At 40.3% G+C, this 72,089-nt stretch overlaps 1 protein-coding gene across 1 annotated transcript; it reads right to left on the bottom strand.

Moving 5' to 3' along the window:
• Positions 1-21,247: 21,247 nt before the first annotated feature.
• Ndfip2 (Nedd4 family interacting protein 2) lies at positions 21,248-71,623 on the bottom strand. Its single transcript, XM_027393960.1, is given in 9 exon segments — positions 21,248-22,661; positions 24,794-24,899; positions 27,589-27,655; positions 31,540-31,664; positions 35,956-36,049; positions 37,619-37,752; positions 41,029-41,194; positions 71,274-71,350; positions 71,353-71,623. Coding segments are annotated over 8 exon segments (1,023 nt in total). The 5' UTR covers positions 71,609-71,623; the 3' UTR covers positions 21,248-22,661; positions 24,794-24,795.
• Positions 71,624-72,089: the final 466 nt, after the last annotated feature.

The raw sequence follows: 72,089 nt of genomic DNA, 5'->3' as shown, positions 1-72,089 counted from the left end.
CAAATTCTCAACCGATCAAGCAAGGGGGGAGACTTGGACAACCTCTAGAGTCATCTTATTCATTTCACAGCTGAAGAAATGGGAATGATCTATCCGTCTTTTGGCTTTTGTTCCCATTTGCCTCAAGAGAGGTGCAGATAGTCTGTCCTGTCTCAGGCAGGAAACCTCCATCTGGCAGACACCCTGAATAATGCAGCTGGAGTCCCAAGGAGGGGACTAGCTTACCCGTGATACGGAAAAACATTAATTCCACAGTTATTGTAGAGCACTGATGGTGTACATCTCAGTGGGACAAGCAAGCAGGATGGGCTGTCCGTTAGTTAGAATCACATTCGCAATCCTAGAAGAGCCCTGTTTCTTTAAACTGCAGGCAAAGTAAATCAAGTGCATTTTTTGTTCTTAAGGTTAAAACTCACAGAAAACCTAAGGCCAGGAGACATAAATGACAGACCTTTTCTCTCAGTGCTCAGGCACTGTGGGATGGGTGTAGCGAGGGCTACTTCCTGGTTCACAGATGTCCATCTTCTCTCTGTGCCCTCACAGGACGGGAAGGATAAAACCTCTCCATGGGTCTCTTTTACATGGCCACTAATCCCATTAAAGGATTAGTTATGATATCACATTAATTACGAGCACTCTGCTTTCATGGCTAAATGACTGTCCAAAGGCCTCACCTCTTAATGCTATCACTTTGCAGGTTAAAATTCAACACATGAATTCAGCATGTGTTCAGTCCATTGCAAGACAGGAGACCATTTTCATCTGCGGTACTAAAAAAGGCAGGGTTTCACTTTTGTACTTAGAGCACACCAATTTTACTACTAGTTATAAACTTCCAGTTATAGGGAAAAAGAGCCAACAACACACAGCAACTACCAATGGCTGCAAAGAATGATGAAAGTAGTTACACATTTGAGAGTGTCAAGAGCTCTGAGAGAAGAGTCATGAAGCCTGGTGCACAGCTACAGGAGATGAGCAGAGAAGCCAACCAAAGCTTTAACATGCTCCTGGTACAGGAGAAGAAAAAACTCACGAGTTCAAACATACCAAAGGACCAACATTAGAAAAAAAAAAGCTCAAATCTTTGGGGGGGCCGACCATAAGAAAATAAGACCAGTGGTTGAAGCTGCTTTTCCTCTTGAGTTGGTCATTGTTTGTGAGACTGAGGATGAAGGGGTGGATCCCAGAGCGTCTGCAGAAAGACTGGAACACTAAACAGAGCTCCTGGCCACCACGCTGAATTGGGAAGATTTTTCCTGTTTGTATTGTTTTTGTGAGACAGGGTTTCTCTGTGTAGTCTTGGCTGTCCTGAAACTCACTCTGTAGACGAGGCCAGCCTTGAACTCACAGAGATCCACCTGCTCTGCCTCCTGAGTGCTGGGATTAAAGGTGTGTGCCACCACTGCCTGTCTGGGAAGATGTTTTAAGAAACAGAGTTCCAGGGGTTCATTTGAGATTGCCTGCACCCTTCAGAGACATGAAGGCAAACCTGAAAGCATGGAGACCTCTGAGACTGAGACACAGCTCCAATGGCTTGCTCTGTGAGCAAAGATAACCTTTTCTTGCAACCCAAAGCTAAGTAATATTCTCCCCAAGACTCAGACCTAGTCCAGATTTCCTGCACACTGTCCTGTCTTGGGGAGTACATCAGGCACATCTAGGGTGAGAACTAAGAGGGGGAATAAAGAAACACTAGGAGCTGACCTAGTAAAAATACACAGGCCCTAGTTTTCAAACAGGGCCACATTTTATCCCACTGCCAGATAGTTCATGAAGGATCACAGACAAATTTGTCATGCATGAAACTAAGTGAGAACATGACCATAACAACACCATGCCTGACTTCGTCTGTGTGGGATGGGGATCTGAACTCAGGGCCTCACACTTGGGAGGCACATCCTTTAATCTGTTGATTCATCTCCCCAGTCCCTGACATGCAATTGGCCACGATTACACATCTTCAGTTGTTTTGGGTTTGCTTTATTGAGATAAGGTCTTTATAGCCCAGGCTGGACTCAAACTCATTATGTAACTGGGGATAAACTTGAACTCCTGATCCTCCAGCCCCTACCTCCCTACAGCTGAGGTCACAGGCTACAATGCCACACCCAGCCCACAGGTGCATTTCTTCAGTCCCTCGTGACTGTTTCCTAAATTCAAGCTTTCCCCAGACTTCTGGAAGTTTAAACTATTGCACAGTGCTTGAAGTTATACATGTAAGCAGCTTAGGGAGGACTTGGTAATAAAGGTGGAAGATGAGAGAATAGGAGTCCAATCCACGAGTCACAGAGTCGGCCAGACTAAAGGGAAGAAGTGTGGTCACCATGTTAGCTCCACTAATGTTTCTTGTTTTTCATCAGAGCCTGGGGGAGAACAATCCAAAACTTAAAATTAAGGCAAACCTTCCCATGACCTCAATCAGTTCACTTTCTTAGGATCTTTCTCCCACTTTGATGTCCCTAATTTCCTCTGTGGGCATTGCCTTCATTCCCTGCCCTTAAGGTGTCCTGAGAGTTACGCACACTCGACTGTCTTACCCCTAGGCCTGGCCTGGAGTTTTTCATGAGGTAATACTAACAATATCTGGAGCCAAGGCCAGCATAAATGAGACCACAGAGGCCATCTCCCCTGACAGCATTAAAATCCTCAGAATGAGAGAGTTCGAAGCTGACAAGCCCCCTCCAAGGGCAGGCAGGGGCTCATCCAATCCCTGTAAGTGGTCCTGTGGTGGGCTTGGCTTTGGGTACCACATCTGTATGATGTGCACATTGGAAGATGAAAAGCAAGGGGAGAATCTGTGTCCTGTCTCTCCTTTCCCATCATCCCTTTCAGTGATGAAGCAGTTAACTCAGAGCTCCTCCTCTTGGCTGAGGTTTTCATGTTTTATTGGCACTGTTTTATCCCTGGAGACAATGGCAGATTGTTTCTGGTGTGCGCTGAAGGGTCTTGTTCTGGCAGGCAGGCTTCCAGTCAACAAGCTCCACATCCTCTGCGAGAAACATGCATGTGCTTTGTTCCAACCTGACTTTCAAGTCCCTTTCACAGACGGCCTCATCCCAGCCTCCATGTCAGCTCCAGCTCGCACAAAACTGAAAGCAAAAAGACTCTGGAGTGTCTTAGATGTAAACCCTGTAAACCCGGGGAAGGAGGCGGCTGCTGAGATCCTTTGCTTTCGACTGCATGCTCTGCTCATATCATCTGATTAGATAGGGCCCTCTTTCCCTCATACCTTTCCCCTGCTTAGCAACCTTCAGACCGAACGCATTGGGTAATCATAACTGCAGCAATCTGCCAGCAAGCAGGTAGGGAAGAAATTTAAAGCAATATAGAACTCCCTGCTTTAGCCGGAAGGTACATCCCCATAGCTGAAACCATCCAACCCATCCACTCACTCACTCAGCCCATAATCCCCTCCTGAGCATCGGTTACACCTTATCTTGGAAGAAAAAAGTCACCCAAGGTGGCCTTGTTGAGTTGCTCTCTAGGGTCAAGAAATCAGAACTAAGAACAAACTAATTACCAAGCCTTCCACACCGCCATAGCTCATAAAGCACAAACTGTTTTAGTTTACTGGATCTTAAAATTGTTTTCGAAGCTGAGCGTAGCAGGACATGGTTTTCATCCTAGCCCTGGGGAGGCGGAGGCAGAGGCAGAGGACGCTAAGTTTCAAACAACCCTGGGCTACAAAACAAGACCTTATCTCAAAAGACAAAAAAAAGAAAAAATTCTATGAAGATAGAATTTAAGGAAACCAACCAGTCAAGGTTTACCAATGGTCACGTAGAGGTAAATGATATAGCTGGTTATTAACAGCTGTTTTCCAGTGTAGAAAAGTCTTCCACGTAGAAAAAGGCTACAGTGCCTTCAGAAGGCAGCTTGCACTTCCCTAATGGCAGGTGTACATCTTTCTTCTTTTTCTCTGTGTATGTATTTGTCTGTGTACCTGTTAGGGGATGCATGTGCACATGTGTGTGTAAGCCAGAGATTGGCGGGCGCTTTTCCTAAATAACTCTACCTTCTTTTTGAGATGGAGTTTCTCACTGAACCCAGAATTCACCCACTGGCTGGACTGACTGACCAGCAAGTCCCAGCTCTGGAGCCTGCCTTTCCCCTATCAGTGGCATCCATGTACCTCAAAAGCACACAGCCTGTTTGACGGCCCCGGTCACTGCTGAAGCGTAATTTACCTCCAGAAGGGTAGTGCCGTGCCTCCTCCTCTTCTGGGTGAGATGACACTTACACAAGTCTTTGAGCTGGAAGCTTTTGAGGAGCTGTTACAATGAGTTGGGTTAAGCCCTTGGGTGCTGCTAAGACAGCATGTTATGCATTTTGTATGTGAGACATTTATTTTGGGGATCATGATGGAATAGTAGGGTGCCCCCATTCCAGGCTCTGGTGCTGTCAATGTGTCAGTATTAAAACGTGGGACCTTGGAAAGGTCATTAGGCCACGAAGGTCCCTTCTTTGTGAATGAGATTATGTTCTCATGAGCATGGCAGAAGAGTTGGTTGTTCCTTGTCCTTTTGCCTTCTTCCACAAGAGGGCACTCTAGGAGGACACCAAGCAGATTAAATGTAAATGCACTCATCTTGAACTCCCTGGCCTGTGGTAGGCTGTCACAGCAGTACCAATGGAACCCGCACTAAAACACATTGTTTTTAATAAAAACAAGAGTGTGACAAAGTTCAGAAGGTCCCTTGTGGTGAAGGTGGACGAAAGGGAATCCACTGGGCCTTCAGCTGTTCTCATGCTGAATGACGGGATGCAGCCACACATCTGTCCACGGCGATGCCCATTTCACATATGGAAGTTATAACACTTAAAGTGTTTGGGACTTAATAAAAAATGACAGAGCAAAAAGGAAACAGTATGAGGTAACTAATTAGGCCTGTTGACTACTTTGAGACGCTGGAAAGCTCTCAGCGAGTGGAGCTGCTGCTCTGACCCAGGACAAGGCACCCGACTTCTGTGTGAGCAGATTCTGGAGCAAGAGCAGTCACCACTATTTTGTTCACAAGCCGACTCTGACAGGGCAAACAGGCCTACCGTGAGGCTTTCTGTTTGTTTATTCTGCAGTTAAGCTCTACTTACCAGCAGCAGCAGCAGTGTCAGGGTCTAAGACTTCCTCTTCTAGTGTCTCTGTTTTTGTTTCCTCTCTTGTCTTTGGGCTTCCCTGGTGACTCCTTCTTAAATAAGGTCAAAGCAACAGCCAAACCAATGTTTGGGACACACATTTTCCTGAAAAAGGGAGAAAAAAAAACTAGTTCTATCCAATAGCTTTTCTGAGTCAATATTCTCATTTAGATTTAGTTTTAAGCCTGTAACTGCCTTTGGGAAATTGAAGCAGGAGAATTGCCATTGAGTTCACAGCCACCCTGGGCTAAATAGCAAGGCCATGTCATTTTTAAAATAAATAAATAAATAGTTAACTAGCTAATTAATTCAAAAAACCGGTTTTATGTTACAGTATTTTTTCCCTGATAAATTATAGTAACACTGTTGACAGGTGTGAACACTATAAGAATATTCTTGGAGTAAAATTGAGAATTCTTCCTGTTATGGCTTGAATAAAAACAGGTTCATATACTTGGCTGCTTGGTTCACAGATGGTGGAACTGTTTGGGAAGGATTGGGACATGTGACCTTGTTGGAGGAAGTGTGTCATTGGAGGTGGGCTTTGAGGTTTAAAAATCCAACATCATTCCCAGTCTCTCCTCTCTCTCTCTCTCTCTCTCTCTCTCTCTCTCTCTCTCTCTCTTTCGCTTTCTCTCTTTCCTGCTTGTGGATCAAGATGTCATCTACTGCTTCAATGCTACGCCTGCCTGCTGCTTGGCTTCCTACCTTGGTGGTCACAGACTCCAACCCTCTGCAACTGTGAGCCTCAAATTAAATGCTCTTTTATACTTGCCTTGGTCATAGTACCTTACCACAGAAGTAGAAAAACAACTAAGACACCTCCCTAATGTAGTTAGTAAATCATGATGAGATTAGTCTCTACACTGGAAACTTTCCCTGTAAAGGGCTGATGGTTAAGCTTTCCGGTGTGAATATTTTATGGTAATTTATTTGAATATGTAAGGCATGAGATGATTTTTGACAAGGTCCTTAGACTAATAGCTATTTAACAGACCTTTAATGCCATAGTCTACAAATTTAGACTACGAAATTCCTACATGAATTTCTTTCATGAATAATAGCCAAATTAATGCTAGTCAAGCCGAACTTCTCCAGACAGTTCAGAAAATTTTCTTTACCCTGTTTATCATTTCTACAAGGTGGCACCTACAATGTAGAAGGCTCTATACAACACCCAGGTACTAGCATTAAAGGGTACCAGAGCCCATTGTTTTCCATACATGCTGGCATTTCCTGCTTGTCCTTACTCTCACTGCTCTCCTAATACAGGACAATGACCCATCCCAAAACCTAGCATTGCCCACAGTCCCATCTTGTTTTCTATAGGAACTGGACAGGTCGTGGGGTTAACTTTGTATAAATCTTGGGGCCCTGCAGGTCTTTATAACTCTCTCTGACCCCCACATAGTCTCTCTCCTCCCACCCTCTGTGTGGTGTGTGGTGGTGGTGTGTGTGTGTGTGTATGGTGTGTGTGTGTATGTGTATGTGTGTGTGTGTGTGTGTGTGGTCATCTTTTTAAGATGTTATTTTGTGATTTTAATTCTGCCCATTGCTTATTAGATTGATATCTTCACATGCTCATCATGTATGGAGATAAGAATTTCAAGAATTGATTCTTGGACAAAACAATGCTGTTTTCAATGTGCTGTTGCTATTGTTCTCCCTGTCCCTCTCCCTCTGTCTCTCTGACTCTCTGACTCCCTCCCTCCCTCCCTCCCTCTCCCTCTCCCCCTCCTCTCTGTGTGATCATCTTCCTAAGAACAGAGCAAGGTTTTAGAAGCTTTCCCTGTTGCCTTGTCTAGAACCCTGCCTACACCATGGCAAGAAAGCCGTGGCACCTCTTCTCCTCCCAGAGCCCATCCAAGAAATAGCACTGGGGCTGTGATGGAGTCCATATCTTCAGGTCCGTGCGAGGAGTCCGTCATCTCCTCACCCCATCCATCAACCATGGCTGTCCTTTCCTATTCTTTTCCTCCAGATTGTGATCACTTTAGTCTGAGTGGGTGGCCCTCCTTCTGTCTAGTCTTCTTCTATGCCTCTTGTTTACGGCATATTTTGATATTTCAGTTTTCTAAGGTACTGATTTTTGAAGCCATTTTTTTAACAATGAAAAAAAAATACCTTCTCCTCTCATCAGTTATCCTTGTCCTGAATCTCAAATGTCTGTTTGAGAATTTGAAGCTGAATATTAACTTTTTGGTTAGTTGAATCCTTTCACTTCAGGCTTTGGACTGCTATTATAACGGCTATATACTGAGGATTGTTAGCGTCACCTGTTGCCTAAGGGGGGGGGGGGGGATAAGTAGTCAAGAATCATGTGTTCATATTTGCACCATTATCTCCTTGGACTAAAAAAATTGAAATTATTGGGTACTTTATTTCAAAATAATTATGGCATTAAAAATGAAAAGGAACAATTACTAATGCTGTGCCAGTGACTAGCCAAGGTATTTACAACACACTGCTCCATATTTATTGAGGAGAGGGTGACTTATTTTGAGAGTCCTCATTAATGGTATTAATGAAAACATTTCTTATACATATTCCTGGTGGAGTAACTGTAGCCCAGCAACAAGCCAAGGTAGCAGTTTGACCTGACCACCTCACCCGCCTGTGTGTGAGCACATACGAGAACTTAAAAGGTACCCTGCACACCCATCACAACCATGGCTCTTTCTGTCAAAACAGCTACAGTTTGTAGACCTCATGGGGAGTTGAGAATTCTGGCCCACATTAGTGGTGGTCTATTCCAGTCCCTCCACACCAGCCATAACCTTTTTACTAATCAAATTACTTTTTCCTACTCTGGTTTTCAAAAGCAGGTGACCCAAGGCAGAGCCACATACTAGTCCTAAAAAAAAAAAAAAAAAAAAAAAAAACCCTTGGGAGTAGATAGGGTGGAGAGAGAGGGTGCCAACATGTCTCCGTGGGGACCCATGTGTGTGGGATTCCCTTTCATTCTGTGCTAAATGTCAAGGAATAGTTGTGTCCTGGACCTCCTGCACGCATAGCTCTTCTCATTCTGCCAAGTGAGGTATTTTGCAGGAGGCATAACAGAAGAGGCAGAGCTGGACCACGGCTCACCCTCCTGTGAACCTCAGCTGGACCATCAGAGCCCCTCGAGTAGCCCAAGAGCCATGATTAAAATCTCGACTCTCTTGGCTACCACTGAAAGCAGTAACGTCATGTTCCATCCTGTTTATAGGCCCTGATTTACCACTGCTGGACAATGGCTGCATTCACTACTTTAGTTCCCTGCGTAATGCTGCCACGAACATCTTTATAGAGCATTTCTTCCTTCTGTTGAATTTTTTCCATGTGATAAATTCCCATAAATGAGATTATTAAAACTCTTCCAAATGATAATTATGACAATTATAAAAATCAGATTTGGGATAAAACGCTGTTAAAGTGGAATGCAAGTTTGCCCGGAGAATAACAATAACTGTGCATGTGGTCAAGATGTGGAGAAACATTCCAAAATGAAAATTGTACCAGCATAATGGGTTATGTGGGTTTCTTTTTTCTTTCAAAGTTTATAAAATACTGTTAAATTTTGATGGAATTTTTAAAAAGACCACTGACATTTTCTAAGCTTAGGAGTATGTCAGATTCTCATTGGAGCTTATTATTCATGTTCTTTAAAGAGCCTATAAAAAAGAACGGCTTTCCGTCAGAGCCTTACAGCTTTAATTACACAGACTATGCCTCCATTGTTTGGTGGAGGCTTCAGTAATTGAGAAGTATCTACAGGACAATGACAAAGAGACATTCCCATTTCACTGTCCTCCCCTTTCTAAAACACACACACACTTGGGGATCATAATCACAACTGGCTAGTCTCTAAGTGCAGAGAGCAAAGTTTCCATATCCCAACCCCCATTCAGATTTAATCTGATTTACATCTTATATGCAAATTCCAGAGGAAAGGCCAACAATAAAGGAAATAGCATTAAAGTTTAAGTGGCTTCCCTTTGGGTAGACAAGTAAGTAAGACATCGCCTTTATTTGTAAAATTATCTTTTAAAAATGTCAGAGCCATGAGTGTATTCTAATTGCTTATGAATTTAAATCATATAATAAGTAGTCCACAATTCTTTCTCCTTGTTTCCAAGTGTCATTCTTTCATGTTACTCTTTTTTAATAATCTTTTGTTTGAAAATTTTAAGCAAACGCATGTGTTTTGATCAACCCCCCCCCATTCCCTTCCTTCCACCTTTGCCCGTTCCCTCATCTTTCCCTCAGCTTCTGTGGACTTCTTTAAGACGAATTGAGTTGGTTCACTTAGAGATGGATACCTGCGTGTGTGTGAATGCAGGCTACTACTTACTTCAATCATGAGAAGCTTCTAAAGTTTAGTAAAAACTTTTTGGTTTACATTTTTTTTAAAATACTACATAGGCTACAGCGTATTTTCTTAAAGCATGGATCACAATCCTATGTGGGGGGCAGGAAATTGAATATAGGGGATGTGAAAAAATGGCATCAGTAAAATATTTTTAAATGTACAATGCCCAAAAGTCAATCCACAAGCCAAAGTATAATGTATCAAAAGTATTTCTCCTAGCACTTGATGGTGTTGTGTGATTTCACTGCAACCGTGGTTCTAAACATACAAGGAAAGAGAAGTTACACGGGAAAGGGCGCTTGAAGTTCTAGCGGCTTGTGTTTGCTAATCTGGAAGGCAGTCCTGCAAATAGGTCACTCATTAAAAGTTTATATGGTGAATTCATGAAGGCTGATCCTGAGAACAGCAGTGAAGCTTTTACAGGCCGTCCTGGGTGGGCGTAAGCACAGTGCTGAAGTCTTTCTCCTCCGTGGACCCATCTAACCACTCAGTGGGTATTCAGTCATTACCCTTAAATAAATAAAGCAAATCTCTTTCCCCCGCCTTCTTCTCATGAATAAGAGAAGAAAACCTGGTTGTAAAATTAAACAATTCATTCCTCATACAGTTTATAGATATGTGAATGCTAGAGTGTCAGGGCTGGGGGCGGGGGCGGGAGGGGGTGTAAAATTTATTATGAAGTCAGCAGGCTGTTTTTCCTCTTCTAAATGATGTCATCTTTTAGTTTTTAATTTTCAAAATCCACTTTTTCTTCTAAGTGTTCACTAACAAGTCAGGTAGTGCCTGATGATCTTGTAAAAGAAAAAAAATAAAATCCTCCTATGAGACATCACACACAAACCCTACATTTGCGTCATCCATATGGAAGACGGGTCATGGGACAGCTGGTGAACAGCAGCTCTCATGAACAGAGGCACCTTTCTTTCCCACCTGAGATAGATATCCATAATAAGTGAAATAACAGAGCAGTGCTGTGTGGAAAGCCAAAATAGTAACCCCAGGACTGGTCAAACCAGACCAGAGGAAATGGCCTAAATAAATCCAAAAATTGTGCACCCTTGTCCCCGACCCAAGCAGTCCTAAAATGGGGACCAATTTCTGGGGCTGGAGCCTGCTGAGGAGAACAGGATACCTGAAGGAGAGCAGATGACAAAGACTTCCAGCCTCCCATTTTAAATTTACCCACCATAAATGACTCCCCTGGGGAGGAGCCAATCAAAGGTGGAGGGGGGGGTAGGAATTGTGCTAATTACCATCCCTGCCCAAAGAGGAAAAACAAACAAACAAACAAACGGGAGGTGCTCCCCATGCCCTTCGAGCAGCAAGGTAAATCATTAAAAACAAAACAAAAAAAAGGCGTTCCTAGACACAAAGGATTGAGGACCCTGGGATTTGAAGATACCCATGAAGGTCTGAAGGAACACACTCGTGCTCAATAATTTCACTTGCAAGTTTCTTCCAACTTTTCCTTGACATAGGCTGTGGCTCTGTAAATTCAGTGTCTTAGTAAAGAAGCAGTGGGAAAGGCAAGGATAGGAAGAATGGGCAGAAAGGATAATGGGAAACAAAGAAAGGGAGAAAAGAGTCTCTGAGAGGTGACTCATTGGGCAAGAATTGGACACTCTAATGTGTGGACCTGAGTTCAATCCCTGGATCCTTCCCAAAGATGCAAAGAAAAGTTGCCCTTTAATCTCCCTGCAATTGAACTCAGGTTCACACACACTGAAATTTAAATTGACAGGGCATGGTAGTGCAAACCTTTCATCCCAGCACTTAGGAGGTGGAGGCAGACAGATCTCTATGAGTTCAGGACCAGCCTGGTCTACATAGTGAATTCCAGGACAGACAAGCCCAAGTAGAGAGACGTGGCTCAAAAAGCCAAAAGAGAGAGAGGTTGGGGTGGGAGGTGGTTGCTGTTAGAAAGTAGGTAAAAACAATCCTAAGACTTTTCCTTATAAATCTCCCATGAGTTCAACTCAGGCTAGAGAAAGCAGTAATTTCAAAACCAGGAACTTTAACAAGAGGAATGAATCTCTGTAGGACCTCACTATGTCTTCTACCTTTACTTTTCCCTGAGCATAAATTACCCTTTCGAGAATGGGTGTTTCTATGGGGAAACACATATATCAAATTCGTATTAAGGGAGAGTGAAATAGCACACACATTATAGCTGTTTTAGGGACACATCAATGCACCACCTTCCTGGTACAGACATCCAATGAGTCTCAAGGCCACTACTCCTGCAACAGAGCATAAGGACAGGGTTTGGGGCAAGTACAAGTGAAGGTGGGAGCTGGAGTGAGGGGAAAGGTCATCGTACCAACAACAGGGCCTTCACTCACAACTCTCTTGGTTCAAAAGATTCAAACCTGGTGTCTTGGTTAGGGTTTCTATTGCTGTGAAAAGACACTATGACCAAGGTAACTCTTATAAGGAAAACATTTAATTGGGGTGGCTCACTCACAGTTTCAGAGGGTTAGTCCATTACCATCATGGTGGGGAGCATGGCAGTGTGCAGGCGGACATGGTGCTGGAGTAGCTGAAAGTCCTTACATCTTGCAGGCAACAGGAAGTCAACTGAGACACTGGGCAGTATCCTCAGCATAGGAAACCTCAAAGCCCACCCAACAATGACATACTTCCTTAAACAAGATCATCCCCACTCCAAAAGGCACACCTCCTAATAGTGCCACTCCCTATAAGATTATGGGGTTGAATTACATTCAAACTACTACTCTTGGTTTTATTTCTGAAAATAAAAAAACAAAGCTTGCATTTGAGAGCTAGATTACTGTAAAAGGGAGTGCTCCTTTCACCTAGCCTCTCTCATTTATAGTTTTACCAAGCAGGGACTTGAAAATGGCTCCTATTTACTTGGTAGTTTTACTGGTGGTCAAGGTGGGTGCCCTTATTTGGAAGCAATTGAGAATTTAGTAATCTACGGATTTACAGTTGGAGAATAAAGGCAAGGAAAAGTAAGAGTCAAACAGAAGTAATCCCACAAATCACACATTGCTATTATAATAAATCAGCTGACAACAAACCTACTACAAGGAATATGAAAATACAGGAAGTCTGTGCAGCTCTCCTGTGGATTTATGGGAAAGAGTACCATTGTAGTAGCATCTTTTAAAAATTTTGCCAAGAATCCCCATGTCACTGTGAGTCATTTACTTGGCCATGGAGATTTTACCTTCAAGCATATTGAAAGAAGTCTAAGAGTCAGTACATAGTCGACAGTATCCAAACTTAGGTTCCAAATGTCATGTAACTTGAATTCAGGATGGAAGAATTTAGGAAGACAGAAGCAAGCTGGCTTATCTGAGCTAAGGTTTGCTGTTCTAGTTTCCTTTCTGTTGCTGTGATATAACACTCTGACCAGAAGCAACTTGGAGGAAGAAAGAGTTGGCTTATGTGGTGGTTTGATGAGCGCATCCCCAACAGACTCAGATATTTGAATACTTGGTCCCCAGTTGGTGGCACTGTTTGGGTAGGATTAACAACTATGGCCTTGCTGAAGGAAGTAGGTCACTGAAGGTGGGCTTTGAAGTTTCAAACAGTCATGGCATTCCCAGTTTGTTCTTTCAGCTTCCCATTTAAGGCTCAAGATACAGCATTCAGTGCTGCTCCAGTCACCATGCCTGCTTCCAACTTTCCCACTGCCTGTGCTTTGCCATCAGGGTCTTTAGCCTTCAGAACCATTATCCCAAACAAACTCTTTTGGTTATAGTGTTTTATCACAGGATTAGAAAAAAAAAAACAACTTATATTTCCAGGTTTTAGTCCATCATTGAGAGAAGTCAGGGCAAGAACATAAGTAGGAACTCAAAAGTAGAAACCAGAGAGGAACACTATTTGCTAGCTCATTCTCTGGCTAGCTAGCTTTGCTATACAGCCCAGGACTATGTGTTGAGGGATGGTGCCAACAATGGGCTAGACAACAATCAAGATAGCCCTACACAGACAAGCCCAATCTGATCTAGGCAGTTCCTCAGTTGGTGTCTTTAACCTCTCTTTGATCTTAAAGCAAAAGCAATTCATTTGACTCCAGAATGATTTTGGTCTGTTTTCATCAGTCCTGAGCTCCTTCTTTCTGGAACAATAAGGTTCCAGAAAACTTCTTACCAAATAAAAGTTTAATGTCATAAAGTGGGGTACTCAAATGCTGCAAACATCAGAACTTGAAATAGTGGAGCTCTCGAAGGCTTCGAACTACAACTCCTCTTTTATCGAGAGAAAAAAAGATGAAAAGCAAGCCCTGGGTTTTCAGCAGAAATAAACTCTGTAGAAATAAGTGATCACCCTTGAGTATGTGTAGAATACAAAGAAAAAGGAAGACTTTCAAAGACATTGTAACCTATATATGAAACCAGAGAAGTTATGTTGACAGTGTAGAGCACAGAATCCTAGTAAAACGTTTATGGAGACAAAGTTTATAAAGTATGTAATTGCTCCCGGTAATTGATTCTGGGAAGGAGGATAGCATTAGGAGATAGGTGAAAGGGTTGTTTACAATGAATTATTTCTTGAACTAGTATATTTAAGAAAGAGGGATGCTACACCAGTGATAACGTCTATAGTTAGTAATATTCCAGTGGCAGAGAGAAGCCACTCCCAAGAACATGTGAACGATCTTGATTTTTACTTTTTTATAAATATTTATTTATGCATATGAACGTTTTACCTGCATATATGTATGTGCACCCTTGTATGCCTGGTCAAATAGCATTAGAGCCCCTGGATCTGCAGTTTGGGAAGGTTGAAAACCATCATGTAGGTGTTGAGAATTGAAACTAGATCCTCTGAGAGAGCACCAAGTACTCTAAACTGCTGGCCTATCTCTGGTCCCTTGATTTGATCTTTGAAGATACTGTCTACTAGAAATGTCAGAGAGACTAAACCCATGAAAGCCATCATCAGATGGTTGCCTAAATAACCTGAATGATGACAATACTAATGGGCATACTAACATGGAAGGGAAAAGTTCACAGGGCCTCAACCTTAGACAAAGAACTATGGGCAACTGGGAGATTCTGAGAGTGGGAGCAATGGTCTTCCCCAAGGAAGAGTGACAAATGGTTATCCAATACCAAGTGGTCAGTGCTGAGGTCACAGACATACAGGTAACATTATACAGACTGAGAAGTTTATATTTACATATTTAGGAACACACACACACACACACACACACACACACACACACACACACACACCAATTAAAGAAAAAGATCACGAATTTGAGTGAAGAAGATGGGTGAATGGGAGGGATTGGAGTGAGGTAAGGGAAGGGGGAGATGACATAATTATAAATTTCAAAAATATTAAAATTTTTGAAAGAGAAAAAAGAAATAGACTAGGTATAAAAACACATGGAGGCTACGATATTATAACCCAGACAGAGTGACGAGGCATGAAAATAACCATTGTGACACACAGTAGACAGTCCTTTAAGAGGCTCAAATGAAGTGTGATGAGAATTGGAAGGATAACCACTTCCTTCTGAGGAAGATCAAGAGAGGAAAAACACAATGCCAGAGACATAAAAATACTGGGGGTGAAAGGGCTCAAGGCTGTGCCAGATGGGGAAGAGAACAAGAACAACAAAACAAATTATGTATGAAAATGAAAGCTATTACTTTGTAAGCAAATTTTAAATATAAACAAGGGCTGGAGACATGGCTAGGCTATTAAGAGTGATTGCTGCTCTTGCGGAGGATTGGCCTTCAGACCCGAGCACCCACACTGGACCATGACTCAGAACACCTGCGCGAACACGCACATGTGTGCTCCCATACACTCTCTCTCTCTCTCTCTCTCTCTCTCTCTCTCTCTCTCTCTCTCTCTCTCTCTCTCTCTCACACACACACACACACACACACTAAATTTAAATTTGATATCTTTCAAAAATAAAGAAACAAACGCTGTAAAATACTTAATGATTATGAAATGCTTAAATCTGTGTAATTCTAGTTACCCTTTGAATAACTAGTTTTAGCACTGTTTCGAGCAAAAGGTACCTGAATAGCCCAAGAGTTCAATTGTTCTAACCCATAATCTTTTTTACTTCTACCTTAACAGAAGCATTATTTTCCTGTTTATAAATCTCCCATTATTAGACTCAGGAGCTAAAGGTCAGAAAGAATCTCAGTATCCACAGACCCTGGTAACAGACTTGACTCCACCCATCTATTCATTGAATTTACTGAACTTCGTAGTAATCATTGAGAAAAATACTAAATTGAAGATACAACACAAAAGTTAATAATCAAAGCACAATCACAGTAGGGCTTTGACAGAAACAATATTTGGACTGAGAGTGGGTATACTGTAGGTATTTGGAGAGAGTATCAAAATCGTAATACCATGAAAAGAAAGACTTCCCTAAAGCAACAGTATGGAAATGTTTCTGATGGGTGGGTGTATGTATGAGCATGTGGGTGTTGGCACATAGAAGTGTATGAACATGTTGAATTATTTTTGAAGGTAAAACAAGGGATAAAGTATATGATGAATTTTTGTGCACAAGCAAAAGCATCATTCCTTCCAACACCACTTGAGGCGTACTTGACAGTATTTACGGAACCCAAACTATTATTATCATGGTAGAAACTAACAGACTTACCCTCCCATTCAAATGTTTCCCTTGCTTATATACTGAGTCTGCCTGCTATGTCACTTCCTACCTGGATCTTTTACTACATTTCCCAGAATCCCCCTTGACTCCTAGCTCCATCTATCTTGCTTCCTCATTGGCCAAACAGTGCTTTATTCAACAATCAATAAGATGAACATACACAGAAGTACATTCCCCATCACTGAGGCTTCAGTTAAGCAATGTGTCTGACTTGTATGAGAATACCAAATCCTAGCAACACAAAGCTGCCTCTCTATGTAATCTACAAGGATGGGAAAGGAAGTTTCCAGTAGAAAGAAATCCTATTTGTCTCATCAGAAAAACATCTGTATGAGGGAGCAATCCAGTTGTGTTTTTTTTTATGTTGGAGAAAGTAACTGCCATTCTGTCTCAACACTGCCACACTCTGGTCTAGCTAGCCCTGCAGTCATATCATAGGTAGTAAGTAGGGAATCAAAACCAGCAAAGTACTCGACACAGAAGTCTTAAGGCAGGGCCCCAAAAAATGTCTATCTTCTATAACCTGATTATATATGCCTTGAAATCTTACACATGTGTTAATATTTTCAGTTTTCCATTGGATGTATGCAAAGAGCTAGAACTCCCAGCAACATGACACAGAAAGTCAGTCCACTTCTTCCAGCTGAGGAAAAGCACGTCACTGGGGCAGGCTTACTAGAGCTAGAGCTTCAAAACACTAGGTCTGGGATGTCAACTTTGAAAAACCCTCCAGTTGACTATGTGTGACACGTCACATCGACCAGTAACCACCTCCCTGGAAAGAGAGGTCCCATAAAAATCACCATACAAGAGTTCATCCCTGGAGCTTCTAGATTAGGGAAACATCTTTTCAAAGTCTAACTCTCAAATGTCAATCAATAAAACCTTTTCAGTGGGTGAAAAACCAATTTCAAAATAACTATAAGATGTAAATGTACCTAAAATATTTTCATTAAATATTTTAACTTATTATATTAAAGTTCATAACTCCTGGCAATGAGAGATGGCTCAGCTATTAAAAGCACTTGCTGCTCTTTCCAGAGGACATGAGTTCAATTCCAAGCATCCACATAGGGTAGCTCACAACCACCTGCTAACCACAGGTCCAGGAGATCCTAAGCCTCTGGCCTCTGCAGGTACCTGTACTTACATATGCACACAACCCCTAAAATAAACCTTTTTTTTAAGTTCATAGCTTTCAATTTATCAACGCGATTTTTTTTCCCCAAGTCTTCATCCAACCTCTCCTCTCAGGGCTCAGGGAACTCTGCAGAAGAAAGAACAGAAAGATTGTAAGAGCTGTAAGAGCCCATGGTAATTGAAGATATCAATAAAAAAAAAAAAAAAAAAAAAGAGGGGCAGGATTCATGCAAAGGAACTCAACAGAGACCTCGGTAGCAGGCATGGGGCCTGTATAGGTCCAAGCCAGATAGGGTCCCAGGGCTGAAAGGAAAATGAACACTATCCTCATCCATAACCCAGAAACCATCTTCAAGTGTCAACCACTGGAAAAGGAAAAATCATTTTCTTCAATGGAATCTCACAAAGTACACAAACTACACTTCAGGGCAGGCCCCATGACCAGCAATAGATGGTCAACACAAAACCAACTCAGTGGTGTTTCTGTAGACATTTTGTCTCAGATTGCTTTGACTGGCATTTTGCTTACCTTACTGGTCTTTTGCTTATATATTAGTGTGTGTGTGTGTGTGTGTGTGTGTGTGTGTGTGTGTGTGTGTGTGTGTGTGCCCATGTCCTTTTTGTGTTTTTTTTTTCTGTTTTATTGTTTTGGTTTTGCTCATTTGTGTTTTAGAGAGAGGGAAAAGAGGCATGGAGTTGAGTGGGCAGGAAGGAGAAATTATTTTCAACTAAAAAGATCTGCACCCAGGACATAATACTTCACATTCTATCGCAACTTATTTTGTTAGGATGACGTAACACCAATCTTGTTAGCAATAGAGAATCTTTAGGTCTCAATAAATGAACAAGATGGGAATCAGAATTTACAGTCCAAATCACATAGACAAACCAAACCACTTTTCTAGAATTAAGACAGCTGACAACCTAAATTTTGTGAGAAATAAATACATCCATTTCCTCACATGGAATATATGTATACGCTCTCTGCAGAATTAATATTTTTCAGTAAGGTTATTTGCTACTTGCCATATTCTAAATGAAGAGGCTTCTTTCCAGACTTCATCTGAGCTCTGGGTTTGCTACTTTATTTGTTGAACTTACTACTCTCAGGTAAAACCAAGAGAAGAAAAGGACATGTCTCTTCATGTCCTGAAATGATGATTTAATTAAAGTGAATATGCACAAGAGAGGGGGTGAGAGACAGGAGAGACAGAGAGACACAGGGTGTGTGTGTGTGTGTGTGTGTGTGTGTGTGTGTGTGTGTGTGTGTGTGTGTGTGTCAGAGACAGAGACAGAGACAGAGACAGCAAGAACGCCACACAGACAAAGTAGCTCTTTGTAAAAGTGAGAACAGCCTCTATTCCCTTCCTATCCCCTTTACAGTTACTGGCATGGTTTTGCTTTTGTTTGATTTGTTGGGTGGTAGGGCAACATGCAGATGACGCCCTGCATGCCATCACGTACCTGTGGAAGGGAGAGGACGACTTACAAATGGCTCGCTCTTTCCTCCAAGTGAGTTCTGAGGACCAAACTCAAATCGTCTGACTAGCATCTGGGGCCATCACCCTGAGACATCTTGTCAGCTCCTAGACTAGAGTTTTAAAACGTGGTTGTCATCGAAATCAGGTGGGTTTGCTGAGAATAGACAGCACAACCCTTCAAAACAAAAACATGTCTAAGTAAAGCATGGACTTGGAATGGAACTCAATGAGAGGGCTCAGCTTGCTTATCCAGAGGCCCCAAGTCTTGTTCTTATACAATCAAAAAGAGGGAAGGAGAGGGAGGGGAGGGGAGGGAGAGAAGGAGGGGACACAGGTACACGTGTGAAGCTGAAAATAAAGATTTTGCATTGTTATCTGTTGGAACATAAAAACAAAAACATTATCTTTAAAAAGTTGATTTGCTTGCATGTATTAAACCATAACCTATCTCCCAAAACAAAAAACAAACAAACAAACAAAAACTTCGAGAAGTTTACAAAATGCTGCAACTCACAAACCTAATTCCATACCAGAGTTGTTTTTGTCTCAAATCTTGAATTTGATATATATATCACATGTCAGAGAGGTAAAGATGGTGATAATATACTTAGAATCTTAAACTGGTTTTCAAAAGGATGGCATTTCCATCTATACAATTATATTAACAAACTACATGCCAGCATGTTTCCTATATAAGCAAGGAGGACACTGTTAAAATAACAAATGGTACATTATCATCTAACAGGTAAACTTTATCAAGAATGATGTCTTAAAAATAATATGCTAATTCATGACTACTTAACTCATAAATTCAAATGATACAATAGCAGTTAAAAACTCTAAATCCCATTGTTTATCAAATATTATAAACTGTAATCAAATTTAACTTCTTTTAAAAATAAATTACTATGCCTGTTTTCCAAGCCATAAATAAATAAATAAATAAATAAATAAATAAATGTTGTTTAAGAAAGACTTTAAGATTCTATTTTGGTTTCTGTCCTTCCCCAAGTTCTTTCTCTCAAAAGGAGTGAGTTATAGTAGTCAATTCTTATTTAAGGTACCCATATATCTTCCCTTCCAGGACACTGAAGGGAGGAAGCACTATTGAATCTGAGAAAAACCTGTAACCTGAGGTGTTCTGAGCAGGTTCCAGACACAGGAAAGGGAGAATCAGATTTACTGTCACCATGCTTGTGTGGAGAAAGGGTTGAGAATTCCTGACTGTTTCTCCAGTTGGACATTTTGACCTCTACTTTCCCAATTATGAAAGGTTTAATTGAAAATGTGGTGCAGGTATGTGATTTGAGCTATGTGGACAGCTAAAGCAGAGGGACAGCAAATTCAAGAGCTGTTCTGAGCTACAGTGAGTTCAGGGACAACCCTGGGATACTGTCTCAAAATAAAAAGATGGCTTGAGGTGTATAGCTCAGTAGTAGAATGCTTGCCTAGCTTTCCTAGATGAAAAAGAAGGTGGGGGGGGGAGCAGGAATGGAAGTGAAAAAAAAAAACACTTGTGATTATGACTTTAACAACTAAAATTTATGAACTACTTCAAAGACATGTCTAAATTGGGATTTATCTGACGGGCTTAAAATAATTGGTTGGAGATTAGTGGTTTTTTTTTTTTCTGTGAAGTAGACTTTTTCAGTTTAACTTGGTATAACAGGATTCGTATTTTTAACTTTCAATTTTTTGAAATCCTAATGCACTACATAGAAAAACAATTTTGCTATAAAATAGTTGATTATTTAACTATATCAAAATGGATTATTCAACCCATAACACAGTTATTCAAATACAACCAAAGTCACTTAAGGTACTTTTACATTAACATCCAAGTTCTGGCTCACATTCACTCACAATGGTTTCCAAACAGCAGCTGTTCAAGCTCACAGCAAATACAGACATTCATAGGTCCACATATCTGAAAAGGAATACTAAGTTTTCCAAGTGACACTTTGGCAATCCTGCTTGGATGATGAGATTTATATACCGTTGAACTAGTACAATTATATAGAGGGTTATGAAATATACATTTGAACTCACCGATTTAAGAGAGAAATCAAAATAAAATGTGACGTTCTGAGGTTGGATCAAAAATGGCACATACATATATAAAACCAAAATATGAATATAAAACAAAAACAAAAATGGAATTTTAATAAATGGATGTTTGGTAGCTGAGCTTCCTTGTAATTTACAGTTACAGTTAAAGGAAATGAAGAGCCTCTGGAAACCCAGCGTGAGTTTCTCTGTGTTACTAGTGCTCGCCTCTGGAAACCCAGCATGAGTTCTCTGTGTTACTAGTGCTCGCCCCCGCACACTAGTGCTTGACTTCAACCGGGTGGAGCACATGCACTTCAACCAACAACAAAATTCTATGAAGAAGAGAAATAAAGTGAATTAGTGAAAACAATTTAGGAGGCTCAATTAGCAAACAAAACTGTATGTTTTATTTACCAAAACCAATGAAAAAATCATAAAATACAAGAAGTACAAAAGAGGTAATAAAACATAGTAAATTTTATTTTTCCTTAAAACTGGAAAAATGGTCCTGAATAGTTAGATGTACCTTTTAGTCCTAGTGTCTAGCAATCAATTTGTATGTTCTTTATAGCTATATCAAATGACATTTCTACAGTGATCTAATTTCTATCATCTTTACTGTTGGTGTTCAAAAGCTACAATAAAAATGAAAACCACAGGAGACAGAGTGATTCGTACGGTACCAAGCACTATATAGCTATGGACGTGAAAGCCGATTCCAGTTGGATTAATGGTTGCACGCACTCACCACACAGACACTCAAGACCCCTACATCTCAGATATACTTCATAACATCAAAGTATGTAAGTATGTATTTTGAGTTATCTCAATTCAGCTTGTATGTTTTTACAAATTAATCTTGCAATCATTAAGCAAGGTGCTATTAACAGAACAGGATTTTATTTGCTAAGTTTAACAAACTAAGCATTTAAAGAAAAAAATGATTACAGTAATATTGAAAGATACTTTTATTGGCTTTTAAAAGACAAATGCAAATGAGAATATTTGATAAATCAATTTTTTGAATTGTCTTAGATGTAAATAAATATAAGATCTAATGTAATATCTTCTTGTAAGAACTGCTAAGGTGAGTAATCCTTAAATGTAAGCTTCTCATTCGAAAACCCCTAAAACTAGTATTGCCGCTTAGCTTTTCTTTAAACAACGTTTGGTTTACTCATTTTCTTAAAGTTCATCTGAAACCACTCTATCTTGAACAAAGTTTATTTCTATATATTTAGTTTACTTAATTTTAAATTAATGAAAAGAAATCTAGACACAATTCTAAGAAAAGAATGTAAAAAGCAACTTATGCATGGTTATTTACAGTTTCCCTAAATAATATCATACTCAAAAATTTGACAAATCTTTTCTAATAATCACACTGCAAGTTTTAATAAACATTATCTATAGCAAAGAATATTTCATGTTTGGAAATACCAAATGAATCTAAGAGCCAGAAACTAAAGCATTTGACAAGATTAATAATGTAATTTTTATTACACTAGTGGTCAAGTTAGAAGCATTTACATGCTGGAAGTGTTTATCACTCAACTCTTCCAATTATATCAAACACTGATTAACCAAGTGTGACCGGACTTTGCTGCAACAACTTTATGGATTCTTTCAAGTATATGCGTATCTTTTAAATAGGCACATATACAAATGTGCAAAATAAATGAAATACAGATAATTAAACAATGAGCAGAATGGCTTTTAAGCTTAAACCACCCTGCCATTTCATGTTGAAGCTCCACCTCTCTCTAAGTTTTCTTCTGCTCTCAGCAGTCTTCTATCTTAGCAAAGCTGCAGGTTTACAGATGACGTGGACATTTCACATTGGTATAAGAAAGGAATGTTGGCTTGATGCAATCTAGAGACAAAGAAAAAAGCACTCTTAAAATGTATTATACTTGAAATCATAATACAGTACAAACACATTTTACAGCTGCATTTCATTTATGTATAGAGCAGTCTTTGGATAAAGATAATATTTTAATATTTTTAATATTTTTTAATATTTTTTTAAATATTAAATAATATTTTAATATTTTTCTAAAAGAAAAAGCATCTATAAAAGACCTTCATGTAGTCTACAAAATTTACATTATATTTGACTCTCTAAAACCTGCAAAGTAATCACACTACTCAGAGAACAGTGCTCAAATTAGCAATATTTCTTTGCCTTTTATCTCACTGCTAATACTACTAAATCCTTGGTGCCAATATTCACAAAGACATTTTAATGATTAAAAAGAAAATTTAGTATCTTATGAGGATAGGGAATCTTAAACACTTAGACTAATATTTTAATATAATCCAGAAATATACTTATATAGACACTATATTTATATGTATATTCTCCAGCTAAAATGATATGTCCTTTTTATCTTTTTAATTTTTTATCTAAAATATAATTGAATTTCCTTCTTCCTTTTCCTCCCTCCTCCTTTTCCTTCCTTCCTCCCAATCCCTCTCACCTAAGTCCCTCTTGAAATCAGGCCTCTTTTTTTCTGTTACTCTTACAGATATATAAATGCCTAGATATGTAATATAACCTGCTCAATACTTGTAGGTATACAATTGCAAGGCTAACCAATCAGGGGGCCCATCCATAAGGAAGACTATTTCTCTCCATCTCAGTATTCCTTAGTTGCCTATCTTTATCTAAGGTTGGGGCACTTACAATAAGTAACATACGCTATAAATGTAAATAATCAAATCATAAACCACAATTGACTTACAAAGAGTATAATCTTTCCTCAATAGCTACAGCGGATTGGTTTCAGGACTCCCTCCAACATCAAAGTTCTCAGATGCTCAAGTACATTAGACAAAATGGTATGGTGTGTAGGCATAACCTGCATGCATCCTCTGCTAGTGGGTACCATCTCTTCTTATATACAGCACTTAATACAGTTCAATACACTGGAGCGTTTGAACAGTGACTGGAGGGAAATCTCCATGTTCAATGTGGATGCAATTCTTTTTCAACTGTTAAAAGCCCATGAATGGCTAAGCACACAGACACAGAGCCCATAAATACAGAGAGCTGAGTAAGCACATGAGGTCTCTTTACCTGAAGAGACTCCTCGGCTGTTTAATAAATAAGTGCTGACTACACACACCATTTCCAGAAACTCTCTGGGTAACTATCAAGTTCTCTTTGTTCATTTCCTTTTTTTCTTGTATGACAAAGCATTTTTCAGTAACAAATCTGTGGTCATTCTGGATTTTTGGTTTTTTGTTTTGTTTTTCCCACCAGGTATCTACATGGACTTTGCACTACTTTTTGCAGAATATCCATCCTTTCTTTGTAAGTATTTTGTTATAAAAACTATACTTTTCAAAGTCTTCAAGTTTTGTACTGCTGGTTACTTCAAATGTGCCTGTGGCAAACCATTAAAAAGAAGGTGAAGAAGTAGGACTCTTAAGTTTCTCTGGGCAGGCTGCAGAGTTACCTCAAGGGTTAAGAGCACTGGCTGCTCTTCCAGAGGTCCTGAGTTCAATTCCCAGCACCCACATGGTGGCTCACAACCATCCCTAATGAGATCTGGTGCCCTTTTCTGGCCTACAGGCATATGTGCAGGCCAAACACTAAATATATAATAAATAAATCTTTTAAAAAAAAAGTTTCTCTGGGCATAGTGGCACACACCTGTAATTGCAGCACTTAGGAAGAGCCTGTCTCAAGACCATGGTCAAGGGTTAACATGCTTGCTCGTTCCATATGTGAAGTACTGAATTTGATCACAACACCACAAAATTAAATAGTTTTCGTTTCTAATTTTGTATTTTAAAATTTAAATTAGTGAAGTTCAATTTAAAAAACTTTATCTAAGTTATCTAAAAGGATCAGCAGCTTATTAAATTTCAATAAGCTATTAAGCATAAAGCATACTAAATACATTAAGTAAAATTATGAGTATATATTAAATAAGCCATATGTATCTGGCAAATGTCTGTATAATGTGAATAAACAAATATCACATTAACATTTCTTACCTCTATAGTAAGAAGAAGTATCTTGTTCTGTGTGCAGCTGCCATACTTTCAGACATGTTTCTGACTTTTAGGTAATTAACAAACCCTCTGAAGAATAGGAGCAGGCCTACAGAGATGAAATAACCATACGTTTAACATAAGGGAACCACACAGACAACAGACAATACAAATATGACCTCTTCTGCTGAGGAAGCAAATCTGTAGAGTTCCATTCATCCTATGTTATATCTTAAGCTACAACGGTAACTCCATCATGATAAAATATAATAACATTTTATTGACATTCTTTCAATTTCTTAATCCTAACTGTAACACAATTAAAGCAAATGTAAGCTATAAAACTCCAAAGTCATATAGAAATGTGTATGTAATGATAGCATTAAGTAGAAGAGTTAATGAATTTTAAATGAGCCCAGTCCTAGAAATTTTGTTTTAAAAGAAGAAACTTGTATTGATTCTTTGTGGGTTTCACATCATGCATTCCGATCCCACTAATCTCCCCGTCTCCTCACATCCGCCCTCTGCCCTGGCATCCTCTCTCTCCCTGCCACCAAAACCAAATTTCAAAGAAAAACCAAAAACCAAAAACCAAGCAAAACAAAGAAACAAAACAAAAACAAGAATTTCAAAACTAAGTCTGTCTCCGTCGGGCGTTGGTGGTGCACTCCTTTAATCCCAGCACTCGGGAGGCAGAGGCAGGCAGATCTCTGTGAGTTCGAGGCCAGCCTGGTCTCCAGATGAATGCCAGGATAGGCTCCAAAGCTACACAGAGAAACCTGTCTCAAAAAAACAAAAAAAAAAAAAGAAAGAAAGAAAGAAAGAAAGAAAGAAAGAAAGAAAGAAAGAAAGAAAAGCCTGTCTCACAATGTAAAGGGCCTGCCACTTGTGGAATCTGTACTCAATGATGGGTATGATTTTAAGTTTTTGTTTGTAACTAATGAAAACAGACAAGCCCCTCTAGTGGTTTCTTTTCGACTGGACAGCTGAGGTAGCTCTCTGAGTGGGTTACTATTTCACACAATAGCCATCTACCTCACACACATAACTGAAAAAGCAAAGCCTGTGAAATGCTGCAGCATTTTGGATTCAGAACACTAGATGAGAGTAGAAGCATGAACACTCTTAGTACAAGCCTCTGGAATCTTTACACACACAGTTTTCTGGAAAGCACTCAACTCCAGTAAATTCAACACCAGAAACAGTGGGGAGAAAAGAAAACAGAAGGCATGTATGCACGTGAGCCCCTTCACCAGAAAGGAAGAAAATGCTGCGGGACTTGAAAGCTTAAGTCCAAAACCAATTCTATGCCCACGCTCAGACAGTTATGAGAGGCAGTTTGTCAGAGACTGGAGAGAAGACACAACACACACATGATGAGGGAGTGAAGGCGTGAAGTTTCAGTTAAATCTAGACCCATTGGCTTCATACCCAACTTATTCCATTTGTGAACCTCTGTCTGAATTCTACCCTCAATCCCTACCAGATGCAGGTCAAAAACAATATTTAAAAATAACAGACAAAATTCATTTGTGAGATTCCTTCTTTTGTCTATGAAGCTGCTAGTTCTTAGACACAAGTGTGGTTCTCACAGGCATTTTCTAAAATAAGCCATTCATTTCCAAAACCCACTCGGTGACCACTCATCTCAGCATCCTACTTGTAGTCAGCATGCTTCAAGTATGAGACAGCATCACTTTAGTGCTGACGAAGTCTGCATACTCTTGTAACTAACCCTGAGCCCCTGGCTCTGATTGGCAATGGGACTGTCGTCTGAACTCTGCCCAGTTATCTCCCTGACTTCACCCATTTCTTAACAGTGGACACTTAAGCAAGTACACTCACTGGTAAGTTTAAATACTTATTGGAATTAATAGTCCGTCCCCCCCCCCCCCCCCCCCCGCATACATACACTTTTAGGTAAAAGACTCAATAAAGAGCAAAGAATTCAGGAATCTAGGATATAATTAACAATACATAATCCTACCTTAACCATTACATTAAGTATGATCTCCAACATAGTTATAACATTGAAATAATTTCACTGTGGTATTACAGAAAGAAGTTATCGACCTTAATTGGCCACCAACAATTTGTTTTCCAAAAAAATCCTCAAGGTCCAATAGTATGACTAAAAACCTAAAGAGAAGACTGCCACCTACTGTAATCTAAAAGAATTAAAATTGGATGGTCAGTCAAGACATTTAAAATATGGGTCAAAAGTATAATATAATGTTAAAATTAACTTAATTAGCATGAATTATTGAAAACTCATAAATGTAAGCACATAATAAAAGCATGTCTTACAAATAGACAACTAAACAAAAGTGCTGTGGTCAGCGGGCAGGAAGCCTTTCCTGCACTGGCAGATTAAAGAAGAAAGGGCACATTTCTAAAGCACAAAGAATGCTTCCATGATTGAAATGTAAGAGAAGGCACGGACTGCTCAAACCCTCCTACTTGCATAATAGCATTAAAATTTTGCACGTGGGTTTCCTGGGAATAATTACTAAAGATAACAATATTTAAATTAGGTTGAAATTTTCAAATTCTGCAGGACTTATTTGTCATTCAGCCATGGGTTCTCTGTGTTGACACCTCTGCTTTTTCCATCTAGGGGACATGTGGCACCTCAGAGAATTGGGAGCGGAGAAGAGCCAGTGCAAGATTTTACACCAGCGACCTTCCTTCTGCATTACTATGACACACATGTCTGCACTCTATGACTTTAGAGTTACCAGTTAGCCAAGTAATAAACTAACATTATTTAAACGGAACCACATTAAGAATAAACTTACCAAGTACAAGAAATATCCACCAAAGCCAATACTGTCCATTGAAATAGCCAGTAAAATAGTCAGAAAACTATGGAGTGAACATAAATATATTAATTATATTTATATTATTAAATTTTAACACTCAGCTTACTCCAGGTATCAGAATAATTTATCTCAAATAATCTTTAATGCTTAAAAGCAGCATATTAAAAAAGCATGAAAGAAAAGCACGGGAATACTACTTAATGATATATATTTGGGGAAAACTCTCTTATGCAATTGGAAACTTATATATAATACTGTATCAACAAAAACTCCTAACTGCTTGCAAAAGAATAGATGTCTAAATGTTATATATTGGAGCTAAACATTTTTCATTGGAAAGTTCATGCCAATTTCTTATAGTCTCAAAGCTACAACTACTACCCCACATAGGCCACAGCAACCTGCTGCTTTGGATATTAGCACAAAAGCCATATTAGTTTAATCTTATCAGAGGGGGATGTCATGTGCTGACCTCTAGAAAGAAGCGCTTTGACCTTCTGTAACCCCCTACTGTTAGTCACTACCAAAATACTAGGCACATAAAGACCCCCAACTCATTAGAAAGTTTTCATTTTCAAACTAGATGCCTGGCATTCAGCTCCCGACAGTGAGCTGAGAATAGCTCAATGAACTCTGAAGTGCCATTTCAACAGTTGCTATTACCAGCCATGCTAGCCGGCCTTCTGTTCTGTGTGAGGTGGGAAGTTAACAGGCAGCCAAGAGGCAGGGCCTCACAGCACAGGACACAGGTATCCTCTCTTGAACAGACCTGTACTTCATGGCATTGAAAGGGTTTATAACACAGTGTTCTTAACCTATTATGGGCAATTCTTCCCTATGTAAGTAGCTTATGTATCTTATGTATATTATGTATCTTAAATTACCTCAAAATAATAATAATTCCTTTAAGTATGTCAGATAATCTATTCTAAATAAGTTAAAAAAAAACTTGTCTTAATTTTATTTCTTTTTACTGATCTCCAAATTGAAACTTACTTACCTAAAAATAATTTTGTTAAATGCAGATTGATGGTTGTATCTGAAACTAATTAAAAGTATTTCCAACTATATGTTGGTAATTTCTATAAAAGCTTAAAAATCTACAGCTTTGTTAATAATAAAAATACAAACTTTATGTGATGTCACAACTTGGGAAGTATATTTATGGAGATTATCAAATGGTGTTTTTTTAAAATTTCTGAAATACTTCCTATGGAATAATTTTAAATCAATAAATACCTACTTATCTAAATTCTAAGCTTAGATTTTTGGAAATTCCGAAGATTTAGAATGTCATAGTCCTTTGGAATGTACTAGAACTGCAAGTGCCACACATTCCTGCACTTACAAAATATACAATGAGAAAAGAACTTGACAACTGAAAAATTACTTTTTATCAAGAAAAAGGTTTCATGAGGGTTTTAGAAGCTGTAAGAAATAAAAAGGTAAAAAAACAAAGCAATATGTTTTCAGCTCTCTACATATGATACCCAATAAGCAGCACCCAGAAACTCCCATGAGAGAATGGGGCTTTAATACCCTCAAGGTGCAGGCTATGCTTAATGGGTTGACTTCCTCTTGTATATCAAGAATGACCCTAGCAAATTATCAACTTTAGGAAAATTGAAAAATTAGTTTTTGAATAGTTTTCTGTGTTCTATAATTTAAATGAGAAATTCCATCTGAAGTCTGGACACACTTAGTCCCAACTCTTTGCAGTTTCTCTACCAAGAAAATCTGCAAGGGCAGGTTTATGTGTTTTACAACCTCTAGTAGATTTAAGCTCCTGGTGGAAACTTGACATCTTTTAAAGTAAAATTTTAAAAAATTACCAGAGGACAGTTCACACAATGGCTCAAACTTTAATCATCTTAAAAGAAACTAGTATGTATATCTCAACCAAGAATCAATAGATTAACATTCAAACCCTATAATCTGATATGTACCAGTACAGGATCTGTTAGAAGAACCAAAACCATGGGAAGCTATAAAACAAATTCAAAATTAATATCATTCAGAGTATTAATATTTGTACAATGGCTACTTTTAATTAATAAAACAAATGCATTATCTGAGCATCTGGAACATTTAAAGAAGTGAATATTTCAGACTTGTTATTCTACTGAAAACTTTAGGAAGATTTAGCACTTTCAATCAGAAAGCAATTTTTAAGTAAATACTATTTGTATAATTTACATACTTGAATTTAGTAGTCGGCTGACATCACTTAAAACTCTGGATATCAGTCACAACACAGTCCAAGAATGGAGTCATGCAAGGGGAATTCTGAATGTTTGTGAGAAAACTCCAAGAAAATAAAAGTCTAATGACCTCAGTTTCTTCCAATTGGACACAGAATTGTTCCTGGAATGTGCTTCTGTGCCCCTCCTCTCAGGATCTGAGGCTGGAAACGCATGAGACTTTAATCTGCCTCATTTTTAGGCTGCATTCTCCCAGGTTCCACTGTCTTTAGAGAGGCCAGTAGGTAGCTTCTCAGCAAACTTGACACAACAATGGAAGGAGCTGCCCATGGCCATCCTGCTAGGTCTACCCTTTAAAACCCACGGGAGAGCCTAGAAACAGCTCATTAGGCAAAGACACTTGTCACCAATTCTGAGTTGGACACTAAAACCCACATGGTGGAAGGAAAGAACAGACTCTCACAAGGTGCTTTATACACACACACACACACACACACACACACACACACACACACACACTGAATAAATGAAAGCTAACAAAGGCAGGAAGAAACATTTGTGAAAAGATGCCCACAGGAAACCTTCAAGAGGCAAGGTAAGAAACAAGGTGACTGTGCCCAACAGCAAAGCACCTACACAACTTGTACAGAAAACTATCTCATCACAAGAGACATTGGGACACATGAAAAAGGGACACATTGTTGTCCCCTAGTGGCCACCTTGAAAGTTGTTTCAGGGAAGAGGAAATTAGGAAAGGCTTACAAAGAACACATCGAGCAAGGGATGAGGGTTTTCAGTAAGCTTTCTCCTTCTTTCTCTTTTTTACTCCCCTTTTTAAAATGTTGAAATAGGGCATTACAATGTAGCCTAAGATGGCCTCAGAATCTCCCTTCCTCAGGCTCAGTGTGGGCTATGGGTGTCTACCACACACTCAGCAGGAGCAAGTGCTGACAATCATTAGTCTTTACTTTTCAGCTCTCAAAGCTTTGAGAGAGAAAATATTTAGTTATTATTTGAAACAGGATTTTCCAATATCCATCTCTTCTTGTTGCATTTCTATATGCCAAAGTTCTCAGTTCGAATTGAATACACTTTTAAAAAGTCCTTGGCAACCTATACATTATTCTTAGTGACCTTGATATGTCTTTGACCAGCCTTAACGAAGAACAAAAGGGCATAGGTAAAAACCACCTTAGGAGATAGTTAAATTCATAATAACTTATTAAGCAGAAATCTTTGGGTTTTTTATTTAAGGTACACTTGTACTACATCACAAGATCATAAAACATGATTTGTTCAAAGCACATATACTGTATTTCTGTATGCCACATGTATATACATATATATATATGTATATAGTATATATTAAAAACATATATACATTATTTCTGAATACTACAGGCAACTGAATAAGGTACTTTGCTTTCCATTTTCAGAAATAATCCCATGAGGCAGTTTTTATCAATTTATGTTATGAGGAAACCAAGTAAATTTGAGAACATTTAAATAACTTAAAGTGAGGACACAGATACCAAAGGTGGAATCATCTGCTTATTTCAAACTAGCAATCTTTCACATACAGTTATGGCACATAGAGTTACATCAAATCTTCACGGTTACAGAACGTCAAAGTAAGAGGTAAAAGTTTTGTCTGGGTGGAATGTGCGTGCATGAAGCAAACGCTGCAATGAACCACACATTAGATAGAAACTACCAAGGTGCTTACCCTGACAATAAGGATCCATTTGATCAGAGAGAGGCCAAATCCACAGATGGCACCGTACCTTCCAGCTATGGTGTTGGTGATACAGAAGGATAAGCAGAATCCAAGCCAATTGAAAATGAATGCCACTAAAAACAACAGAAACATGCTTTTCAAGGTCGTAACTTCTATACTAATTAACAGAAACATAGTAATAGCAATACCTCACTGCTAAGTGAAACAGCAGTTTCTTTTAACTCTACCCACTGAGCTGTCCTTAGAGACTGCCTCAGCTTGCTGCTTGCAGATCTGTTACAATAAGCAAATAAATTGGTAAACTTGGGTTCCTGTCAGTCTGATCAACAGCTTCCTTATCAGTTCTTTAAAGCTATTACTAGCACGTAACACTACATTATTATTGATGAAGTTCAGTTTTCACTACTTTTTTTAGCGAGCATACAAAATAATCATTGTGACTTATCATGCATGTGTGTCACTGTATTTGCTCATATTTGCCCCTTCACATCCCTGTACTCCTCTGCTCCCTCTTACTGGTCACCCCCACCTTTAAATACCCCATTTTCATGTCTCTCATATGTATGTGTATATATAACATGTGTAGATTTAAACATATGTGATTTAAGCATAGTCTCTAGACGTGAGAAAACAGACACTTGCTTTCTTATTTCCTTTCCACATTCTCACTTGAAACTTCATTTGTAAACCAGCAAAACATGAGATCACAATATTGTTCCTGTAGAGTCTGATCTTCAAGGGATCAGTCAAACTGGAGGTTTTGCAAAGGTAAAAACAAAATAATCAAATATAATATGTCATAAAAAAAGAACAGCTATAATTCTGTATATTCTTTTTCTGGATTTAATACCAATATTAACCTCATCTAAAAGCTATTTTAGACGACTTACATGGACAGAACAAGTTTCTTTTCAATACATTAGCATCTATATCACCATTTAAAGAAATGGACCTTTTGACTTTTATATAATTTTAAAAGAATTTGCAGAATAAAGATGCTCAGTATCATAATTATTTGAGAAATGCAAATTAAAGCCATAATCAGAACACACTACATGCTTTTAAGAAAAGTCTAGAACAAAAATGCCAACAGCAGCTTCTGATAAGGATAAAAGAAGAGCCCTCATCTGTAGTCATATAATAGTTATGATTTAATAAAGACTGCCTGAAGGATCAGAAAGGAAAGCCAGCCACACTAGCTAGCTGTAGAAGCTAGGCAGTGGTGACACAAATCTTTAGTCCCAGGACTCAGGAGATAGGCAAATGGATCTCTCTGAGTTCAAGGCCACCCTGGCCTACACAAGAGTGAAAAGTAACAGAACTCGCGCCCTTAATCCCAGCACTAGGGAGGAAGACAGAAGGAGATCTCTGAGTGGAGAAATGAATACAAAGAGGAGAAGACAGGATCTGAGAGCTTTTGCCTCTGAGACAGGATTGCCATTTCAGCTGGGTAGAGGTAACATCTACTAGTTTGGCTGCTTTGCTTCTCTGATCTTCAGCTTGAAGTGTGAACCCCAATATCTGTCTCTGAATTTTATTTTTCATGCTACACTCATCTATCTACAGCTGATGGGACTAAATGAGAAAGGAACAATAGTCACTTTAGAAGTGGCTGGTATTTGCCTATGTCAGTTAGGGACTATCGCTGTGATAAAATGCCATGCATGACCAAAGCAACTTAGGGAGGAACAGGTTTATTTGGCTTATACTTTCATATACTTTCATCATCAAAGGAAGTCAGGACAGGAATCCAAACAGGGCAGGGACCTGGAGGCAGAAGATGATGCAGAAGCCATGGAGAGGGGCTGCTCACTGGCTAGCTCCTCGTGGCTTTCTCAACCTGCTTTCTTACAGAATTCAGGACCACCAGTCCAGGGGTCGCACCATCCACCATAGGCTGGGTCTGCTCTACCAATCACTAAGAAAATGTCATACAAGCTCACTTATGGAGGCATTTTCCTAATTGAAGTTCCTGTCTCTCAAATGACTTCAGCTTGCAAGAACACTAACTTTTTTTTAAGTTTTCTGAAGTCTAAAATAAGAAGAGCTGAGTAATAGCTGTAATGTCTCTCTCATTCTGACATGAAGATTCTGACACACATGATACAAACGGCTAACCCTTGGAGGAAAAGTTTTCACAAAATCGTCCACACATTTTAAAGCGCTGGCACTCAGTCAATTGTGGATCAAATTACATCTAGAGTTAAATTAACTGCCAACAACTCTATCCTCTTGAGAATTTTAAGAGGCACTGACTGAATATAAGATTACTCCTGGTGTTCTTACTAAACATTATCCAGAGACACAGAGATACACACCTTTCTCCCCTTTTATCTTCTGTACATGAAAAATAATTATATCACTAAATTTAACTGTAAATCTTTTCTAAGATTACACGAGTTAAGAGCAAAAACATGAATGCTGTAAGCAGAGAAATCAAGAATTAAAACTATGAAAGGTTTTTAATAGAACTCATATTTTCTGTGATTTTGTTGCAAAAAAAATGTAACCTGAAATGCTTAAGTTACAAGCGATAATAAAGAATGTATTTACAGACTACCAGTTTAAGGATGGGATAGAAACCAACTTGCAATTTCAAGAGTAGCCACTAGATGGGAGTAATTGCAAATAAATCTATGCTTACCAAATCAGGCTCTTGGCATACCAGAATAAAATACAATTTTAATCTTATATAAAATAATTGTAAAAACAGAGAGCATAAGAGCAATTAACTTGTAGAAATACAATTCCATAGAATTTTCCTAAAATTCAGAAATGTATTAAATCTGGGAATATGTATTTATATAAATTAATATACTGTCACTGACAAAAAATAATCTAAGTTACCATGCACTTACAACATTTATAAGTATTTCAAATCTAAAACATGAATATTAATTAAAAGATATTGGGGTTAAAGGAAATGTGTAAGTTCAGAGTGAAATGCTTAGGTGACATAAATGGATGCTTTCATTTTTAAGGAGGCTGCTACTTACACTATATCAAAAGTACACTCATAATCTTTTCTAATTGATACTTTGCCTTTTGGGAAATGGATGTGTGTGTCATGGATCTAAATCTGCATGCTTATGGGCACATGTGAGCATGTGTGTGGTCCAAGGGTGTCTTCCTCATTGCTCTCCCCTTTATGGAGGCAGGGTCTCTCATTGGAACCCAGGACCACTGTCTCTTCTCCCCAGTGCTGGGATTACAGGCCGCTGCCACACCTGCTCAGCATGGGGCTAAGGGATCAAATTCTGGTCTTCATATGTGCACGGCAGGGGCTTTCCCACTCCCTCCACTCCCTCAAGATGCCTTAAAGACCTAGCAATAAAAGGACTTCCTGTTTAAGATATCATGTATGCAAACACGTATGTGAGGAATTTGATAGTACTATAAAAGCTTGCTAGCTGAACAGGAATCAAAGATGAAAAGCTGAGGTTCATTAGACTAGCAGAACAAACAGCGGTGAACAGCTGCATGTAACCAATGAATTCATGGCCTTTTCAGTGAGTCCATCAGACCCAACTGAAAAATCATAGCAGAACAAGTTAGGATCTCAATATTGCAGACTGCACAGTAATGTAAATATCATTCCGTGGATCTGTCCCTCTCCTTCTTCCCTTCTGTTGTTTGACAGATGAAATAAAAGCAAACTAGAAATCTTCTCAAACTGGGAGAAGGACCCACACATGAAGGGTGATCACTTCTCAAGTAGACTGTGCCGTTTGACATGAAGTAAACCATTTCTCATTTTTGTTGCATACACAATATGCAACCTAATCAGGGTTACTGAACATTATGTGTCTACTATTAGTTTTAGCCATTTAAGCAATATGCCTCAATATTTCCCAGTGAGTTTAACCCTTGTTAGGAAATAACAAACATTGTGACAGTCTTCCTTCAGTTTAAATTTACTTTGTAAGTTAAATGATTAGTAATTTTGTATGGTGTGAAAATATAACTATTCCCTGCATAAGACTTATATCCATACCTTTGTGGCACTGCTAGATTTCTGGAATTTTCCCTTCTCCAACCCTAATGGCTTAAAGCATTCAAAGGGAAGCCTTCTGACCTCAAAGCAGAAATGTAGTTTACTGTACATATGACTACATGTAGCCTTAAAAGACACAGTATTTCTCCTAAAATTTTCATTCTGTTTTTTCCCCTGTAAAATCTCATTCAGTTTAAATATGCATCTACTTCTGGTCAGTATCAACCGTAAAGGCTACAATCAGCATTACCGAACAAACGCTTAATAAGTTCTAGGATTTACTATGTCCACTGTCTTAAGCAATTTACCCTTTAAGTGAAGTAGTCCCATGCTAGCAGCATGTTCTTCGTTGTTATTTTACATACACATACACCAGGATTTTGTAAAAGCAGAATGGAAAGGTCACTTACTGAAAAATGCCAGCATGAAAATGCCGTCATTGCCTACTCTAAGCTGGTCTACATCACTGAAGTCATCTCTTGGTGTACACTCTTCCTCCTGGTTCTGTAAAATACAAACCAAAGCATTTCACTAAAATAACTACAATTTTATTACCTTCAATTTAAGAGTAACACCTAACGTTCTCAAGTGGTCATACAGATAATTATCATAGGTGCTGTTGAGAAGGATATCTTTAAAGGCAAACACAAGAAAGGTAACTTGAGGGCTGGGGACATGGCTCAGTAAGTACAAGCACAAAGGCCTGAGCTGGAACCCTCAACCCATGTAAAAAGCATGCCATTGCACCATGTGCCTACAGCCCCAGTGCTGGTGACACAGAGACAAGGAGGTTCCTAAATCTCAGGGACCAGCCAACCTGGCTAAACAGATAAAGTTTTGGATTTATTATTAAGAGCCTGTCTAAAGGGGGGACAAAGAAAGGGCACCCCAACCACAATATGCAGGGCAGGTGGAAGGCTTGGGCTCGCTAGTAACATAACCCTCCGGGTTGGCATGTGGCACGTGGGATTACCATCTAATCTCCACTGTTGCCCTGGGAGAAACTGGGGTTTGACCCACAGCAGAGCAACGGCTACTGCTCTGGATAATTAAGCCTCTCCTTCAGACCTCAGTGGTTTCCTGCCTTCTTTCCAAACTACAGGAAACTGACAGACTGACAAACAAGCTGGGTGAAAATTCAAGTCAGTTCTTGGTAGGCTGATAAATTATAGGACATATATCCTATGAAACTAAAGAATCTCAGCATTAAAGTTTTTAAGTAAATTTAAAAAGGCTTTTAATATCTTGGTATTTTTATTATTCTAACAATCTAAAATATACAACATAAAATATTGTTTGTATGGTATACCTTTTGCTTAGAAAATAATACATGGAAAGGACTAAACTCTGAAATTACTTGCAAAGTCTGTTATCACTGATTTAAGTGATAAGACTTAAGAGCTAAGAAGTATTACTACACGGGATTTTGCTTCCTTAGCCTTGAAACCCACCAGTTCACATGAACAGCCTTTATGCTCTTCTAGAGCCCACATGGCAGACAGGTGGGATGCGACAATAGAGACATACCAAGTTATTTAGGCAATCATTAAAAGGCATAAATGCAGATGTGAAAGGGAAGGAGGAGCAAAGGGCACACTGGGGGTGGAATAAGGGAAAGGGGAAAGCAAACATGAATAGAAAATAAGACAACATCGCTTTGACAACAAGAAAATGAAATGTGAACTGTATCAAGAGAAAAAGGTGCATGGGCCATAAAGAGATCAGTGGAGAGAGGTCCAGAGGAAAGAAAAGCACTGGGAGAGTGATGCTGATCAGAGTGCGCTGACTCTGATGGAAAATAGCGTCTGCTCTGCCTGACATCAAAAACTGGGAGTGACAAGTATACTGAAAAAGTAAGTTCTGGGTGCCATACTCAGAGACGGATACAGACAAGATCAACAGAGACTCAGGAAGTCAAGGACAGAGAAGGTGGATTCATCTGCAGACTGTAACATGACCAACACTGACACGCACAGACAGTAACAGGGAGACTACACACACTCCTACACACAGAGAACGACTTTCACATTAAATGCACAGACAGTCACAAAAATACTGTGAAATGTTGTTTACTCTTTGAGGTGTTTCTGCTGCTGCGGCTGCCATGGCGGCAGCTTTAGCCTTTTCAGCTTCATCGTATGTAGGAAGAGAGGTAGCGACACTGTATGGAGGTGGCACGGGGTAAAACTCACTGTAAACTTCAGCATCTGAGAAGTAAAACAAAGATTTTTAAAGGATAATCATTAAAACTTAATACGATTTCACAGCCATGATCATACCTTAAAAACTTACAAGAGACACTAAAGATTACTATTGCTGTTGTAGGTCTGTACTGTAAGCTATCTAACACAAAATATGGTTAAACTTTTATAATCTTTGATTTGTCCCATATTTACTATAAAGGGGTGGGATGATAAATAACATCTAAAGGATAGTTCCAACTCAAAGAGGGTTCAAAGTTGAGAGTTTTGAACATACATTTATTTTGTATGTGCAAGTACATTCTCTCCTCCAGCTGTATGGATTCTTGGAATGAAAGTCAGGTCATCAAAGAATGACCTTATCTATTGAGGCGTCTCACTGACCCAAAATGAGAATTGGAAAGGAATTTGGGAGCAGGGGGTAAGAATCTCAGTCTCTAACATCTTCTGTGTTCTCACCAGTCTGCAGGAAGACGATCACTCACTTACTCACCCCCCCCCCCATTGCACAGCCACGCCAATCCAAGAAAAAGCCTTTAAACCCTGGTAACCACAGCATCCTTGTGGTGTTGGCCATGCTGTCTGTCTTCCCCATGCACTAATGTTAGCGCCCCTGAGATCCAGGGAAAGGAAGTGACTTGTGAGTCCCAGTCACACAAGTCACAGCCCAGCGTTGTCTGCTCTGGGTAGTTAGTTCTTCTACACGAATTTTAGCAGCTCCCCTGATCTCTTAAGAAAACTCCAGATTCTCTTCACTTAAAGACCAATGAACCTTTATTGTTTCTCATCCCCCCCTTTACTTCAGTTTTCCCAATAGCCACACAGTTCTCTACATTTTTTTAAAATTTAGAAACAATCGTATTTCACATATCAATCCCAGTCCCCTCCCCCTCCCTCCCATCCTCCCGTGCTCCCTACCCAATCCCACCCCATCCACTCCCCAGAGGGGGTGCATTTTTACTAACAATTTCTGTTTGACTTTCAAAGCATTTTTGAGAAATGGTCTCTAAAATTTATAGTAAAATAGTAAATATAGACTTCTCATTTAGAAAAATAAAACTACAGAATATATTTCCAATATAATTAGTATAAGCGAAGTTCAGCATGAACTTAAAACATTTATGACTGTGGAAAATGTAGATTCCAAAAGCCATGTTAAACACTGAGGAACACAGAATTTCTTCTAACTATAATATTTTGATATTTTCTACACCAGCTCATAGCTTTCTCTTTAACAGAACTTCTTGCATCTCCAATATGAAAAGTTTTTATTTTAATATTATATTTTCAGCTATAGAGGCTTTAAGAAAAAAATAAGTTATCAATATAGGCTAAGAATCTCAAGTTAGGTTATTTCTAATCTACTGACAGAAAAAGTAGTAACAGTACAATTGAGAGGCAAAATATAAATGAAAACAATATTATTAATCTAAGAAAATAACATTGAAATTATGAATTTAAACAGCACACATCAGCCGGGCATTGGAGGCACACGCCTTTAACCCCAGCCCTCAGGAGGCAGAGGCAGGCGGATCTCTGTGAGTTCGAGACCAGCCTGGTCTACAAGAGCTAGTCCAGGACAGTCTCCAAAGTCACAAAGAAACCCTGTCTCAGAAAAAACAAAGCAAAACAAAAAACTTTTAAATAGCACACATCATCCATGGAGATGCACTCTTCTATAAAACAGCATGTAAAATCTTGAAAATCTTTAATATTCAACATGGAAAAGAGTCAAGTCATTAACAGAAGCTGACACACGGGGAGCTCCACCATCTACTGTCACCATTTAATCTCTACTTTGTACACAAGATTAAAGTCTGCAAGCTCTGTCTTCCAGTCTCCAAGGACTGTCACCTTAATCAAGTCACTGACTAAGGCACGCCTGATATTACAGAGGGAAGTAGCATCCAAGAGCAATGTGTATACATCCAAGAGCAAGAAATATACAAATGTCACATATTGTTACTCAGATCTAGAAAAAAAAGTCATAAAGTGAACTAATGGAGAATACAATACCACAGAAAACTAAGAAGATCATATTTAACACATAACATAACACAAAGAAAATATTATACTAATTTTTCACTAAAGAGACTCAAAATCTAGAAGTACTCAATTTTCGTGGTTAATTAAAGTCCTGAGCATCCTGTCAGCCAGAGTTGTAAAAAAAGCAAAGACTCATCTCTACAGATTAGTGTAAAAATAAGGGAACACACAACTACCACATTCCGCTGGTTTTACAGTTAAAATTTGCCTGATCTTTAAAAATTACATGCCACATTATCCACCACAGATCACAGAGACCAGAAGCTTCTTGGGTTGTTTCATGTTGTTGAATGGTATGAAGTGCTAGGGCCCATTGAGCTGTACGAGCTCTACTAAAGGGTTCACATATCTCAATCAAGAAATGAAGCCACGGCATAATGGTTTGTTCCAAAAATTAAAGATGGATCAACTTTTGAAAATCAAAAAATTATTTATGTTGCCAATTCATAACTGTAAGTTTGCTATCGTTCTGAATCAGATGTAAATATCTGTGTTTTCCAATGGTCTGAGGAGACCCCTGTGAAAGGACCAGTCCACCCCACAAGGCGGTCAGAGGCCACAAGTTGAGAGCCACTGCTTTACAGTGTTTCTGGGCAACTAGAGCCTTTTACTGGCATGGCAAATAGAGAACTTATAGACACTTAGAAATTACTACACTGCTCAGAAAGATTATAGTAGTAAACAGAATCGTACAATTATATAAATGAGAGTATATAAACCATGGAAGTATGCAAATTATTATATGATCAATTGAACACTGCTGAGAAAAAACACATTGAGTGGGATGACCTGACACAGAGAACAAACAGCAGCAAGCAGGAATCTCTGACTTGCGTGCAAGCATTCTTACCATATGTGTGCATAACACTACGCACACTGTTTGTGTCTGCTCACACATACCCATCACATGCTTACTCATCGTCATTAGCTGTCCATTACAACCTTAAGAATATAAAAGCATAAACATATGTATGTATGTATGTATATATACACATACACATATATGTATGTATACATATGCGTCTGTATATACAAGTGTGATTAGATATGTGAGTGTATGTCTTTCAAAGTTCATTTAACAAGCTAGGTGCAATGACTGACATATGCTTGTACCAAGCATGCATCAATTGGGAGGCTGAAGCAGAAAGTTTATGAGTTCTAGGCCAGCCTGGGCTACATAGTAAGCTCCAGACAAGCCTGGGTTATAAAGCAAAGCAAAGCAAGCAGTCATCCCACCTGAAGTTGTAGGTACTTCAACAGTAATGCTACTATAGGGTGGAGGCGCAGAGTCGGTTTCCAGGGCTGGTGCTGAAGGAGCAGCTCCCACAGCGTGTGCTGTTGAGTTAGAAGTTGATGGCTGCTCGACAGCAGATGATTCTGAATGGTCTTCTTCATTGTGAAGCTAAAGGATGAAGGAGAAAGTTAATGTAATAACTTAGTATTCTCTTCACCTCAACTAAGTTTTAAAGATTCCTTAAAATTTAAAGATGACCAGGAAAAGGAAGAAAAAACATTTTAAAAGATGAACCAAAAAAACTTAATGATTTAAACAGCATAGGGCAAAACAACTCCTCCAAGCAGGAACTAAGTCCATAAGCATCACCCTGCAAGCAAACAAACGTACCTAGCTCTCAGCACCTTGCTTTAAATGTGCACTGAAATTTGGTTTCACATTTCCAATGCAAAAAATATTTTCTGTGAGTAAAAGTATGTCTTGTTGGTAAAGAGAACACAACTGTATTCTACAGACATGGAGTCCTAAGTGTCGCATCACCTAGCAAGCTTGCACACCTACTTAAAATCAAGGCTCAGCAGGGCTTTTATCAAAGGACTGAGCAGCCTGCTAACCAAAGCAGATACTTTGTTTTCATCTTAAAATTGCTTGTCTTGGTTTGCATTTTGGTACTGAAATAAACACCACAACCACACCAACTGTGTGAAATACTCCCCCCATCATCAAGGGAAGTCAGTGCAGGAACTCCAGCAGGAACCCAGAGGCCGGAAGTGAAGCAGAGGTGACACCCCATCCCCCAACCCCCAACCCCCAACTCCCCAACCCCCCAACCCCGCCCTGGGATGATGATGACGCTGTACTGGTGCATTCTCCATGGCTTGCTCAGCCTACTTTCTTATAGTATCCAGGACTACTTTCCCAGGGTGGCACCACCCACAGTGGGCGGGGCTCTGACACATCACTGTCAGTAAAATGCCTCATAGACTTGCTCACAGGCCAATCTCTACCCAAGTGCCCTCTTCTCAAATGGCCCTTGCTTATGTCAAGTTGGAGAAAACACAAACACACACAAACACAGATGTGCACTCACACACCCACAAACCGACTAACCGGCACATTGCTGATGCCTTCTCTTATGAATGAAAAAAGCTGTACAAGAGTATAGGGTATAACTGGATTTTAAGACGAGAACATAATACCATTTAGTAACACGTAAGAACAACTCAAATTTCTAGAAGGGTACACAAGAACAGTTTTAAATTGGGAGAAGAAATTGCATTCTTCTTTTTTGAAATTTTTACCCCATATTTAAATTAATGTAAACTTTAACATTTTTTGTTGTTTGAGACAGGGTCTCACTGTGCTGGGATTAAAGGCATGCACCACCACACCTGAACACTAACATTTTTAGTAAGTAAAATAAAATGCAGTAAAATGGAACCTAGAACTGCTAGTATTGCATGTCTCATGAGCAGAAATGTTAAGATATATACTATTCCCTATAAGACGCAGTTTTCTCCAACATACAATGTAGCAGAGATAATTACAGCAGCTCCATTATTTTTTGTTGAAAATGGTACAACACAGAACTGTAACCAGTCAAAAATGTGCCTAAATAATGCAAATCCGAAAAGGTACCTACCTTTTCCAGAAAATGAGAGAGAAGGATATTAGTAAGCCTGTGAGATAATTATAGAATAGACTATGGTGTTTTTCCCCCTATTTCTTTTCTTGCTTTCTTTTTTGAGTCAGGGTTTTTCTGGGTAACCTTGGCTGTCCTTGGATATCCTGGAACTCACTCTGTAGATGAGGATGGCCTCCATCTCAGAGATCCACCCATGTCTGCCTCCTGAGTGCTGGGTGATAGGGAATGTACTGTGTATGTTCATCTTATTGATTATTGAATAAAATACTGTTTGGCCAATGAGACAGCAAGTTTGGCAGGATTAGGAGTCAAAGAGGATTCTGGAAAATGTAGTAGAGAAGTGGTATTCCAGGCAGGAAGTGACATAGCAAGGAGACTCATATTTAAGAAAGGAGAAACAGGAAGTGTCCCTTTTTCCCCTTCCTCCTCCAGCAGCGGGATGTGAGCCACTGGCAAGAGAGGGTGCCAGGGAAAGGCATCCTCTATAAGATAAGTCTTATAAAATATATAGGTTTATGATAATTAAGACTGAGCTAACAGATGAGAATCCTAGTCATTGGCCAAGCAGCTTTGTGCCTAATATGTCTCTGTATTATTTTGTCCATCCACACAGCTGGCAGAGACCACCCACGTGGCGGTAGAATTCAGGTGGCTTTGGCAGAAAGATTTATCGTAACAGCTGGGATTAAAGGCATACATCACCACTGCCAGGTGACCATCAAATTTGTAATCATCAGACTAGACTCTTCTGAGCTCCAGAGCTGTGTACCCTCTTACTAATCCTTTAAAAAAAAAAAAATGACACCAAACAGTGACCAAAACCAGAGCTCTTTTTTTTTTTCTCTTTTTTCTTTCTTTCTTTTTTTTTTTTTTTTCTCTCTTTTGGTTTTTCGAGACAGGGTTTCTCTGTGTAGCTTTGGAGCCTATCCTGGCACTCATTCTGGAGACCAGGCTGGCCTCAAACTCACAGAGATCCACCTGCCTCTGCCTCCCGAGTGCTGGGATTAAAGGCGTGCACCACCAATGCCCAGCCAGAGCTCTTGATTTCTGTTCAATTCATCTTCTCTTCTCTCCCAGTATCCAGCTGGCCTCTATATTGTCTTTTCTGACTTTGAGACTGTCCCAGCCCTCCTGATGTACCTATCTCACTAGAAGACCTGTGCTCTTCTTGCAGGGATAGACTGTAACAGTCCTAACCATGAGTGGCCTTCAAAGGGCTTAGAGTATTTGACTTATGGAATGAATAATTTCCAATGTGCTCACAGCTCATTGTCACTGGCGAACTTCTTAGGTAACCGTGGATACATAAGGCTGTAAACACTCTGTGACTAGAAATCAAAAGGAAATGTAAGGACTGATGTAGCCATCAAATTGCCTCCTAAATAACAATGCTCCCGCCCACAGATTAGAGCTGTTATCAACTGTGATCCCAGTGGTCAAGGAACTGCAGAGAGTTCCTTGAGACATGAGTGCTGAGCACTCGGCCACAAAGGGAACATTCACATCACCCCTTGCAAGCCTCGGGAAAATCCCAGGAGAGAGACAGGAATTAAAAGCTGTGGGAGGAGCGTGGAAGGGTGTGGAAGGCTGACTCCCAGGTAGCCCAGGTCTGTTGCACTCCTGAACTCACAAGAGCTTCGAGCATTAGCTAACTACCCAAGATCTGCACAAGTCGGGGCCCCAGCATCCTGTCATGGAGGAGAGAGGGGCTCTGGGTGTTTGTACAGAGTTAACAGCTGATTGGCAAAAGAGAGCCGTTTTCTTCAGTAGAACAGCAACTAGTAAAGCGCCATAAAACCCTCACTATGTTCTTATAAGCAGGGGTAATCCACTCAACAGGCCATTAAAAACAAGACAGCCGAAAGGGGACAGAGGAGCAGTGATCAGTGAGAGAGGACAGGACGTGGGTGTGAATATGGGTGAGCTCCACTATGCAACTGTATGGAGATGTCATGATAAAAGCCTTCACTAAATGTAATTATATATGCTAATAAAACATCTGAAAATAAATTTATCTTGAAGCAGTTCTTTGATGTACATATAATTTACCATTTAATATAAAAAGCAAACCTTCATACAAATGAGATAGATGTACTTATTCTTTTTTAAAAATTTTCTGTATTTTCTTTTTATTTTTTAATTTTATTTACATTAGAAACAATCTAATTTTACATATCAATCCCAGTAATTCTTAACATAAAAAACAATTGCTGAGTCAATGTTTGAAATTGCAAGACACAGAACATCTTTATCATCTTTCTGGGTTGACTGATACTTTGATTTTCTAATTATCAATACTGAGAACACTGCTTCACATAAGTATGTAGTATAGAATGAGATGAGCATGTTTAGGGTCATTTCAGAAACATCAGAAAACCTCTCCTAATCCCCAGTCAAAATTCATTAAAATGGCTTCTTTGTAAAACTCAACTCACCAACTCAAACAGATATAAAAAAGCAAAACAAGCCCGGCGTTGGTGGCTCACGCCTTTAATCCCAGCACTCGGAAGACAGAGGCAGGCAGATCTCTGTGAGTTCGAGGCCAGCCTGGTCTCCAGAGCGAGTGCCAGGATAGGCTCCAAAGCTACACAGAGAAACCCTGTCTGGAAAAACCAAAAAAAAAAAAAAAAAAAGCAAAACAAAACTCTGTATGTTTGGGGAGGGTGATGGGTGATGGGTGTATGTGTGGTGTATGTGGCTACTCATACCTATGTATAAGCAAGTGGAAACCAGAGGAAGACTTTGGGTGTGTGGAATAGTAGTTGAAGATGTATTACATTCATTATGCTCTGGGGTATCTGTTTAATGGTACAAAGATCTGTTGCATTCTTTTATGTTGCATTTGTTTAACTCTGTAAAGCTGTGTTACTTTCCTTGCCAGTCTAAAACAATTGATTGGTCTAATAGAGAGCTGAACGGCCAATAGTTTGGCAGGAGACAGAAATAGGTGGGGCTGCCAGGAGAAGGGAATAAATAGGAGAAAAGGGAGAAAAGGGAGCATGGAGAAGGAGGAGAGGAGAGTGCCAGGGGCCAGCCGCTCAGTGACACAGCCAGCTGTGAAGTAAGAATCAAAGACAGAATAAAGAAAGATAAAAGCTCAGAGACAAAAGGTACATGGGATAATTTAAGAAAAGCTGGCTAGAAACAAGCCAACTTAAGGCCAGGCATTCAAAAGTAAGAATAAGTTTCTGTGTATTTATTTGGTAGCAGGTAGGCAGGCCAAAAGAGTAAAGGAATTTAAAAAAAAAAAAAAGCAAACAAACAACAACAACAAAAATTTAGGCATCTAATACTCTATCCTATTCTTTGGAGATAGAGTCTCTCACTGAACATGGACTGAGCCTGGTATACCCAGCAAGGCCCAGGGATCCTCCTGTCTCTGTCCACACAGTGATGATGTTACAGATATGTGGTCATGCCCAGCTTTTTACATAGGAGCCTATAAGCAAAACTCAGATCCTCATGTTTGTGAGCAAGTGGTGTTACCCACTAAACCACAAGTGGTGTTACCCACTAAACCACGGAACCCCTCAAAGGGCAAATTTTAACATTGTAACTCAATACAACCCAAAGTTATATATTAATTTTACACTTAACACTCTGCGAATAGCAGTTAAAAAAAATCTGTTTCTGTAATTAAACCACTGTTTTTCTAAAAGCAAATTACTTCATTGATGGGGGAAGTGCTTCTATGTATGTGTTTGTCTTACTGGATGATAAATAAAGTACTGTTTGGCCAATGAGGCAGCAAGTTAGGCAGGACTAGGAGTCGAGGAGGATTCTGGAAAATGTAGTAAGAAGTGGTGATCCAGGCAAGAAGTGACATAGTAAGGAGACTCATATTTAAGGAAGGAGTAGTAGAAATTGGTCCTTTTTCCCCCTTGGCCTCCTCCTGCGGTGCCATGTGATCCACCGGCAGGAGAGGGCGCCAGCGGAAGGCATCCTCTATAAGATAAGTCTTATAAAATATATAGGTTTATGATAATTAAGACTGAGCTAATAGATGAGAATCCTAGTCATTGGCCAAGCAGCATTTGTACCTAATATAAGTCTTGTGTATTATTTTGTCCATCCACATGGCGGGCAGAACTCAGGTGGCTGCCAGAGACCGCCCACGTGGCGGTAGGGCTTGGGCGGCCTTGGGGGAAAGATTTATTGTAACACTTCATATGTACAGTAAAAACACTGCAATTCATACCATGCAGTTAAGTCCCAATCTGAGGTGAGATGGTCTAGGTAGTGTCAGCTAAGCATTGCACTGCATTCAGCAAGTGTGTATGCAAAGTACACGTGTGTTCAGAACCAATGCTGGAGTGTGGTTAGAAAATGCAGTATTAGCAAGCTCTGCCACGACCAAGCACTGCCAGAAACAGCCTGGATTCTTTACATGTTTCATTTGTACTTAATTTTTGGTTGTACTGGCTAGCTTTATGTTCACTTGTCACAAGATAGTGTCATCAGAGGAGGGAGCCTCAGTTGAGAAAATGCCTTCCTCCATGGAGACCTCTGAGGTAGGCAGAGCAAGTTCCAGGACAGCCAAGGCTACACAAATTAAAAAAAAAAAAAATGGGGGGGTAGGAGAGAGAGAGACAGAGAGAGAGAGAGAGAGAGAGAGAGAGAGAGAGAGAGAGAGAGTTGGTGATTGATGGGACAGCAGGCTCAGCAAGTTATGGGGGAGCAAGCCAGAAAGCAACACCCCTCCATGGCCTCTGCATCAGCTCCTGCCTTCAGGTTGCTGCCCTGTTTTGAGTTTCTGTTCTAGTTTCCTTCCATGATGAACTGCAATGTGGAAGTGTAAGCCAAATAAACCCTTTCTTCCCCAATTTGCTTTTGGTCATGGTATTATGACCAAAACTCACAGCAATGGAAACCCAAACTTTTGTGTGCCTTCTTAGTTACAGGACTCCCACAATATAAGCAGCTGTGGTTCACAATGTGTTTATTGACCAAAGATATCTATGAAAATGGAGATTAAGCCTGTCTTAAATTCTGTGAAAGTAAAAGTAACCCTCCAAGAATACTTATTCAACCCTGCTTCAAATGAAAAGAATATGTGATGGGGGAGTCCTTCTGTGTATATGCTTGTCTTATTGATTGATAAATAAAGTACTGTTGGCCAATAGGGAAGCAAGTTAGGTCGGACTAGGAGAGAAGGAGGATTCTGGGAAACGTAGAAAAGGGAAGAGCCTCCATGAGATCCCAGGAAGAGGCCGCAAAGCCGGTGTCCTTGTAAGATAAGTCTTTATAAATATATATAGATTAGTTGTTATGGTTGATAGTTAAGACTGAGCTAGCAGATAAGAAATCCTAGTCATTGGCCAACAGCACTGTAATTAATATAAGACTCTGTGTGTTATTTGGGGGCCCTAACGTGGTGCCAGAACTCAGGCAGCTGGTGGAAAACTTACCACTACAAATATGCATTATAGGTCATAGTCATGAAGGAATAAAATGAAAGAGAAGCCTTGCTATCCGCCTGCCCTTTGAAGCCCCTCACAGCTAGTCACTGTCTTCCTTAAGTTTAAGGTAGGAATGGAAGAGTTTTTTTATCTCAAAGACTTCCAAAGAACAAAGAAATCGTGTAGGTGGGTAAAGATCTTATATAAACTTCTGCTTTCAAAAACTACATCTCTGCCTGAATTCCCTTTTACTAATGTTGCAGCATAAATATCTGGGAGATGCTAAGATGCCTGCCCTCTGTATGGCACCCATGTTCAGTCCCTCAGTCAAGTACCATATGCTGCTTAAACTGCTCTATCAATCCAACTCCATTAACCAAAAGTAGCAGTAAGGAAGGTGGATAGCAAGGTGGGAAACACAGTGCATACACTGAAACTCGTTATGTGTACAATTAGTGTATGTAAGTAATCAGTACCAGCTCTCTCAGACCTCAGCCATGAAAATTTGTATGAATTTTTATTAACTGGGCGATATGATCTTAAGAGATGATTAGCAAATTGCTGACCTAGTCCTAAAGGAGGAAAAAAAGGGAACAAGGAAATAGGAAAAAAGCTAAATAACTAAAGCCAGTAAAAGATTTGCATGTGCTGGACTGGAGCCTTCTCCTGTGTTCTTTAATGTCAGGGGACAGAAAGACAGTAAGGATGGAGTCCTCCCTCAGCAGCAGTAGTTGGTGAAACCAGAACAGGAACTGCAAGACTCTAATTACTGGTCGGAGGACTAGAACAGGAATCCTATCTCTGACCCTGACTGCCTGGAGCGTCACTAACTGATAACTATCGAAGCCTGGTTCCTTGAGTCTTAAACTTTATGAGACTACTGGACAGCATGAAGCTGTCTGATAAAGAACAAAGGTATACCACTGCCTCCTCCTCTAAGAGTCAATCACCTAAGACAGGAAAACATCCTCAAGAAAGGTCTGCCACAGACATTTTAGAAATAGTATATAAAGTCCACTTAAACTGTAAACTGACATATTATAGTCTCTGCTGCTCCACTCCACAGCCTAACAGAGCCTTACTTCCCTCAGCTGTAAGCACCGTCTACCTGCTCCACTGCACCGAGTCGCATCTGAGGTCTTCCCACAGTGTACACAAACAGAAAAGCGAATGGGAGGTCAGAGCCAGACCCCACCGACAGCCCGTCATAGCGCTCTGCTTTCTCCTGGCCTCCTCATGATCTTCATCAATCAAGTCACACCAGTGCAGCATGGAAAGATCAAAACCAATGCATAAATGTCATAGCTCATCATGGAGAATTAGGGATTGTCTCACTTTTTCAGTTTTATACCAAATTGTACAATAGGAATGGTATTTTAAGGTCATTTCTTGCTGTTTGGTTTTGGTTTGTTTGGAGTCAGGATCTCAATATGTAGCCCCAGCAGGCCTTGGACTCCTGTCCTCCTACTGTAACCATCCTGGCAGGAAAGAAGACATTCCAAAGAGAGATACCTGTGCCCTCCCTTTAGCTACAACACTATTAAAACAATGGTCCCTGAGGAACTGAAATTTCCCCAGAAATCTCAGGGAAGGAGCCCCAATAGAAGGAAAAGGCAGAAGCCTGGTGCCAGCCGGAAGAGGAATTTGTCTCCCAGAAACAGAATGCAGACAGCTCTGACAACTTGTCAGCCCACCATGCAGAAGAGAGATAGGGAACGAGATCAGTGAAGTTCCTTGACCAGAACTCCTTTAGTGACACTCACATCCTGCCCTCTGTTTAAATGTTAGCCACGTGCCAACACTCCACAGACAGACTAGGGATCACTGGACCTCCTTAATGTTTCCTCTTCGAAATATGGGCAAACTGAATCAATCTCCTTTGCCTGTTTTCATTGCTTGTCTCTTCCACTGCTTATTGGGGATGGGTGACTGAGCCCAGCTCGCTAGGGCTGCCAAGGTGCATGCTCCAGGCCTGGTCCACCACGTCAGACTTGGGTTTGCTTTCAAAAGAGGGAAGCTTTTGAAATCCAGTCTCTAGGTTTGGTGTAGTATTTGTCCAAGCAGGTTTTTGAGATGCATTTAGTAGTGAGTACAGTATAGTTTTAAGCAATTAATGAAAATACATGACTGTTTCCCTAAAAGGTGTTCCTTCCTTCTCATCACAGACCCATGGCTCTCTGGGTGGGCATCTGTTGTATCTAGGCGATAGACAGACACCATTATTACTCACCACACCCAGCAAGGCCCTCCTTCTGGGAAGGGTACCTGGGAAAACATGGCTAAAATAACAAGGTGACCTAATAAAGGTCACACAAAAGCTTCTAACTAAGGACAAGAAAAGAAGGAAAACTCCCACACAATTAAGGAAACATCAAGGTATATACTGTATAAATTACCAGAGCTCACTCACCTGCAAGACAAGCACGCTTTCTATCGAATCACATATGAGAAATAACAACGCAGGGAATCCTAGTTCTTAAGCTTCTCTTCCTTCAATGGCTTGAGAACCAAAATTTAGAAACCCAGATGTAAAAGATGCTATAAAACATATTTGTTAAGCAGGAAAAAACATTTAAAAAATAATGTTTGGCTTTATATAGCCACTTAAATGTTGAGTTTTAGAAATATTCTGATGCTGACTGTACACATTCTACTCCATACGAGGACTGATACAGAATAATACCAGCCATTTGTAATAAGAGCTTCTACTCCTTTCCTGTTCCTGTAATCAAGTTAAGAACATTCTGACATATCCTCCAGAAAGTTCCTAATCTGCATGAACTAAAAATAAGACAGCAAAGTGGTAGTTGGTAAAGCCCAAAGACTAAAACTGTCTAAGAGCACATTTTCTGGATGAAGAGCTGAGAGGGCAACCCTAAAGCATGGGTAAATACCCGAGCAGATGTCTGCCAGTGGACTTGGAAACGTCTCTTTTAGTTATTAGAATCTGCACAATCTAGATTTTAAAGCAAAACTGCTGGGGACAGGGCTAGTGAGGCACAAACAGAACAGGGGCTAGTGAGCTTTAATTGCAACCAGTCTCTCCTGTGGAGCACCAAGTCTGTGCTGCTGCTGCTGCCATGAGGCGAGGCCCTGGGGCTAGACACCTTGGCTGGATATTGTCTTCCTAATCAGATAATAAGCCTAGAGGTTTAGGAAGCGTGTTCTAGTCATTTCAGTAGTCACTAAAGCAAGCAACAGAGTCTAGGGTATACACAATCCCCTAAGCTTCCACAAGTTTTCTCTAACTGAAGGGAAGCTTACTCAAGCAGTTATATATGCTGAGCAACTCAAGATCGAGTGATACACACACATCTCAGAGACAGCCACAATTCTCACAATAAATGTGCAAATTTCATCACTCAACTATCATGAAGCAGTCATAGTAACTGGATAAGCAACTATCTGCCTCCTAAATTTACTAAATGATACTGCTTTCCAAATCCACTATGCACTACTAAACACAAACTTCAGGGGCTGGAAAGATGGGTCAGTGGTCAAGAGCTCTGGCTGGTCTCCCAGAGTACCCAGGTTCCATTCCCAACACCCACATGGCAGCTCACAGCTGTCTGTAATTCTTGTTCCAGGAGCTCCAACACCTTTTTCTGGCCTCCACGGGCACAGGCATGCATGTAAACAGATATATATGCAGGCAAACAGCAAGACACATTAAAAAAAAAAACTTAAAGAAATAAACCCACACAGTGGTGGTGGCATACACCTTTAATCCCAGCACTTGGGAGGCAGAGGTAGAGGCAGGGGCAGGCTGATCTCTGTTGAGTTTGAAGCCAGGTTAAGTTCCAGGACAGCCAGAGCTACACAAAAACTCTGCCTCGGTCCTGCGGCGGATGCCCTAGCCTCAGAGTCCTCATCCAGTGGCTGATGGAAGCAGAGGCAGACATCCACAGATATACACTGAACTGAACTCTGAAACTTAGTTGGAGAGAGGGAGGAATGAAGATCAAAGGGGTCGGTACCAGGTTGGAGAAACCCACAGAAACAGCTGGCCTGAACAAGGGGGAGCACATCGACCCCAGATGCTGTCTGGGAGGCCAGTACAGGACTGATCCAGACCCCTGAACATGGATGTCAATGAGGAGGCCTCTGCACTCCAGGGAGCCCCTGGTAGTGGATTAGTATTTTTCCCTGGTGTAAGAAGGGACTTTGAGAGCCCATCCCCCGTGAAGGGTTACACTCTTGGCCTGGACACATGGAGGGGGGCCTAGGCACAGCCCAGGATGATGTGGTAGACTTTGGGGAGCCCCCCCCCGTTGAGGGCCCTACCCTGCCTGGGGAGTGGAGGGTGGATGGGGTGGGGGTTAGGTCAGGGTGGGGTAGGAGGGGTGAGGGTGAGGGGAGGGAGAGGGAGAAGGGATTGACATGTGAAACAAGCTTGTTCCTAATTTGAACTAAAAAAAAAAAAAAAAAAAAGCAAAACCTCTGCCTCACCCTCCCTGGAGAGTGGAGGGGGATGGGGTGGGGAGGTTGGGGAGGTTGGTGGGGGGTGAAGGAGGAGGAGAGGGAGAAGGAGCTGGGATTGACATGTGAAGCAGGCTTATTTCTAATTTAAATAAAAATAAATTTTAAATAAAAAAACTCTGCCTCAAAAAAAATACATAAATGGGAGGGGGAGAGCAGCCTGGGGGAGGGGCAGAGGGAGCACTGACTGTTCTTCCAGAAGCACCAGGTGTAATTGCGGGCACTCAAGGCCACTCTCAGCGGTCTTCACTCCAGTTTCAGGAGATTACATGCCCTCTTCTGGCCTCCACAAGTACTGCATACACACGGTGCACAGACATACATGAAGGCAAAACACACAGAGCTGTAGAAGGGGACTTTGTCTATCTCAGTCCCACTGGATGGTTTCTCCCCGCTATGAAATAACCACTCTGAGGCTTAATATCAGTTACAGTTGTTTGGTCAATGACTTAGGCTTCTTATTGGCTAGCTCTCTCTTATAAATTAACCCAATTCTATTAATCTGTCTCACCACATGGCTGTGGCTTATCTAGGTGATGCTCTGGCATCCTGCCTCCCTGGCGGCCGGCTACCTACCTGGTGTCTTCTTGACCTTGCCTTCCTCTTCTCTGCCTCTTTGTTTGGACTGCCCACCTAGCTAAATTCTGCCTGTACACTGGCAGCATTATTCATCAACCAATAAGAGAAACACATAGTCACAGCATACAAAATGACATGCTCCATCGCATACTCATAAAATAAAAATAAAAACTAAAAGAATTAAGTAATAAACTAATGTAACAAATGCAATTCATATAATCTAATCCTAAAGGATAGATTGTACAGAGAAACATTTTTTAATCAATAAAAGTAAAGAAATCATACACAAATAGGAGGAGCTTTAGGATCACATGTATAGCTTGGAATTTGGGTAGGTGGGAGAAATGTTGATGACCTAAAACAACACAACAAAACACCAACACTAGTTGTTTCCACGGTAGTATGAAGTCTTTCATATTATTCTATAGTTTTATTTTGGAAACATCTTATAATTTTAAGATTTTTTAAAAAAACTAGCCAACCAAATTGTCTTCCAAACTCAACACTAAGAGGAGTATTTTCCAGCATATGAGAAATGCTCACTAAGAAGCAGCAGCAACAGGAAAACAAGCAGCTTTCTCCCACTGCGGTCCTGCCTGCAATGCAGACAGCCCTTGAATTCATACTGACTTTGAGGCTCAAACCCATTACCTTATGTAAATGCTATCTGGTAAGAAAGTGCCAAAATCATGGGGACCATGTCACAAAGACATGATCTGAGTATTATATACATTAAGTATACAATTATAACTCAGAGAGTAAAATATGAACCTGTGAATACAATCTGATATAAGGGAATAAACAAATTGGACCATGGGAAAGCTCAGCCTCTTACAATTAAAATTAGTAAGTTCTTAAAGAAATGATGAGCTGGGAAACTAATATGACAACCACCATAGTTACTATTTCCGTCAAGAATGGTCAAAGAACGTAAAGCCAGTAGACCATTTTTAAAACCAGGACATCTGTAGGCTGTTACAAAAGAACTGACCTGACCTTTCCCAAAACACTGACCGCTAACTCCTCTACTCTATTCCCAGAACGCAAAAGCATCTCCCCACATACGATGACTCTCTGAAATAACAAGGCTACTCCCCCAGTCCCTCCCCTTGACTATGCACAAAAACAAAATTATTTGGGGGACTGCAAATGCAGAGCATAAACCCCTCTCGAAGTCTGTAGAGTCCACACAGCCTGCCAGACCCTTCTGAGGCAGGGTAGAAAGATAAGGCAAATGAAGAGAAATGAGAAATAAAGAGCCCTTCGGCCTCTTGCTTTTGATTTAAGTCTCACTGAGTCAAGAATTTCAATACAGACCAAACCAATACAAGACAAAATGACTACACTCTTGTTATGTTTTGGTTTGTTTTTGAGACACATTTTAAACAAGATCATTAAAACAGCTAATGAACAATGCTAAGGTCAAAAAATTGTCTTAAACCCTTGTGACTTTTGATTTTTAATCTTATCTTAATCCTTTATAATCCATAAACATGGACTACACCCTATATAAACCATGCCTTGATCTCACAAAGAAATTCTCTAGATAAACCTTTGCACCTTATTTTCAAATTTGCTGTTTTAAACTTTATTCTTTAAACTTAGCTACAGATTCTATGTCTATAACATAGTAACTTTAAATTTCTTACACAGCTACTATTAGGACATTTTAGTGTCTTTTAAAAAGCATTATGAGCTCTTTTTTTTTTTCTCCTTTATTTTAGTTCATGTGCATTGGTGTTTTGCCTGCATGTATGTCTGTGTGAGGGTGTCGGATCCCCTGGAACTGGGGCCAGCATGAGCTGGCATGTGGGTGCTGAGACTTGAACCCAGGTCCTTTGGAAGAAAGCCCAGTGCCCTCAACCCCTGAACCATCTCTCCAGGTCCTAGTGCCTGTTTTATGTCCTCCACACTGTGTGCACTCTACCCTGACTAATGAACTCCCATTTGACTCAAACTCTTCACTCCCAAATACTAGACAAACATATGGAGAAGATTATGTCTCCTGGTAGAGTTCCTCTCTCTAAGTTCTGTCTCTGACTTAGCGCTGTGTCTCCTGGTGGAGTCTCTCTAAGTTCTGTCTCTGACTTAGTGCTGCCTACCCACACCACACACACACACACGAATTTCATTTACATCACACTAACAACCGCAAACAAAAACCTGAACAGTCGGTCCCACTCTTCATTCCTTCACTGTGGTGATATATTTTTATCAACTAATAAAACTAACGATCAGAATGCAAAGTTAGCCACAGCCATAGCAGATGGATCTCTATGGGTTCTAGGCCACCCAGTGCTACATAAAAGTGAATCAGTCTAAAATAACAGAGCTCAAACCTTTAATCCCAGCACTAGAGAAGTATATAAGGAGGAAGCAAAGGGTCTCCTGTGAGATTTGATTTCCAGGCACAGGGAAGACAGGATCTCCATTTCAGCTTGGTAGAGGTAAGAGCTACTGCCAGCTGCTTTGCTTTTCTGTCTTCAGCTTGAACCCCAATATCTGTCTCTAGGTTTTTAAAACTCATGCCACACTTCACACTCATCCTGAAAAGAAAAAATAAAGTAAAAAAGTCTAATTTCCTTCTGTGACTCTAATGTCCATTTCTTCCCCAATCCATTACCATGTGGCTTTTACTCAAATACCTCTTACTAGGAATGATGACTGTTCTGGTGCAAGCTCCCCTGGCATCCAAATACCCAAAGAGTCCGAAATGTTCTGATGGAAGTTCTACCTCAACACTCCTCCCCATCTCTCTCCAAACCCTGCCTCATCTGAGAAAGCCCACCAAATGATGGCCCTTCCCCCAAAGAAGCTCAAGACCACTCCCACAAACTGTTCCCCCAAAACAGATACGTGGTTTTTCAATCTCTCTTTCCTGTCTTCTCTCTGGGGGATCGGAAAATCATCTGGGAGTGTTTTATCTATTAAACCTGGGCTCTTTCTAATTGGGTTTGATTTGGTCTGATTTGGATTGCTGCATCCGCTGGGAAATTTTTCAGGGTGCAGAAACTTTTAATGACGTTCTAGTTGTTAAATTTGAATTTTATTTCCATTCCTCAGCCTAACGGAGATATTTAATACTTTCAACACATCAACCTGTATTGGTTAGATTTTAGCTTCCACTCGTTCCCTTCTTTTTGTTACTGACTATTCAATCCTGTTCTTTTTGAGTGATCCATATTTTGCTTTAAAGATTGTAGGAGTTTGAATGAGAATGGTGTCCTTAGGCTCATATATTTGAATATCTGGTTAGAAGAACTGTTTGGGAAGGATTGGGAGGTGTGGCCTTGTTGATGGAGGTGGGTCACTGAGGGCCAGGTTTAAGATTTCAAAAGATGCTCTACCGTTCTCCATGTGCTTTCTACTTCCTGTTTGCAGACTGGGATGGCAGATCTCAGCTGCTGCTTCAGTACCATGCCTGCCTGCCACCATTATCCTCACCATGACTCCTATCTCTCTGGACCCGTAAGTCCCAAATAAACCCTTCTTTCTATGAGTTGCCTTGGTCATGCTGGTTTATCACAGCAATAGAAAAGTAACTAAGACTCTTAGCTAAAGCTGAATCCTGAGCAACAGATACTATCTCTGACACCTAAGAGCTGGACTGAGGCTAGATAACACACAATGGGCTTGGCTGGGTTTACCTGCAGGTCATTAAAGCACCTAACCTATGGCGTTACTGTCACAGCACTGCCACAAGCATTCATGCGACATTTTACAAGTTAGCATGATGCACTCTGTCATCTCATAAGCTTCCCCCACAGTGCTTCTCAACCTTCCTGATACTGTGCGTGACCCTTGAATACATGTTGCCGTGGCCCCAACCATAAAATTATTTTGTTGTTACTTCATAAATAATTTTGATACTGTTATAAACCACAATGTAAAATCTGTATTTCCCAATGGTTTCAGGCAACCCTTATAAAAAGGGTGGTTTGACTCCCAAAAGGGTCATGACCCAGGTTGAGAACCACTCTGTTCCCAAAGATCAGGTAGTTGCTAACTGAATAAACTAAAAAACATGATTTGGTGTCAGGAGATATAAATTAAGATAGATACCCTACTAACTAGATGAGCTTGACTACATTAGTAACCTCATTAAGCTTCATTTTATTTCTGTGATTCTTGTATTTTTACTTATTCAATCAGTCATCAATTAGTTTTACAACCAAGACTTACTAAACCTAGGTTTATAATAATGGACACGGTGGATAGATTCAATACTATTAACATGCAGAACCTGTAGGTTCCAACGACTAGGGAGCTCTAGTGAAAGGCTGTGACAGAGTACAACTTGTGCTGCAGCAAGGAGAATAAAGGAGAATGACTATATTTGATCACAGGTAGCATAGTGAACCGAGACTACCCAGGATCAGGCAGAAATGCCATTTTTCTTCACAGAAAGCTTTACAAATAGAGAGAGAGGCTAAGAACAGAATCCTCAAGCAAAACTAAATACAGTGACATTTGTTATAAAGGCATGCTGTTGCTAGTGATTCATTCAGGAAGCTGCAAGCGCCAAGATTCCACTATAGACACTATTAAAGGGCGATCCATCAAAGTGTTACATGCAAAACCAAAGGCTCTAAAAAGTTGGCAAAGTCTAAACACATAAGCTGAGTAAATCTAGAAGACAAACACACATGTAACCATGTAAACATAGACAATGAATTACTCATATTCTCTCTCTCTCTCTCTCTCTCTCTCTCTCTCTCTCTCTCTCTCTGTGTGTGTGTGTGTGTGTGTGTGTGTGTGTGTTAGCAATAATATACTTCTAAACTCATGTACCATATAGTAAATCTTAGTATGATTTTAGATTTCAGCTCATAGCAAATGTCAGCCTAAAATGCAGCAACTTCCCACCTAACCCTAACCCTCATACACAAAGTCCCCTTCCCCATTATCTTTATCCCCTCCAAACTCGAACACTTGTTAAAACCCATGAACCCACCATGATACGCATCATTGTCATTCAAAGTTGAGTCTTGCTGCTAATTTTGCAGCTTATGATAACTGTCTCAGGGCCTCTGTCCATTCTCACAGTGTCAACAGAGCTTTCACTATACTAAAACCCCTCTGTACACCCAGCCTCCCCTCTTTCCTCACTAGGGCATAGCTGTTGTTGATTAAAAAAAAAAAAAAAAAAAACTGTCTCTGAAAATAATGTCACACAGTTGAAAATCATACAGTAGCTAGATTTGTCAATCTGGCTTCTTTCAGTTAGTATTACACACTGGTGTTTCCTCCATGGTATTTGACATCTAGATCACTCAGTTTTTGTCCTAAATACTTTTGAGTGTCTAAAAGAACTAGACTGTATTCACCCATTGAAGGTATTACTGGTTGTTTCCATTTGGAAAATTACAATTAAAGCTGCTCTAAACATATATGTGGATACTGTATGTGAACCAAGTTTTTGTGAGAACGTCTGATTTCATTTGTTCACTGTTTACAGAGACCAACTTATCCCCATTAATGTCACACTCTTACTGTAATCACATATAAGTTTCAAGAGTTGTTTGTTCTTCCGTATTTTACAGATTCTACCAACAGAAGAACTTATTCCCTAGTCTATACATTTTATTTCCTTTTTTTAGTGAAATATGCAACATCCTTTCTGCTATTTTGAAATATACATTATTAACACTAGTTATATAGCTAAGCAACAAAACAGCAGAACTTATTCTTAGCTAACTGTGACTGTGTGTCAGCTGGCCAACTTTGCAACTCACTCTCCAAGACTATTTCACTTCCACTTTTCCTAAACAGCAGACATTTGCTTTGGAAGCCCCCAGTTAAAAGGCTGACTCCAAGAAACGACGTAACTCTGAAACCACAGAACAAGTGAAGAACACATACTCAGCTTATAGGCAAATAGGCACAGAGGAACATCAAAGTTAAAAAACAAAATAAAAAATTCTTGGGAGGAACAAAAAGCAGATAAAGCAAAAAACTTAAGACCCACAATATATATTAAAGGAGAGAAAACAAAAAAAAGAAAACTAGGAAGAACGTTCAATACAGGGGTGGAAAACGTCAGCAATCTGTGATTGGCTCTTGTTTCAGCATGGTGGTGGCCACCTACAGGCCACACCTCCACTGCAAGATGTTTTGTTGCTTACTACAACTATAAAGTTGGGACAAACTATTAACAGCAAATCTCTAGACATTCTCAATAAAGAAAATGTTCTGGAATATAAAGAAAGGAAGGGAGGGAGGAGGGGGGAGCGAGCAGAGAGAGATACACAACCTGCTCAGTGTGTTTAGTGTTAGTGTGTGTGTGTGTGTGTTCTATTGAAAAGGGACTACCTGACACTGGATAACTAAGGAAGACAACTCCCCCCACTCTCAGCAGCGGCTAATGCCTGGACAGCTCTTCTTGGTTGCAGCCCTGGACATTTCCCTATCCACCTTGGAGTGTCAGTTTCTGGTATCATTTCGGAATTCTTGTTTAGGCAGTCATAATGTTGAGATTTCATGGATGTGGCTTCCTTGTCATATCTAGAAGATACAATCTTGTAGCAGACTTCCTACAATCTTTCCATGCCCACTTTCTCCATATTCCCTAAGCCTTAGGTGTGAAGGGAATGTTGCTAATGTACCAGCTGGGATACCCCAAGGTCAGCAGTTCTCTGCATTTTGACTAGCCATGCCTCTGTAATGCAATCTCCATCCACAGCAAAAGGACACTTCTTATGAAGAGAAGCCTTTCACACGCAATTAGAATCACACTAGCTCAGTAACGTGGCATCAGTAGGCTCGCCTCTAAGATCTCCTCCATGACATCACTAGCATGGGCAACTGCCTAAGTTTATTGTATCAGGCATGATTTTTCTCTCGTGTCAATCAGATCTGAAGTCCAATCAGACAGCTGATGGCTACCACCAAGATATGAATGTCACTATTTTCCCATAGGTGTCATAGACGTCACAGCTGGTTCCTGGCAGCTTGCATAACACCTTCTGGTATGGAAAAAGGTAGCTGTCAGAGAGGAGGCTTTCAGATCAGTTACAGCTCAAATCCAAAGCCCTGTGTCAGAAATTCATGGTGTCTTCAGAAATAGGGACTTCCTATTTCTGGGAGGCAATGAAGAGCAACAGCAGTAGCCTATGTTTATTGTTTTGGTATAAATTTAATACTGCAATTATGTTTTTAAGTAATGAAATGTGTCCTCTAAGTTTGTCGTACAACCTCAAGCAGAAATTCCTATAGACAGACTTCTATCACATGGGATGGTTGAAGAAAATAATTAATTAAGTACTCCCTACTTACAAAATACCTAGAAAAAACTATTCTCCTTTTCATGGTATCTTACTTAGGGTTTTTAATTGCTAAGAAAGGACACCATGACCATGGCAATTCTTAAAAAGAAAACATTTCATTGGGGTGGCTCACTTACAGTTTCAGAGGTTCAGTCAATCTTCATCATGACAGGGAGCATGACATCGTGCAGGCAGATGTGTGGTGCTGAGAGTGTGACATCTTGCTATGCAGACAACAAGGAAGTCGACTGTCAAGGCTTGAGCAAAGGAGACCTCAAGACCTGAGACCTGCCCCCAAAGTGACACACTTCCTCCAACAAGGCCACACCTCCAAATAGTATCACTCCCTTTGGGGGCCATTTTCTTTCAAACCACCACATAGGATATATTAGTTTACCCACACGAGTACTGCTACACAGAAGAGGCATTAAAAATATCAGAATAGCAGTATTATATACAGTATGCATCCTAATAGCAAACATTAATGATGTTAGTATTATATAGGTTGTACAACATACTTTTCCAGTTAAGAACTCTGTAAAATTATATATCACTCTATAGTACACTCATATATGTACATTTACACTTTGGATGCCCAGAAAAGATATTCGGCTATGATTTTCATTTTCTTTCCTGTGTATTTGCCTGCTCTGGTTTTCTGAGGTAGTATCATGCTATGTAACCCAATCAGGCTTCAACACACAATCTTCTTCATGCCTTAGTTTCCGAAGTCATGAGATTACAGGTTTGCATCATCATATCTAAGTCATTTATTTCTTCCAGAAGTCATGTGTTTCATCCTTATAGTCAGAAGGCCCAGAACAAAGCAATATACTATTGTAAGCAAGTCAGATCTACTTCCTACTTCCTATAGACTTCACTCTAGTGAGCAAATATATACTGCAAAATAAGCATAAGCTACAATAAGCATAAGTGCACAGTGTTAAAAAGACATACATGACTTGGAAGTAAAACGTGGAAAAGGGCAACAAGGAGGCAACAAAAGTGTGAGGACACTCTCCAGAGAAAATAGCATCTAAATGCAGACACAAATAAAGATCGGGAATTAGTCCTGAGAAGGAAGGAAGACAGAGAAGGGCAGAAGAGTGTGTTTACATATCAGAAAACAAAGACTAACATAGTGATCACAAAAGGGAGTGAACAAGAGAATTAAGAGTGTAACACAAGGCTCAAGAGCACACAGATGCAATAACAAACTACACAGAGATAAACCAAGCATTTTGCTAAGATTATAGACAAATTCACTCAAGTCTCAAGTTTAATCTCAAGACCCTGTCTCATGAAAGAAACTACACAAAATGTCACCTGACTTTCATGAAAGCTCTCCTGAGGTAAAAACAACAAATGTCCTTCAAAAACTGCCATTGGAATATCCATTGGTGTTCCAATATCCAACAGAATACATGTCCTGAGACACCCCGCCCCCAAATTACTAAAGAGGTTAATATCATCACACTAAGATATTTACATATAAATTTGAGTTTATTTCTTTCTTCTCAAATCTGCTGTCCAAGTAGCGTGGTTTCTCTGCATTATGTGAGGGATAACTCTGCAGAGACATCACAGATGAATGAAAACACAACACATTCCTGAACTTAACATTATTATGTTGTTCCTGTTCAGACAAATCTTAGAAGGAAGCAAGTCAAAACAGTGAAATCCTCTGATGGTAAATCTTAACCTACTGCAACATTTCCCAACTTGCACTTGGCATGTCTTTAACAAGAATTTTTACCCACACCTTAATTCCAGCTAAGTGATCAAACTTCTAAAAGAAACCAGAACGACATGGCCAGAAAGCACAGACATAATGATGGCTTAAACATCACATGGCAGGTAGGGCTAGCCTTAATTACAATGATCATGTCAGTAAATTCACATTAATAAATGTCAGCAGGATGGATTCCATAGTTATTTAAATGCATGTCAAGACTATCTACATAGAACACAAACACAATTCCAAAATAATGTTATCAAATACACATACAACCAGACAAAATTTTATAATTTGAGTTGGATACTGAGTCCAGAGTAAAAAGAACATAACTGCTAAATAACCAATATAAAACAAGTAAGGACAAGCTAGAGAGATGGCTTGTTTAAGAGCATAAATACTTCTCCTGCAGAAGACGCAAGTGCAGTTATGAGCACTCACACCCTGAAGCTCACAACGGCCCGTAACTTTAGTCTCCACCAACACAGCACTCACGTGTGGGAACTCACACAGAGACATGCATAATTAAAAATAGTGTTTAATATAATCTGCAGTCACTGTCTTAAAATTCTTTTTCTTTCTTTTTTTCTTTTCTATTTTTGGTTTTCAAGACAGGGTTTCTCTGTATAGCTCTGGTTGTCCAGAAACTGGCTTTGTAAACCAAGCTGGACTCGAATGTTTAGATCCACTTGCCTCTGCCTCCTGCCTGCTGGGATCAGAGGCACGTGCCACCACAGCCAGCCAGGTTGAATCTGAGTTTTGTATGTGCTGTCCAATTAAGACTGCCATGGAGTGTGTGCTAGGCACTTGCAATCTCAGCTCATAGTTCCCCTGCAAGGTTTAATCAGCTTCACCCTCTGGTTCAGTTCACAGTCTCCCAGCTTCATATAGAGCCACAAGGTCATAGACATATATTGCAGGCTTTAAGTCAGCAAATCAGAAGAGCCTCTACAATATTGCTGATTCAGATACTGGCATGCCCTACCATGGTGGTGGCAATCCCGTAGACTTGGAGGTCTATCTGCAATGAACTCAAGCAACAGACTACAGAAAAGGTGAACTGACTTTTTCACTCCAGGCCAGGGTCTTACTTTCATTTGGCCCTGTGTCTTGCTACTTACCGGAACCTGACTACTTTCATGAAATAAAAATTAGAAACCAGAGTTATCGTTGGAGTTCTGTTTTCCCACCAAATTCGAATACAAGTTACTCTGAATTTTGGCCCAGCCCCAACCCCCACCTCACAGAAGCCTCATGGCTTTGTTTCTTTCTGACTAAAACCGACAAACTTATGTAGGCCATTATTATACCTGCAACACTCACCCACAAGAACTAGATCTGTTTCAGTCAAGTTTCGGCCTGACTACTGCACCATCCTAGTGGATGGGATCCCAAGTAGTTATTTATTGAGGGGTCAAATGTCTAATTCAAAGAAGAACAACATCAATTTATTCCCTCAACATAGATGCATCCTCTACCCCATTAGAAGACAGAAGCTGAGCCAGTCTGGTAGTAGCTCATGCCTGTAATTCTAGAACCTCAGAGGCTGAGGCAGGATAATGGCTGAAGTTCAAGGCCCAGCCTGAGCTACAGTGGATAACTCTGTCTCAAAACAAATGTGAGAGTGAGGCAGGGAAATTTATTCCCTTTTGAATCTGGGCTGACTTTACAATTGCTACGACTAAAAGAGATGCAAGAAAAATTGAATTCTAAACTTTTACATCTAGACCTCAAGAAAAATGGCAGCTTCTTCCTCTTCCTGTGTGAGAAGCCAAGGCCATATTGACAAGATACATGAAGAAGAAAGAAGAAAGCACACAGAGAATATGTTGACAAGGTGTCCCTGTCAACATATTTTATATTTTATTTTAAAATATTTTTATTATTTTAATTGTGTGTGTGTGTGTGTGTGCGCGCGCGCACGTGTGTACATGTGTGCATGTACCCTTCAAGGTAAACACCACCCAACATGGATGCTGGAAATTGACCTCAGGTACTCTGCAATAATGCACACCCTTAACCCCTGAACCATCTCTCCAGCCTCCAAGATAAAGCTACAGATTATCTGTATCACAGCATTTTCATGATCTAAATAATTATTAAATGTTTCTGGACATATATTACACTAGTACTAGAATATGACAGTTCAAATATACCTAATAAGGGTCTGAATTTGATTCAGCATTGCTCATGAATGCTGAAGTAATTAACTAATGTACACAGGTATTTTAATGATACAATCAAGTCAACAGCAGTTAAAATTGCTAAAACAGTCACAGAAGTAGTGAGGGGAACTTTAAGGAGCATGGGAAAACAATTTACTCTTGCAATCAAAGGAACAGAAATTGCTCCTAGAACTGAACATAACACCTTGGCAAACTAATTGGTACACAAAAATTTCAGTATAAATTTACTCATGTACAGACTTTCTAAATTTTAAAAGTCTATTTGAAAGATGAAATAAAAATCAGTCTTTCCCAGAACCTCTGAAGTATCTCTGAGGAAATCTCTAGACTCCACAGTGGAAAGGCACACACACGTAATTCAAGACAACAATTTTTCTAATATTGTGATTCTCAACTTTGCCTTTGTCTTGGTGTAAATAGCAGACCCAAAAACTCTTCTAATTACAGATTTAAAGGGATTCCTACATTTAAGAATAAGGTTAAATGAGGCAAATAAACCAAACTAGGACTTCACATAATGTAAGGAAAAATATAAGTGGGAGAGAATATACTATGATTGAAGAATTCACAAGAAAAAGGCCCTGCTACACACACATCAGCAATCAGTACATAAAAACAAAAGAGGGAAGGTTTTTGAGATGCAGCTCTGTACAGGTCCAGAAGGCCCAATCAAAGAACCTGCATGCTAAGAATTATACACTTCAAACATTCAAAACAGTCATCAGAGTAGAAACTATTTCAGGGAAAGAAGTCTGGGTCTGGCAGTTTCTTGTACAATTAAATACACATCTACACTATTACCTATTAATTCTATCCAAAAAGACTGATATTCCTAAGTTTCACTTATAATAGCCAAAAGCTAAAAAATAATCCAAATGTCTCCCAACAAAGCAAGAGGTAAGAGAAGTACATTCACACCTCTTGTATGAATAGTCATACTTCTTGTGTATTCATAGAACTTGTACAACTATTCAATAGCAAAAACAGATGACCATTGACAGTGATAGCACGGATCCATCTCAAAACCTTCACACTGAGTGAAAAGCTTCACAGTCTACAAGCTAACCATTCTAAAACTAGAAGGCCTATCTATTTAATGTGGAAAAAGATCACCTGGAGGATAGGAATTGACTGGCAAACACTGTAGGAAAACTTTTTGGAGTGATGGTAATATTTTGTATGATGGCAGTGAGTTTTATTTGTAAACAACAATGGTACAGACTGGGTTTTTGTGTGTCTCAGTGCTGCAGAGTGAAACTTTGTCTCAAATTTTAAAAATTAAAAAGAAGCTATCAGGTGGTGGTGGCACACACTTTTAATCTCAGCACTCCAGAGACAGAGGAAGGTGGATCTCTGTGAGCTCAGCTCTTATACAGAGAAGCCCTGTCTTAATCTCAGCACTGCAGAGGTAGAGGCAAGTGGATCTCTGTGAGCTCAGCTCTTACACAGAGAATCCCTGTCTTGAAAAAAATAAAAAGAAAACACTAGATTGGAAAAGAATCTGGTGGGGCTAGATCCGGAAAAGGGTTAGGAGGAGTAGTGATGAATATGATCAAAATACATTGTATGCATGAAACTCTTACCGAATAAAAATATTCTGTTTTAAATAAGACTGAAGACATACAAAAGCATAAATGTAACAAACTTGTTTCTTCCAGTTTTCTATATATTTCTACATATTTGAAAGCTTTAATATTAAATGCTAGTGAATGTTGGAAAGGGGATTTAGAAGGAAATCACTGAAGACTTTTGAGAAAAAAAAAATCCAATTTATATTAAGAGATCATGACTCATGCCATGCAAGCAATAAACCAAAGAGCAGCTAAACGACAGAAGAAAGTACTAATTATTTCGTAGCATGAAATGTACCAGTATTTAAGGAACTGGGAAGAATTCACATCGAGAATGAAGACAAAGATGTCAAAAGAAAGCTTCTAAATATCAGGACTATGCAAGGACTTTCAAGGACAAAGTTGGATGTCAACATGATAGACACTAAGGCAGACAAGAGCTTGGAGGTATCAGATTATGCAACTGGGCAAGCTTGACTGAGTAAAAAGCAGTAATGTAAGACAGATAATGTATATTGATAAATTCAAAAGAAACAAAGGTCACAAAAATCAGGAGGGACAAAAAAGATGATAAGTAGACACAACATAAAGTAAAAGACTATGGTATTTCTTTAAAATAGAAAATGAAAGCAAACAACTACACCTCAAATTCACCATCTATTACATCACCTAGAATGGTCTCCTGGGTCCTGAATCTGAAAGTCTCTCGGCATCCTTGATTAGTGTGCTGTCCTAAGCACAGCTTTCAGCTTCCTGATGAGTGAGCCTTCCTGTGGTTAAGTCCACAGACAACACAGAACTAAGGCAAGCAGAGAAGCTGTCATACCAAGACCAAAAAAAAAAAAAAAAAGCATTGTTGTTTGCTACAATGTTATCTGCTTCCTACAAAATAAATAGATACATAAAAAGTGCTAAGTCGTGATTCAGGTTGACTCAGATGTGATGTTAACTCATCCCTTTGTCCCTCCAAATAAATACTCATTAACCTTACTGGACTTTGGAACAAGGAAAACTACTCAAATATACTATGTTCCTCTTGCTTCCTGAGACGATGAGTAATGTCGTTTGCTCTGACTTAAGAGTCCTCTGCTTTCTGCCAACAATCATAAAACATTAACAGACTTATTCATTAGCTTATGAAAACAGTAGTTATTTCTATGTGCCAGCCTCTATACCAGTGGTTCTCAACCTTCCTAATGTTTCCATGCTTTAATACAGTTCTTCATGTTGTGGTGACCCCCAGCCATAAAATTATTTCATTGCTACTTCATAACTGTAATCTTGCTACTGTTAGAAATCATAATGTAAATACCTGATATTCAGGATATATAATATGGGGCCCTTGTGAAATAGATGTTCAACACACACACACCCCCAAGAGAGGGTTACCCACAGGTTGGGAAGCACTGTTCTACAGGTTTTACATGTACTACGGTATTTAATTTTCATAATAAAAGATACTTATGAGGTTGCACTCATATGAGGAAACAGTGCTTTAAGATGTCAAGTAAGTAACCCACTGCTTCAAAACCTGCAAAAGGAGGCTGGTCAGGTGGCTCAGTGGGATGGAAACAGATGCAGAGACCCACAGCCAAACATCAGGCAGGCCTTGGGAAATTCTGTGGAAGAGGGAGAGGGAAGACACCATGGGAAAACACACAGCCAACTGACCTGGGCTGGGGGGGAGGGGGGAAGACACGACAGACTTCATGGAGACTAAACCGCCAACCAGAGAACTCGCACGGGACTGACCTGGGCCCTCTCCACACATGTGTTGCAGTTGTGTGGCTTGGTCTTCTTGTGGAACTCCTGGCAGAGGGAATAGGGACTGTCTCTAACTCTGCTGTCTGCTCTTGGGACCCTTTCCTCCTGCTGGGTTGCCTCACCTGGCCTCAATATGCTAGGAGGAGCCTAGTCTTGCTGCAACTTGGTATGTCATGGCTGGCTGACATCCATGGGAGGCCTATGCTTTTCAGGACAACTGGGAGGAGGGGGGAGGAGGGGAGGGAGGGAGGAGGAGGGAGGGAGGAAAGGAGGGAGGGGAAACTGATTGGGCTGGAAAAAAATAATTAATTAATTAATTAAAATTTAAAGAAGAAAAAAGATGGCCAGTGTTTAAGAGTATTTAATGTTATTCCAATGACCAGAGTTGAGTTTCCAGCACTCACAGCAAGTGGCTCAGGGGATTTCTGGTATCCTTGAGGACCAACACACATATGGCATATATTATACAAAAAAGGTTTGTTTTTTTTTAATTGCAAACAGAACAACCTATATATAAGCCTAGATGACATTAAAGCCTGTTTTGTTGTTGCTGTAGTTTTGTAGTGCTAGAGATGGAACCAGAGCCTTCTGTGCAAACATTCTAGGTCAAGTGCTCTACTACTGAGCTACATCCCAGCTCCCTAACTTTACTTTAGCATTTCAAGCCTCCTTCTTAGCTAATTTATCAGGAGCAACTAAATTCTCCAGATATAAAAGTTCTCAGATCTCTGTAACACAAATACCTCAAATTATATTTCATAGAAAACTTACATTGTAGAAACATTAACATTATCTTAAAATGTAAAGAAAAATACTTTGTGGTCAAAGATCAAAGATAACTAGAGTAAAAAAAATCTAAGCTACTGTCTTTTTGCTCAAGAATTTCTCACTATGTTAGTATGTTAAATGTACTCCAAGAATGCCTATTGCTAGCATTCTAGTATATAGTTTGAGAAACTGCTGCTACAATTAACACTGCCAATCTAAATTGTACGGTCTTTTAAATCTTTTGAATCTTAGTAATCAGCTTGTTGTAGGTACATGAGCTTTCAAAATAGAGAACATCAAAGCCAGAATGTAGTTTGGCAGCTGCAAGACAAGCTAACTACTTAACTGTTTGGCACATTGCTCTTTTCCTATCAAGCACAACTAAATTTCCCATAACACAGTGAAAGTACATACATCATTATTTTTCGGGCAGTTAGAAGAGTGCTGAGACTTTATGGCTGTGATTTTTTTTATCTACTGTTCGGCATCTGTTTAATAATGGAGAGAAAGAGGAGGAGGCCAACAACAATTTCTATAGTCAGAAACTGTGTGTCTGCCTGTTATTGTAGTAGGAGGCCAGGGATAGACATGAGGGTGTTTGATTCAGCTGTAAAGAACGAAAATACAACATTCACATTAAACAGGAAGACAGATGGAACTGGGCGTTAATATGTTAAGTGAAATAAGCCAGGTTCAAAGAGAAAAACACAACATGTTTTCTCGAATAAGGGGAATCCAGACTTAAATTTATATACACATATGTATATATGATGTAAAAGTACAAAAAATCTTATAAAGTCTACTACTTAATATGCTAGCTAAAAAATAATAAAAAATACACATTCGTCACGTGGTTCCCTATCTCCTACCTCACCATCTCTTCACACACAACAACCAAAGCTGTTCTTTAACCATCCTAGACTTTCAAAAGAAGGCCTGAGCTATAGGAAGCCATAAAACAGTCATGGTCACCATATAAACTGGGATTCCAGTCTGACAACTAGCTACAAAGTCTACTCAAAACATGAAATTCAGTTGTACCAATGCCATGTTCCCAGACAGTTATATAACAGGAAACCATTCTCAGCAAACCATGAGTTGTCCCAGAAATGAACTTACTATGTCACTGCACAAGTGAAAGAAATAAAATGCAAATTTAGGATGTGATAAAATTCTGTAATGTTCCTGCTTATAGTATTCTCTCTAAAATAAATAATTTAGTTAGAATGATTGATTTTTGCCCCCACCCATTCAAAGTCTATACAGGACAGTTTCAGTTTTGAAGGGGCAAAAGAAAAAAAGCGGGGGAGGTATTTTCAACCTACTTTGAAAGTTTGGAGAAAAAGGAAATATATTAACAGTAAAAGTAAAAGTAAACAACATTTTACCTGGAGAGACTTTTTGAGAAAAAAAAAATCATCCCAACTAGTTACAGGTATTGAAAGCAAAAGAGACAACATAATACATTGCTTACTGTTAAAACTATTGTAAGTAGTGACCATGGTTGAGCACATTAAGAAAAATCAGACCAAAGAAAGAATCCCAATCAAAAACAGAAATGGGAAAAGATTTGAAAACTAAAACAAGTATCAATGATAAGATTATTCAAGATGTTTATCAAGATGTTTAAAACACACTTAGAAAAGTGTGTTTTAAAGTATAATGCCACCCAAAACTAACGACTTGAAAAATCGTTAGTTTTCAATTTTTTGAAAATTTTTTTCCCAAGCCATTCTGAAAATTCATAATCTGAATCACCTGACCATGTTACAGCAAATAAACTCTTACCAAAGAAAAATGAAAAATTGGCTATGGTACGATCCACTCTTCCACAGTCCTTGGCATTTGTCAAAAGGCACTTGCAGAAATGCTTGGGTTACAACACACATGCCAACAGACAGGAAAGGTGACATATGGGACTAACTTAACTGTACAGTTTCATAAACTCTGACGTGCACCATCAACAATGTCCACAAATTTTTTTCTCCTCTCCCTCACTAAATAGGTTCCAGTAAATTATCTGAAAGTTTATAAGTGAAAACGCAACAAGGCAAATATTGCTGACAGAGTTATCCCCAAAGACACCATTCATTGGGGAGGGGGGGGTAAAAAAAATACAGAAATCTGACCACACAGGGCACGTTTCACTCCTGTAAATGTAGTTAGGGGTTTATACACTTGAGAGGCAAACTCTGTATTAAATGGAAACTTACATTTTTTTCAAACGGGATCCGAAATTTGTTTCTAATAAAACGCCGCACTCACACACACACACACACACACACACACACACACACACACACACACACACACACACACACGCACGCATAGGGGCAGATTTTTTTTTCTTTCCCAACAAACGATCACGTTAATTAATAATACTAGTCCAATGGAAAGGGCAAAATGACAAGGTTAAGCAGAACAGAGAGGCCAGCTCTTGTGTCCGGGTGCACAGCGCAGCCGCAGCCCACGGTGCAGTGTGGACCCCCGTGCAGCGCCGCCCCGCCCCGCCGGGGACGCCGCCCGCCTCCTGACAGGTCGGTGCTCGCTGCCCGCCGCGGGTGGCAGCCGCACGAGCGGGGAGGGACGTCGGGGAGGTGCTCGGTGCGGAGCAGGCCGGGGGCCGACAGAGGAGGGCCCGGCGCCGGGCGGGGGCGGGAGCGGGGATCGGGGCGGGGGCGGCCCGTCCTCCCCGCGGTGGGGTCCCCGCGGGGCGGTGTGGGGTCCCCGGCCGGCGGGTGGGCGGAGGGGTCCCCGGCGGGGCGGAGGCGGGGTCCCCGGCGGGGCGGAGGGGTCCCCGGCGGGGCGGAGGGGTCCCCGGCGGGGCGGAGGGGTCCCCGGGGCCCGCGCACTCACCACCTGGTAGCGGCCAGTCCCCAGCTGGTGGTGGTCCATCCTGCCCGCCTCGGGGTCTGGCTTCCGAGCGGGGGGTGCCCTCGGCGCTCCGCTCCCTCGGCCTCCCCGGTCGACGACGACGACGACGACGTCGCCGCCGCAGAGCCCCTTCCGCCGCCTCGGGTTCCGCCGCCGCGCTCGCCCGCCGGGGCCGCTTCACTTCCTGCCGCTCCCTCGGCTACGGCGGAGACGTCCGCGTCGCTCGCCGGTCGGCGCCGGAGCTCCGGGCAGCCGCGCGAGCTACTGAGCATGCTCGGGGCGGGCGCGCGTGCGCTCTGGCTCCGCCGGCGTCCCATCGGCGGCGGCGCTGCGAAGGTGTCCCTAGGTGGGAGGAGGCGGGGAGTCAGGCGGCCGCCCCGGAGCCCTCTCGGGTGTCCGCCTGCCGGGAGTGGGCGGCGGCCACGGAGGGCGGGGTGGGATGAAAACAGTCGCCCCGCCTGGTTGGAGTTCCTCCGTGGGACGAGCGGAGACGAGGCTCGCTCCAGGGGAGAGGAGAGAGAAGCTGGGGAGGACAAGGCGTCCTTTTCCCGGTCCCAAGCCTGGGACATGTCACAGAGAGCCGTCTCCAGGGCAGTCCTAAAATGCTCGTTCCAATCGTGAATGAGGTAACGAGCTACCAAATACATACATGCATACATACATACATACATAATACATACATACTTATATATGTATATATCATATACATATATGTATCATATACATATACATATACATATACATATACATATACATATACATATACATATACATATATATATATACATATATATATAT

This window comes from Cricetulus griseus (assembly GCF_003668045.3).
Source record: "Cricetulus griseus strain 17A/GY chromosome 1 unlocalized genomic scaffold, alternate assembly CriGri-PICRH-1.0 chr1_1, whole genome shotgun sequence".
In the NCBI taxonomy this organism is placed as follows: domain Eukaryota; kingdom Metazoa; phylum Chordata; class Mammalia; order Rodentia; family Cricetidae; genus Cricetulus; species Cricetulus griseus.
Note: the sequence above shows the minus strand (reverse complement) of the source record. Positions and strands in the feature narration are given on the sequence as shown.